The sequence below is a fragment of the Melopsittacus undulatus genome, chromosome 11, assembly GCF_012275295.1.
Source record: "Melopsittacus undulatus isolate bMelUnd1 chromosome 11, bMelUnd1.mat.Z, whole genome shotgun sequence".
NCBI lineage: Eukaryota > Metazoa > Chordata > Aves > Psittaciformes > Psittaculidae > Melopsittacus > Melopsittacus undulatus.
Window position 1 is genome coordinate 15,896,124 of NC_047537.1, and position 71,261 is coordinate 15,967,384.

Sequence of the window (71,261 nt, forward strand, 5' to 3'; positions counted from 1 at the left end):
GGGTGGATAACGGCAGTGCACAGGCACAGCCACCTCTGCCTCCTGAGCATCCTCCTCCCAGCCTGGGAGCACCCTCAGCCCCAGATGTGAACCCCGCAGCTCAGGTCTCTCCCAGTCTAAATATGTATTGGAAGGAAATTCCAGCTCAGACCCCTCCTGGCAGAGCTCTCGGGCTGTGCATTTGTGGTTTGAGCACACAGGACCTCTGACTTACAGCTGCAAATATCTTGTAGTTACACAAGAGGAAGCAACGCAGCTAATGTGCATGGGAATTATCCTATGTCCTAAAGCTTTGCTGGGCCTGGAAGCCATCTGTGTGACCCTTCCCGGGGTCGGAGGTGAGACATTCCGTTTTCCCTGTGTCATTGGGAATGAAAAGGAAAAGCCTGGCTGGTGCTCGAGACACTAAGTACGTGTGTCAGGGCGCTGCAAGATGTTTGCTTTAGACATGATGTTGAGAGTGTGTCCAGTGAGGAGTCCTGCAAACACATGGCTGTGGGATGTGTCACGGTCCTTCAAGGAAAGGGTGAATGAAAATAAGCACAACTGAAGGCATGAAACCTTGGAATTCTGTAGGACACAGCAGCTGAGAGGGGAAAGTGTCTGGAGAGAACTTAAAATGCAGGATGTGGATATGAAACTGCACTGGCTGGATGCTTAACTGTAAGATAGAATCATAGAATAGTTAGGGTTGGAAAGGATCTTAAGATCATCCAGTTCTAACCCCTGCCATGGGCAGAGACACCTCACACTAAACCATGGCACCCAAGGCTCTGTCCAACCTGGCCTTGAACACTGCCAGGGATGGAGCATTCACAACCCCCCTGGGCAACCCATTCCAGTACCTCACCACCCTAACAGTAAAGAATTTCTTCCTTATATCCAATCTAAACTTCTCCTGTTTCAGTTTTAACCCATTCCCCCTTGTCCTGTCACTACAGTCCCTAATGAAGAGTCCCTCCCCAACATCCCTATAGCCCCCTTCAGACACTGGAAGCTGCTCTGAGGTCTCCACGCAGCTTCTCTTCTCCAGGCTGAACAGCCCCAACTTTCTCAGCCTGTCTCCATACAGGAGGTGCTCCAGCCCCTGATCATCCTCGTGGCCTCCTCTGGACTTGTTCCAACAGTTCCATGTCCTTTTTATGCTGAGGACACCAGAACTGCACACAATGCTCCAGGATGTGCAGTTTGTTGCATTCAGACATATATTCACTGGTAGCTGGAGAGCATTGGTCAGTAGTAACCAAAGTGGCTGGTTTAAATCAACTGTTTTAGTACATTGATTTAAAACAACCACTTACAGGTGAAGTCAAGCCCACCTAATTTTGACCCCATGGGTTGCCCATGAGCATCCCTCAAGACATCCACCCATATGGGATGCCCGAGGAGCCACAGCACTCCAGGAGCACTCAGCAGATAGGTTTGGGATGTCCAACTTGGGATGTGACAAATGTCTCAAAGAGCCTGTTTACCCCCAGTCAGAACAGAATAGAACACTACTTTTATATCTAGTTACTCAAGATCCCTTTGCTTCACCTTTCCCTCCTACCAACACAAGTAGACATTCCAATAAACCAGGGCACATCACAGCTTTCCAAGAAGGTTCCTGGGTCTACTCCCTATGGTGAGCTTTTTGGGGGAAGACCTGGCTGGTTGCATAGTTCCATGATGAGGAAGGTCATTGTGGGCTTGTTGTGTTGAAGGTCATCTTGGGCTTGTGTTGGACCAGGGCTGAAGGCATCAAACTGGAACGTTTTATCCTGGGTGCTGCCCAAATGTGGAGCAAAAGGACAGACTCTGCCTTGATGCACAAGATGGGAGACAACTGGTTGATGATGACCATGGGTGGAAGCAGTAAGGCCATGTCAGCTGTCATAGATCATAACGCTGCCTGCATGAGCTGATGGGTGCTGAGGTCCTTGTATAAACCCTCCGAACCTTCCCCTGAGCCATCCTTTGGAGATGGTACTGCCAAGATAGGATGGCGAGTCCCAGACTGGCACTTTCCTCCCCCAGAAGTCCCAGCCATGAATTGGGAGAGGGGAGGTGGGCTGGCTCTCATTGGGCTGTTTCCTATGGGCAATAAAGGAGTCAGCACAAGGAGAAGGGGAGGAAATCACCCTGGAGAGGCGGCTTCTTTACTGCAGCTTGTGCTGGTCCGAGGCAGGAAAACTGCCTTCGACTTCCCTGTCCCATGGCAAACCAAGAGGTTGTTTTGATGTGCCGGGAGAGGCGCTGGGGGCTGCCTGAAGCACTCATTGGGACGCACACGTTTCCATCACTCCCATCCCACCAAACAGCCAGGGGTGACTCAGATTTCCTGGAGATGCTCTTATCTCGTCCTGCCCAGCGCTCGCTCGGCAGCGAGGGCGAAACAGCAGCCCTGGAAAGCTGCCCTCTGCCCTTTCACAGCGCGATGGAGGCTTCCTGGCTCTGTGTCTCCCACACGCGAGGGCTCAGCACGGATGGGCACGGCTAAATAATCCCACACAGTCCTCAGCAAACCCCTCTGAAAGCTCTGGGGCATTCACCTGAGCGTGCCATGACATGAACCACTCCGGCATCACTGTTAATGAACATCAAACAAAGGTAGAGCTGGGGTACACGGCAGCACTGCCCATGTGTGTGGCTCTGGCAGGGCTGTGCCATCTTGCCCTTTACGTTTAGAATCGTGACATTAACCCATTTCTAATTCCAGGCTTCCATCCTTTGCTTTTCCATTACCAGCCTCACTCAGCGTCACTTCTTTACCCTGGTCCATAGTGGCCATGGACACCGCATTTGCTGCTCTCAGAGGCTGTATTTTCCTCTGGGGTCAAAAATAGCTGAAGGAAGAGAGGGAAACATTTAACATTTTGCCCTTTGACTTGCAGCTTTCTCTCATCCTGACACATATTCTCTGGGTTTCCATCATAGTTTCAACCCTTTCTAAGGAGCTTGGTGGCCTCAGCTCCCTGCCTCAGTTTCTCCAAGTGGAGCTATCAGTGTATCCACCTCACACAAGCATTTTCCCAAGGACAGTGTTGTGCTGTACACGTTGCCATTGTGCTATCCCTCCATTTGGTATGCTTGGACCACACCACCAAACCCGTTTCCTTGCCTGTGAGACCTCTTGGATGTGATGCTGAGCCTGAGAAGTGAGCAAGGGCCAGACTGGGTGATGAATGACTCAGAGACACCTCCACAGGCATTTCCTTGCTGGATCCCTCTGGCTGTGCACAGAATTAGCACCTCTGCCTGTAAAACAGAAACCCTGGAAATGGTGACGTTGCCCTTGCGCATCGCAAAGGCATCTGGAAAGGGCCACAGCGCAGGTGGGAAAGGTGGTGCTGGGTCAGTGCTATATATGAGGCTGTGCAATGGACCCGAATTTGTAGGAATAGGGTTTAGTGTAAGTGATACAGCAACGTTTGGTCAGGATGGGCCGGGTCTGTGTCACAGCAGCAATGGCTTTGGCTTCCTGCCCTGCCTGGAGCTTTAATGGGTCAGATTGTCTCCTTGTATCAGCCCAAGGCTGGAGCGCCTCTCCCCAGGGCAGGGGGCTCCCAGAGGAAGCGGTTATTCATTTCCAGGAACATTGGAACCAGAGCAAGCTCCTGGAAGCCTCCTCAGTGCTTGATGTCAATGTGTTTCCTCTGCACTGTGACTGCTGTGCAGGAAGAGGGCAGCGAGCCCTTGTGCATCACTGCCTGGTGCCACCAGGGCTGCCCGCACAGCTCCAGGCTGGGCTGATCCCTGCAGTAGCACGGGGAAATGGCACTGTCCAAGAGCAGCCAGGCCTGCAGGACACCACCTCTGCAAGGATGGGCTTTCCCAGGGCAGAGACTGCTCCAGCTGGGATTTACGGCAGTGTGGGTGAATACCCTTGTTCCTGAACTCCTCCACTCCCCCTTACACCAGCACAACCTCTCAGCATCCATCAGGACCTGTCACAGCACAACTACCCACTGAGAAAAACCTCTTTTTGCTTATTGTGAGCCTGCATCCTCCCACTTTCATTGATACATCCCTGCAGGACTGACACCCTGTTTTGTCTGCTGCCACACCTCCTCTTTATGGCTCCCTTGGTTGTTCCTAATCATAGACTCCCAGACTTGTTTGGGTTGGAAAGGACCTTAAGATCATCCAGTTCCAACCCCCTGCCATGGGCAGGGACACCTCACACTGGACCATGTCACCCAAGGCCCTGTCCAACCTGGCCTAGGTGAAAGCTCTTCCTTTCAACCACCCATCTGCTATGGTCTCTCTGGAGTGGGGGACCGGTCTCCATGGTGCAGGTGGAACAACATCATCCTCATCTCTGATCCCTTTTCCTTCCCTCTCCTTGGCTTGGTGGGAACTGGATGCACCACCAGCATTCCTTGCCTCTGTCCCTGCTCCTCCCAGCACAGGGCTGGGACACGTTGGGGCTGGGACAACAGAAAAAGTGACCTCAGTGCTGAAAATCCTGGCTCTGCCTCTCGTGTGCTCGCCAAACACATCTTTATTTGTGATGCTCCATGAAAACAGTTACTGTCACTACCACAGAGGCTCGGCTGCAGGAGCACACAGGTTCCCTGCTGCTGGAGGGCAGAGAGGGATGGAGGTCCCAGGACATGCACTAGGGATGGGGATGGCTCATGTAGCCCCAAAACACTGCTCACCTCATGAAAGGCTCTGCTCTGGGGTGATGAGCAGCCTCATTCCCAGCTCCTGGGTGGAGCTGCTGGGCTCAGATCACAGAATCACAGAATCCCAAGGGTTGGAAGGGACCCCGTAGGATCATGTGCTGGTTTCCGTCTGCTGTTTGGGGTGCATCCTCCCTGTCTTATCCCAACTCCAACCTTGATGCCTTCCAGCTCCCACCCTCGACCTCCACCCTCCTGCTCTGTGACCGCAGCCTCAACACTGGGATTGTTAAAGCCTGCTGCTAAACAAGAAGAAGCTGTGCTCTCCCTCCTCCCCAGCCTTCACCCTTCATTCAAGGACACAGAGGGGCTGCACTGCTTCCTCCAACAGGGTGACTCCCTAAGCAGGGAGGAGGCAGGATCTGTGGGACGTGACCCAGCACTCCCAGCTCCTGCCCCATGGGAGAGCCTTGGGGCAGGCAGGGGGGAGCAGGCAATGCCTGCACGGGTGGTCAATCCACCCCTCCCTTCATGCAGCCCCCTGAGGCTCTCATGGCACGAGAGGCACCATTACACACTTCCCAAACTCGTCTGCTCCTTGCCAGAGGTATTACTCAACCCAGACATAGCGCGAGTGTCCAAATCCCTTTCCCTTGTGCAACTGGGTAAGGAATTACACAGGGATTCCCGCAGGGAGTCCTCAGCCACCTGCTGCAGGTGAATATCAACTGCTTTCCATGTGAGAGCTGAGCTTCAGCTAGAAAACATCGCTTGCGGCAGGGACTGACCTGGCAGGACATCACAGTGTGCAGGGCTATATGGGGATGTGGTCCAGTTCCCTCCCTGTCCCTCATCACCCACACAAGGACCAGCAGAGGGGAAGCAGCTCTGTGCTCAGAGCACACAGATTCATGGCATTGCTGAAGGGAAGGAGGATTAGGGATGGTCTGAAACCCCAATAACTCCCAGGTGAACAGGCTCTTGCCCAGTCTCCTCTCACAGACTCTTCTTCTCCTGCACTTTGTCATAGGAAGCAAACTGGAAGCTTTAGGAGGAATCACGAGCTCCCAAAGCTTTGTGTAGAAAATATCCATGAGGTCAGCCTGTTCTTGCTCCTGCTATTGCAAAACCTTTTCCTTTGTGGCTTTCCAGTATAATGCACAGAATGTGTGATGAAATCCACCTCGTGCCTCAGCAGGCTGCAGCTCTGGCTGCCTGCCTGGGTAGTTTTAACACATACAGAGGTAAAAGCATGTTTAGAAGTCCTAAGGGTCAGCCAGGTGATACACGGATGGCATCAATCCATGTGTACAGGTAATGCTCTGTAGCTGTGTCGGTGTGTGGTGCTGCTCTGCATCCTCTGTAGGGATGTGCACACCAGTGCCCAGTTTGCTGGGGTTGAAAAGGCACAAGAAAAGCACCAGCTGAGCTGTTTTTTAATGGTGAAGACCAGTAGCCAGCTTTTATAAGGCCTAAGATCTGTGCTTACAGGATTAATCCTGTCCGAGTGGCAAGATGGCAGGAACATGCATTGCTTGTGTGTGGATGTTATGGTTATCGTGGTTTCCCTACAGCAGCATCAGTGAATTCTCTGGTGTATCCAACACTTTCACCTTTTTCTACTATATTTGCCTATCAGCAAGATGAGAATAGAATCATAGAATGGTTTCGGTTGGAAAGGACCTTAAGATCATCCACTTCCAACCCCATGCCATGGGCAGGAGCACCTCACATTAGACCATGTTGCCCACGGCTCTGTCCAACCCGGCCTTGAACACTGCCAGGATGGAGTATAACATCCCCTTCTCTCACTTGCAGCTTAACACCTGGGTTTGGGTTATCAACTCCCTGTATGGGAACTGCCCAGCTCCAGGTGGTTCATTTGACAAAAACCATACGTGAATGCAAACGCCACAGGCAGCACCCACCCAGGTCCCCAGAGCACCCATCCCTGACCCCTTGGCTGTTGTAGGGGACACAGAGTGAGTGCTGAGCATTGGAACAGGCTGCCCAGGGAAGTGGTGGAGTCACCATCCCTGAGGGTATTTGAGAGACGTGTGGATGTGGCACTGAGGGATGTGGGTTAGTGATGGACTGGGCAGTGCTGGGGTAAAGGTTGGACTCGATGATCTGAAAGGTCTTTGCCAACCTAAATAATTCTATGATTAAAAAAGTAACAAATAACAGGATCTTCCCTTCCCTGGGTTGGGCTCAGCACAGCCCCTGGCTTTCACCTGCAGCGAGGGATGCTCAGCAACAAACCCACCCTGGGCACTGCAGTGATGCCTGGCAGCATCCAGCCAACAACAGCACCCCATCCAAACCCAGCAGCCTTCATCAGCTGCCCATGAAGGGATTCTGTGCTGGAAATCCCAGCCTCTCTTCCTGGCACAGACATGGCCCAAGCCAAATCCAGAGATCTTAGTAGCATTTCCCAGCAGCAACCTTTCCCCAACTAAAGGAGGCTTTGATGCTGCTGGTAACCAAGAGCTGCTGGGAGGACAAGGAGGCATTTAAGGTGGTTTTCCTTCTGTAAAAGAAATTCCTTCCCTTTCTCTCTCTCTTTTTTTCCCCTATTAAAGGTCATGGGATTGTCTGCCAGCCAAAGCGCCTGGGATTCATGGAATACCTGAGCCAAAATTTGCCTTTTATTCTGGTGTCTAATGAGTAGGTTCTAGTTAACGCTGGGTTTAATGGGAATCCCACGTTTCTGCGAGCCAAAGGAATGAGCTGGGTCAGCACCACGTGGAGCAGCATCAATCCCTGGGCACAGGCTCATAACATGAGAACATTTGGGGTTTTTTAGGGATTCTGGTTTTGCTTCTAATCTTCTGGATGTACCATTTCTGATGAAGTGAGCCTGTTTGGTTGGAGCGGCTTAAATACACATTCCTGCTATTAATTAAACTTCCCAGTCTGTCAGCAAAATAGTGTGTTTGCTGCATGGAGCAAGGGATTAATTCCAACTCCTTGGACACCCAGATGCGTGTGATAACCACTGGAAAGGCTCATCTCTGTTATCCATAGGGCACTATGTACTGCATGGAGCAGATCACTGATGGAGCTGACATGGGGCTATGTGTTGTTTTGGACATTGAACTGGTGTTTCTTTCGGAGGGTTGGATGTGGGTGTTTTGTTGAGGCTATGGGAAGGATGATAGCAATTGAACTGCACAGGGACAGAGTCATGGATGGAGCAGCACCAGAGCGACCAGGAGGACTCTTTCTAGTTTCTGTGGTGTTGGTGTGGGAGGAGGATGGGGATGTGGTACCACCACTGGCACAACAACAGGACTTGCATCAGCTGCACAGAAAAACACACACCCCTGTGGGTAGGAAGTGAGGGGTCAAAGAAACATTAAGAGATACAGATGAGCCTGTACAGGACAACAGGGATGACTGGAGGCAGATTTTAGGCTTGTTTCCTAAGGAAATGTGCTCTGGGTAGGTGCACACAGTCCCTGGCTCTCCACTGGAAGCTTTGAAACCAGCTGGCTGATTCAGCTGGAACTCATCAAAGAAGGAGAAATCCCCCTGACATTCAAAAGCCCCTTCCCAGGGTGTGCTGTGTGATGCTCAGCTGGTGGCACTGATTGAGGAGGAGGCTTTAGGGGTTAAAAGCACCTTCAATAAGAGGGGTGAGGTTTAGTGGGTGCTTGAGGTGCTTTATGTTGTCATAAGTACATAGCAGCTGCCAGATCTACTCCTGAGTGTGTCCTGGGGTTCAGTAGCTGTCCTGCCTCAAGCAGAAGCTGCTTTGCTGCTACTTCCTTGCCTCCTACATTCAGGTACTGGGGCTGGGAAAGTGGTGGCAGAGCAGGAGAGGCTGGGTTGAGAAGTGTAAAAATGGGGATGGAAGGAGAAAGCAGAGGTAGGAAATTGGGGAGCAGAGCTGAAAAGGGAATGATGAGCTGCGAGAATTGGCAGTACAGAGAGAGAATAGATACTGAAAGGGGAAAATAAAGGCTGTGGGCAAACCCTGCCTGTATCCACTGCACAGCTCTCACTTTTTGCAGTGGGTGAGACTGGGCTCCTGTAAAGGACCCCCTTCCTTTATACACTTGCTTATTTAGTTAACCAACCCCAAATGCACTGGGTAAAGGCTTGTGGAAGAGTGCACAGCAGATACCTAGAGCTCAGCTGGCTTGTGTATGTGCAGCACTGGGAGGATGGGGCTTAAATATATCTCATTAACTCTAATTGTGGTGTTTGCTTTAAAACACATGCTTTGCATCCTGCCCAATGTTACCTAAAGCAGTGAGCTTCGGTGTTTAATGCCTGAACCCAGATTGAAATCCTTTCAGTCAGGCTCCCACTGACTTCAAGGGTTCTCTGAAGCTGGGTGGTGTGTGAGGCAGCAGAGTGGCTCCATAGTGCTTCTATAGTAACCCAGTGTTTGGTGGTAGTGAAGCAGCTTCCTACAAGCTGCTCCTGGCCTGAGTGTCCCTGAGGAGAAAAAAGGGAGGAAAAGTGTTTTGGCCACTTAGCATCAAGTGATGTTATATTTGTGTGTGTAGGTTCTGTATCGCTATGTAAGAAAAATGGATGCTTTTTTAAAGGACATCATGGGGCCTTCAGAACAGGATGCATTCAACAGCCTGACACGGATAGAAACACCTTCTATCAGCACCTTCAGAAACCCATGCTCAGGTAAGGAGTGCTGAGGGCTGGGGAGTGCCTTGTGCCATGGAGGATGCCAGTGTTGCGCACCTCCAATGTGGGAATTTGCCTGGCATTGGTTTCCTGCAGTATCTTTGTTTCTTATTTGTAAGCTTAAATAACCACTGGGTTGAACTTTAAACTGGAGAAATACCAGTGAACTCCATGTCTGCAGCTGGCCAAGGTGAGATGGACTGAGGTTGTGCTTGGAGCTGTGTTGTGCTAGTTGTGACTGTTCGGTGTTAAGTTTGACTAACTTGCTTTAACTAACTGGTTAGTTCTGCTCTTGGCTTGTTAGTGCGCTGGGGTCAGCGCTCCTTGTGCATGTCCTTACGGATTAGGGGAACCTTTCAGTTCACCCTGGATCTCTGCAGCTCGCAGTGAAGTCAGGAGCTGCCCCCTTTGGGGAATATGATGCATTCCCTGAAATACCCGAAACCAGGAAGAGTTTGCTATGGGCAGCTCAGCCCAAAGCAACGACACTCCCTTAAGCTGCTTGGGGCAGGTTGCTTCTCTGGGTGTAAGCTCCCTCCCCACTGATGCCAGTTGAGTTTGATCAGTGCTAATTACAGCCATTAGTGGCTCATTTCAGGCTGCCTGCTTAAGGCAATGTCGAGCTGGTGGTGCTGCCGGGGAATGCGTGTTTGCAGCAGGTAGCTTGGTGCAGTGCATGTAGCACGAAGACGGTGAACATTAAACATAACTTTGTGTGCTTCAGCCAGGCTCTGCAGAGGCATGAGAGCCTCCTGTGTGTGTGTGTGATGTGCACACCTGCATGAAGGATGTGAATATGTTAAGTGATCATAGAATTATGTCATAGAATGGTTTGGGTTGACCTTAAAAGCTCCTCCAGCTCCAACCCCTGCCACAGGCAGGGACCCCTTCCACTGGAGCAGCTGCTCCAAGCCCCTGTGTCCAATCTGGCCTTGAACACTGCCAGGGATGGGGCAGCCACAGCTTCTCTGGGCACCCTGTGCCAGCACCTCAACACCCTCTTAGTGCTGAGCACCTATTTCCATTGGTTCCTCCACCCTGTCCATGCATCCTGCTGCAGGTGTCTGTTGCCACCCATGTGGAGGGGTTATAACAGCACTGATTGCTGTGCTCAGGCTGTGGATGGCAGAAATGCTGCTGCAGTGAAGGGAAGCTCTTCTAGTTTGTGCTTGGAGAGGTTTATGCTGCTTTACAGCCCTGCTTCTGGGTGGGGATCACGGCTGCTCTGCTTGTAGCTTTTATTGTGCAGTCTTGCTGTGTCCCGAGGGATGAGGTGTGTTTCTTGGGGAGCTGCTTTTCACTGTGCTCCACCGAGTTTTGCTGGGGTCACTGGTCAGCAGCGTCGGAGGGGACAAAGACCTGTGCTGTATGGAGACAGACAGGCAGATGTGTATGTTATGCACTTGGAGCCCTGCCCAGGGGAACATGGAAAGCAGATGTTTGACCGGGGACCTGTTGGATGGGCCCTCGCTTCCTCCTGTGCCTCTGTGGTCTGGCTTGGACAGAGCTGGAGTCAGTAACTGTAGAGGCTGGGGTGAGTTCAGCACAGCCCTGGCTGGTTTGGCTGAAAGGAGGGTCTGTTCCTTCTGCACTCAGTGTAGTGGAAAAACACATCCAGGAGTCAGGTTAAAAGGGATTGAAGCACGATGAGGAAATCAAGGTGCTCTCACTACTTTCCCCTACTCTTAGAGCAGCCTGGAGGCTGCTCTAAGTTATCCTGGGGTGACCATGGGGTAGCATGAGGTAGCTGGGGTATTGGGTGTTCCTCTGCCCATCCAGAGCCATTTCCATTAATCTGTTAGGCATCACCTGGTGCTGATGCTGGTTATCTGAATGTAGGAGCCAGCCTTTGGTCCTTCTGCATCTTCCCACAGACTGGATGGAAGTAGGTTTGACCTAAATCTTCTGATCCATCTGAAATTCAGACCCAGAAAGAGACCCAAGTAGGTGAGGCTGAGCTCCACAAATTTGGAGTTCTATTAGTGAAGTAGTAGGAGATACCTGACTTCTTCCCTTTGTGTTGCTCTGTCACCTAATACTTGCTCACTAGACCATGTTATATCTTACTCCTCGTTGTGATAGAGGGTCCTCTTCAGGGCCATGCAGCGTTTGGGGCTGGGTACCACATGGCCTGGATGCCCTGTCAGATTTTCTGTAGCGTGTGATGTCCTGAGCATCCCAGGTAAGCCTGAGCTAGGGCAAATAAGCAGCACCAAAACAGCAGTGCATCCTGTGTCTGGAGAACAGCATTGGGCTTTTGGGTCTGGGTTGGCATCATTTGCTGGCCTCAGGGCATGAATGTAAGAGGAGGAGGAGCTGCTAAAACAGGGCAAAGAACCTTTTACCTCCCCAGAACACAAGATGTAGTGATTCCAGGTGTGCAGGGACCCAGGTGTGTTTACAGCCTGGCTGGGTTGGTGCTGGTGTGGGATGGGGAGAGCCCCACTGGGCTCCAAACACTGCAGCCTGTGTCCTGTGGTGGGCTGCAACATTCCTCCAGCTTGGATGTGGCAAAGGAACGTTTGCTGTGGAATAGGGAGGTGTCTGTGTGAGCTTGCCGGCTTTCTGCAGCCTCTGGTTTCTCTGCTCCTTGAAGAATTAAGGAATTAACGTTGATCTGCCTTGCCCATAGACACTTACTGTAGAATCACCAAGGGGATTGATAATGTGTGGCTGGAGAGAGGAGGCAGAGTTGCTATAAGGGAGGCATGGTCAGTTTAGCTGAGAAAGAGAACTTCATGGTACACATAGGGAACGATTTTCCTTTTAGAGTGAGGAGCAGCACTGTTGTGAAACACACAATGGAGAGGATGCTTCGAGTGACTTGTGCCTTTCCTGCTCTAAGCCATATGTGCAGCTGGAACAGCTTCAGCCCTGGATGACTTTCAGGACAGATTAGGAGCACTAATTGAATCCAAATGCCCTGATTTTGCTCCTCTGAACATGGATTATCCCAAGTCTAGTGAGTGGCTTGGAGAGTTAAATGCCTTTTGTGTAGGGCTGAGTCCTGCAGGTGATGGACTGGATGTGGCTGATGGAACAGAAGGAACCTCACTCTGGAAGCCCAGCATCTTGGAGAGGGCTTAACCTTTTGCTAAGGAAACTCCAGCCCAGGGTGTGTCATGGTTGGCAACACAAACCTCTGGATGCTTACAGAATTGGTGATCTCTGTTTTATTTGAGGGTACCTCTTTCTTTGTTGGCATCAAGCAGCTTTAGGAAGTGCTCAGTCTGAAACATCTCATTCCTACCAGCTCAGGTGAAGGGCAGCCCTGTGGGGTACTTGCTACAGCAACTCCTTGCTTCTGTTTTTGGGTTTTACCCTCTTATTTCAGGAATAAAAGGGAAGATTCCGGGATGATCATGTTCTGATCCCAGCTTTCATTTTCTCTGCAGGGGGTGGAAGGGCAGAAGCAAGCAGAGGGTGTTGCAGGGCTGAGCTGTTCTCCAGGGACAGCTACACAGGAATTCCAGGAATACTTTCTTGCTCACGGCTCAGGAAGGAGGGCTCTAAGATTTAATTCAGTGATGAGCACTTGTATTTCTGAGGAACTGGTGCACAGGTTTCTTTGGAGTAGCTTTCCTTTGGAAATCTTATCGGAAGCTTCCTTGCAGGAATGTGTGAGGAATGCAGGGAACTTGCAAGCAAGTACCTTGGGGTTGTTCTAGGAAAGCAGTGCACAAGGCTTTGACTGTAGATGATGATCTGAAGGCTTCAGTGTGAGAGCACGTGTGTCCTGCTGGTACCTCTGGCCCTACTGAGTGGGTACCTGCTGGCCCTGTGACAACAGATGGGTCCAGGGCTGAGCCCTGCTGATGGAGCAGCCTCTGCAGCACCTCATCTGCAGGAAAGGGTTAACCATTTCCCTGCCAGATGCTCTAGAATTCCCCACAAATCTCTTCAGATCATTTCACATCCACTCCTTACCTTGATTGGTCACTGCTGGCGGTGACAGTGCAGCCTTCAAGTCTGTGTATCTGGGAAGTGTATGTCTGTGCTCTCTTCCTGACCAACTCCTCACCTGGATTCACCTCGTGACCTTCAGACTTCTGTCTTTTTTTCCCCTTATCCATGTGTTTTCACAGCTTTGAGAAAGCTGCTGCCATCTAAAGGGCACTAAGGGGTTGCTCTACAGCTGCAGTGGTGTGCACTGAGTCAGGATGTCCTGGTTCAGATGCCTCTTTAGGATTAGGTGTGCTCTTCATGCTCTTCTGAGCAAAACCTGTGCCTAATCTCCAGTTTGTGGTTAAAGGCAGTGCTGAGTGACATTGAATCAGTAGCCAACTGCCTTAAGAGCTTGAACATGTCACTAAAGTGAGCGGAGGTTTAGTCATTGGCTTGTTAGGACTGGGTGAGGGCTGCTTTCCCCTTTGAGATGTGGTCTAAAACCAGGGAGAACTTCCTGTGCTGAGTGGAAGTGTTGACAAAGTGATCCCAGATGGCAGATACAGGAAGGGTCCCACAAGTGATGACATTAGTGCTCTGCCTCTTGTTGTCAGAGCTGTTCACAGCTTCATTAGTTAAAACTGACCTCCCAGCTATGGATCCTGAAGGAAAGGTTTGCTTAGGGAAGGGCTGCTCAAACCCCAAGCCAGCTCTTGTGAGGTTGCTTTGCTATGCTCCTGTGGCATTCCTGATGGATCTATGGGCTTGTGTTTTGCCTTTTAAGATGGATAAATTGTTCTGTGGTGTTCTCCTTCAGCTCTGTTCAGGCCAAGGGTTTGTTAACATGTAGGGAAATGAACTCATCAGGAGGTTGCTCCAAGTGACCTCCATCACTTGGGTCATTTGAAGACACAAACCTTGCCATAACTCAGCAACCACAACTATTGGAGGGATTTCTCTTTCCTGGACATGTAAAACCTTTATCCTTGTGTGCAGGCTGCTCTGACAGCAGCATTGCAGGCTCTGGGGATGGGGGAAGCTGTGGTGGGTTGCATGGGGGGAAATACATTGAGAAGACTGCTGTAGCTAAATCACTTGAGAGAGTCATTTGAGTGAACCAGTGCCACAATCCATGTGGGTAAACCAATCTGTGTGGATAAACCAACCCATGGGCAGGAGAGGTTTTGCTGCTTGTAGGCACTGTCCTCTTCCTGAGTTATATTTGGTGCCGGGTCCATGCAGGGTTTCCTTTTATGCCCTCACCTTTGTTCTGCTGTTTGTTGTTCAGGAGGGAGGGATGTGGAAGCTCCCTCTTGGGTGTCCTGGTCTTCCTAAGGGTGGGTCGAGGGGATGTTCTCTTCCCCTGGAAGATTAATTGTCCAGAGCCGGTATTCCTGTTCTCAAGGCTGATTTGACTGGATGCTGAACATTCCTGCCTCACATTTCTGGCGTGGCAGGCGTGTGTTGCAGCCTCTTAGCATCTTCCTGCTAAAAGCAGATGCTATTTCAGCCCCTGGCTCACGTTGCAGGCTGCATGCAGAACAGCTCATGGACAGAAAGGCGCGCGCACACACCCTGCTCCTCCTGCATGGCATCTCCAGGGAATGTGGGGTGTGCCGTGGATGTGTGCTGGGCTCTCAGAACAGGCACGTTGGAGTGCAGAGATGACCTTGTCTGTCCGTTCCTGCTCCATTTCAAAGGGACAGGTTGCTCATGAAGGGCTGGGGTTTGCAGCCCTGATTCCAGCAAAGCCAAAACATGGCTTGGACATCACTGGAGCAAGGATTTTTGTGTACAAAGCAATACTTTTGGCTTGGGGATGGGGAGATACTTGGGCAATGATGTGTCCAGCTGGAGTGAAGCACTGCTCAGTGGGAGGCAGTCTGGGGCTGTGCTGAGCCCCAGCCAGGAGCTAAGGCACATTGGGGTGAGCATGGAATGCTGTGCCTGAGGCATGGTGTCACTGGCAGAGCAACCCAATCAGAATGGATGGAGCTGGCTGGGAAACATTCTCCTGTGCTAAGGAGAATTCCATGACAAAGTGCAAACTTTCCATTTTGAGATGGTTTTAAGCAAAAGGCAAAGTCTTCTCCTGCCTGATCAGGTTTTTGATGCAAAGTGGCTCTTGTCCAATTGGAGTTTCTCATCTTGTCAAAAAGGCAGCAGCTCTGAAAGACAGATTTATTCCAGCAAAATAGTTTTGAGCTGAAGTTCTTTCCTTCCCGAGTCATTTTCAGCCAGCTCAAGTCATTATTGCTGTGGAGGTTGGATATTGCCTGATCTGAGCGCCTTTGTATGAAAGTTGTTTTTTCCATGATTAAAGGGGATCGTAGTTAAAGCAGAAGAGTCCATTCTGAGTTATACATGATCTGACCAGTCCTGAGCAGCCTGCTGCCACTGCCCCTGCCGTGAGGTTGGAGCAGTGATCTCCAGAGGTGCTTCCAGCCTCAGCAGTTCTGTGAATCACTGCAAATCAAGTGCTTTAAGACTTAGGATCTGCCCTGTGAAAGGCGAGTAGTGGAAACCACAGAGGCTTGACCTCTTGCTCAGTGACATTCCTTGTGACCACCACTAGAGATAGCGGCTTGCAAGCACAGCTCCTTCATGATGCTTCCAAATCCATCTGGAAAAAGGGGGCTCTCATGCAGCAAGGTGGGAGCGCTGCAGAGGCTGGGATGTGTTGACAAAATGGAACCCTTGTCCCAAATTGCTTCTAGTCTGGGTAGAAAAGGAAGGAGAAGAAAGCCTGGTTGATATGCTAGAGGGAAGGAATGCCTTCCAGAGGGACCTGCACATGCTTGTGAGATGGGCTGATGCCAACCTCATGAAGTTTAACCATGCCAAGTGCAAGGTCCCACACCTGGGTCAGCAATCCCAGGCACAGCTACAGGTTGGGCAGAGAACAGATTCAGAGCAGCCCTGAAGAGAAGGACTTGGGGGTGTTGGTCGATGAGAAAATGAACATGAGCCAGCTTCAGTGTGTGCTTACAGCCCAGAAAGCAACTGTATCCTGGGCCGCATCAAAAGGAGCATGACCAGCAGGTGGAAGGAGGTGATCCTGCCCCTCTACTCTGCTCTTGTGAGACCTCACTTGGAGTATTGTGTGCAGTTCTGGTGTCCTCAGCATAAAAAGGACATGGAACTGTTGGAACAAGTCCAGAGGAGGCCACGAGGATGATCAGGGGCTGGAGCATCTACTGTATGGAGACAGGCTGAGAAAGTTGGGGCTGTTCAGCCTGGAGAAGAGAAGGCTGCGTGGAGACCTCAGAGCAGCTTCCAGTATCTGAAGGGGGCCTACAGGGATGCTGGTGAGGGACTCTTCATTAGGGACTGTAGTGATAGGACAAGGGGGAATGGGTTGAAACTTAAACAGGGGAAGTTTAGATTGGATAAAAGGAAGAAGTTCTTTACTGTGGGGATGCGGAGGCACTGGAATGGGTTGCCCAGGGAAGCTGTGAATGCTCCATCCCTGGCAGTGTTCAAGGCCAGGCTGGATAGAGCCTTGGGTGCCATGGTTTAGTGTGAGGTGTCCCTGCCTGTGGCAGGGGGTTGGAACTGTGTGATCTTGAGGTCCTTTCTAACCCAAACTGTTCTGTGATTCTATGATTAAAGCTTTGCCTCTTGCTTCTAGCCACAGAGGTGTGGAGAAGCTGATTTTCATGGCTGTCTTGGTCTTCCAGGGAATCCGTGGAAGTGTAGCTCCATCCTTCAGTTCTCATCTACTGGAGACTGCAGTTGCATGAGGTTCTTTCCTCTGAGACGAATTTATATCCCAGTGCCTTGATCAGCAGCAGGTTGCTTGCAGGCTGCAGCTCAGCCTGGGTACCAGACTGTGTCTATTGATGCAGGACCACAGAGCACTTCATGCTGCTGCCTCCAGTGCTGTGTCTCAATTGTCTTTAGCAAAGTGGCTCTTCATAGCAGCTGTCAGCACTGCTGAAGTGCTGTTGATGACATGGATGGCAGCTTTCCCTTAAAGAGGTGGCATCTCTCATGCTCCCTCTGGGAGTGAGCAAGTATCACCCTGGCTCTCAGACCAGGCTGCTGTGTGAGAAAGGAGATGTCTCCTGTATTAACTTTTGATCTGATCATCTCTGACCAGCTTGCAGCTGGGAAACCATTCACAGCAGTGGGGATGTCCATTCCAGTGAATCCTGGAGAAGGTTTCTCCAGCAGCTGTAAGTGGGGACTTGCCAAGGCAGTGTTTGAGCTGCTGATGAACCATTCAGTGCAAGGCATTTGAGCTCTTTGAGCGCTCCTGCCAGCACAGGGAGCTCCCCAGGGTTATCAAGCTGAACTCGGATCTGGATCCAAGCCTTTCTGGGAGTCTTGCACCATCCTTTCAGGGTTCCTCTACATGTGCTGTGTTTTGCTGAGTCACATTATAAGATGTCTTGGTAAAGATGAAATATGTGGCTTCCCTGAGTGTCTGCTTCCTCTCTGAAACTATTAGGACTACAGACAGTAAAATAGGGAGGGGGAGCAAGCAGGGACCCAGAGCATCCTTCTTGATCCTGTGGGGTGCAGAAGCAGTCACAACCCCAGCAATACTCAACTTTCTGGCTGTTTTACATGACAGAAAGGCAGCACTAAGCAGCAGAGTGCATCCTTTGGTAGTGTTTAGTACTTCTGTTGTGTTTCCCAGATTTGGAATATGCATGATCCCAGCCAGGAGTGTTTCCACAGGAAAGGTGGTCTGAATTTCACTGGTCAGATAGAGCTCACTGTGGTTGTGGCATTAGATAAGTGGCCATCAATAGAAATGAATCTTCAGCAGTTCATGCTGGCTGCCAGCAGGATCTTGCCTATCAAGTGAAGTTTACTGCAGAGCCTAATAGCACAGTAATTAAGGAAAAACAAATATTAGCTTGAAGCTGTGCCTGTAACTTGGATCACAGAGCTCTGCTTTTGGTGTATGGCTTGATTGGAAAACCTGAGGTTTACTTTGTGTTGCATTAGTCTGATGGCAGCTGGTTCTGTGGGCTGAGCACGAGCCAGATCTGCTGCTGTCACAAAGCTCTGATTCCACTAATGCAGCATTGATTTATGCTGGGTGAGGATCTGGGCCAAGTCTCCTTGCTGTGTTGCTGTAACCTGTGTTGTTCAGGCATTTGCTGGGGAGTGTTTGAGGACAACCAAGTATTAGGGAGGCTGTGAGGAGGGAGAAAATGCCTTATTTTCTGTTATAGATAAACCTGTCTGTAAATGAGGCCACATCTGTGTGCAGACTGGAGTTTTTGTTGTGCTTCAGTATCTCTCTGCGTCTGAATCTGTGTTAAATGTGGGAGAAAATCTTTTGGGTAAAGAAAATGCCTGCCTTCACCATAGCCCCAATACGTTTGGTTGTTACATAGGACACAGATGCTCTGGGTGGCCAGTACCCAAGGTAGGAGGTAGGAAGGACCTCTGGGAGCAGCAGTGCATGCCCTGGGGCTCACTGCTCTCCTCCACAGCAGCAATTTCATCACTCCTATCTGCCATCTGAGAAACACAGACTGATGTCACCGCTAGTTATGTCTGAGATTCATTTTCAACAGCATGCCTGCTTATGTGTCAGCCTCTTCATCCTTGGCAGGGCCAGGCCTCACAAGACCATGAGTAAACCTGAGGTTTGTGAGCATCCTTCTGAGCTGTCTGTTTGAGGATGGACTTCAGGGCAACATCTTGGCCTTTAACCAAGCTTTATGCTCAGCTTCCAGATTCCAAAGTATTAGCCCTGAGGTTGTCTCATCCCCACGGCACATCCTGGATGTAACTCAACTCAACCATGTGTATTACACATGGAACTACATAAATCTTGGTGTAATGTGGGTTTGGTGTGTGACCCCATTTGTGTGCTGTTGGGTGATGAAACTGAGCTGCTGAAGAGTACTGTGGCCATGGTGATTGAGATCCCAGCCTGCAGACCTGATCACTACCTGGATTTTGGGTTTTGGCTTCCCTAGTGTGCCTGGAGCTTCATATTCATGGAGAGGCAGCAAGTGGTCTGTTGAGAGGAGGAAGCCCTTACTGAGAATATAATTTCTCTTGTGCTTAAGCCCTTAACCCGAGGGCAGTGCCTTTGCAGCACTTCTCTGCTGTGGGAATACCATGAACTTTTGACTCTTTCTGACTAATACTTAAAGCCTCTATCCCTGCCTGCCTCTGCTGCCAGCCTGCATCCTCTTCCTTCATTCTTGTGATAGCACCTACCCCACATCCAGTCCTTGCTGTGTGCAGAGTAACCACGGTGTCTTATAACCATCAGCACTGGGTTTTCTATTGCTTGTATGAGTACCAGGGGTGTTGGAGCTGTGGCAGGATGCCTGGAAGAGCATTGCAGGTGATTGCATGGGTGTTGTAGTCTCCTTGTTGCAAAGTAACTCCATATATTTGTGTTCCCTGCAAGAGAGGAGCTTGGGGCAGGCACCCTTGATGAGACAGGACTCATGTCTATGCTTTACTCTGGTTACAAGACTCAGAGCATCACCACTGAGGTGCATGTGAGCCCTGCAGAAGATACTGGGTGTTTTCTGATGGAGAAATCTAGTTGGGAAATGTTGCATTGAACTGATCATCTTGAAGTGAAAAATGACCATCCTTTCATGGCTTTCCTTTCCAAAGACATGGCTGGTGTCTCAGGAATATGTTTACTAGGAAAAACTTGGTCATTACATGTACTTTGGTAGCATTAAGACTCAGCTCCGATATTCCCCACTGTCAGACACCTGAAGTAGAATCAACAGGGTGATGCTGGACCAAGAAAGCAATGACTTGTGCCTGTTTGTTGCTGATAAAGCAAGAAGGTGAAATCTGGGGCTGAGGAGTTGGGATGAACAACTTCCTCTGGAAAGTTTTCCAAAGTATGGCCTTTGGATGGCAGAAACAAGGCACCCCTTGAGACTTGTCACAGGGTGGCCTTATTTGGTGTACACCTTGCCACCACCTTGGTGCTCTCCCTGCTCTGGCACATCTGGGTTACCAGCTGGAGCACTTGGGAAGGTGCCATGGCATTCCTGGAGGATTTATATGGAGACAACACATCAAAGTATTAACCCCACATGACTTGAAAGCAAAAACTGCCTGGATTTATGGTGGGGTTTCCAGCAAACTTACCACGGGAGTGTCATGCCTATGTCATAACATGTTAATAGAGGGGAGAAGGGCAGGAAAACTATTAAATCTCCAACTGACATATTCTGTACATAGGGAACGTTATCTGACTTCGCTAGGAATGTTTATGTGGGTGAAATGTGTGATTAAGCTTTGTGGAAGATCCGGATCACAACAAGGTTTGCTGTGTTGCTTAGTCAGTGTGAGCTGTGGGAGTCTTGCAAGAGTCATTAAAGCAGAAGCTGCACTAAAATAACTTCCCAAGCCAGTTCATTTCCAGGCAACATCATGCTGAGTCAGTGTAGCTCAAACCATATAGTCTTTACAAATGTATTTATTCATAAACACATGAAATCCTGGCCCTTGCTCAGTCTCCAGAGTAGAGCATCCCATAGGTCTTCCAAGGCAGTTGCTCTAGCTGTGGTTTGAGGTGTATGGCTCTACTGTGGTGGGTTTATTATTACCAGTGTGTTTCAGAATTGAAGGGGGGGGGGTATGAGAGACTATAGTGTATAGGATAACACTGGAGTGTTTTTAATAAAGTATGGGTTAAGTGGAAACACCAATAACAACCCCTCAGATTGCTGGGGCTGGAGTCAATCAGGTGGGGAAATGCAGCTTGGCAGGATGCTCGTGTCAGGACAGATTTGTCACTGTGGCCTCAGGGAATGGCCGTGCTGAGCATGCTGGGGGTGGTGATGGTGGTGGCTCTTCCTTGATAGGGATAGCTGGGGGGGTGGAAGGATGAGGAGCCTTTTTCAGGGTTGAGGTACTGGAGTCTCCTCCCAGGTCATGCCCACTGCACTGGTCTAACCAGGGGTGGAAAGGGCCTGGGGGACAGCCTGGGTGGAGAAGGAAGCACTGAGAAGCCTCTGTTTCTGTAGAGGTTTAGAAGGTGCCCATGGCCATCAGTGCTTTGAGAGCTCTGGAGCAGCACTCACCATCTGAGCAGGAGTGGGTTATGCCTGTGTCATAATAATGGAGGGAAGAAGTGTGGGAAAACTGGCTGTTCCAGGCAGCTCCTCTGGAAGGTGCAATCGGAGGTCAGAGATGTAGGGATGCGATGCTGGCTCCATCCCTTACCTGCCAACAAACAGCCCTGTGCTAACATTGAGCACTGGGTTGGTTGAAGCTACACTCAGACCCGTTCTGTTTCTTTGCAGAAATCATCCTGCTTTTGTCCTTGAAATCGAATTTCATAGGTTTTCTTTACAAGATGCTTTTGGGAAGCAGAACATCAGACTTGATTGCCCAAACATGCTTGTGTGAAGCATCTGTAGATGTCCTCATGAATATTCATACACACAGAGAAAGTGTTGGTAACACTGCCAAATACTCTGAAAGTACATTTCTGGTGAAGGTTTATGTGGATGAAAACTGCCTGGCTTTTTACTGTGCAACAGCACCATTCCCAAACAGGCACTGTGCACATTCATGGAGCTTTGTAGAGTTTGCTATTCTTAGGTGCTATAATTATGTGGGTTGTGTCTGGGTCTTGCATGTGGATGATGCACCATGATAGCCTGGTGTTAATGTGTGCAGAAGATAAAGCTGAATTCCTTGCACTCGTTCCTCACAGGATCCCTTTGTACAGTTAGCACAAGCAAGGAAGCGTGTGCTGTATTGCAAGGGCATGGATCTTGGATGGGATAGATACTGCACTCCCACAGGAATACTGCACAGGAATGCAATACACAGGCTTTGAGTACTTGCTCTCCTTCCCTAGTGTGCAGCTTATCCTGAAAAAGGCACTGAAAGCAAACAAACCAGGAGAAGGAGGTTATTTGGGGCTGTAAAGGGTTAACTGCTGCCTGAGCTCCTAGACCAGTGTTATGGAAGCTGAGCAATCTGGGATTTATTAGGGAAACTCATACTGGGAATTAAAAGCTCCAACCAGTAGGAAAGCTTTGTTGGACTTTTGAAACAAGTTTTCTTCGAGCTAAGCACTGATTTGAAGTGGCAATGCCAGAATTCCTTGCAGGGGCCTCCGGGAAGCGAAGGATGAACAAGCCGATCTGTTTGAAGCATCCCACCAGCTTAGCATGTAACATTTATTGCTCTGTTGTGTCTCCCTTGCCGGGGCTGACAAAGCGCCCATTGTTCACCCAGGCACTGCTTCCTCCTCCACACTCCATAGAGACGGCAGCTGCTGATGGATTGTCATCCTGTTCCCGCTGGACAAGGAGGTTAAGTTCTCCCTGAGGATGTACAGTGCCCCAAAGGCATCAGAGGCATAAACTAGCTGTAGGAATGACTTATGGCCAGATGTTGGGGGACCAGAAAGGGCTCTTCTTGCTTCCTGGAGGAGGTGGCTTTTCTCTGCATCCGGGCTTCTCTTCAGGGGTGATCAAGAGTTAAAAGGGAATGGGTGTCCATGGAAAAACCTGTGAGTTGGGAGAAATAAAGGATGGGGAGCTGTGGAACAGCTCCTTTAGGCATGGATGAACCCTGGTCCCTGGTTGGGCACTTCTGGGCTATGCCCCTCTGGTTGCTGCAGGCAGTAGGGGTTCCTCAGGGTGAAAGGTCTGGAGGAGCTGTGGCAGTAGCAAGGCAGGAGGTGGATGCAGAGCCACATATGAACAACTTGTCCTTTGCATTCTACTTAATCTGTCGCTTTGGAGTGCGAGCCATTGAGTCTCCAAGGGGAAAAAATGCCCAGAAATTCCACAGGCCCTTCAATATAATTTCTGTTTTACAGTGAGGACAATAAAGGCCCCTTTGTGTGAGGGCTGAAAGAAATAGCCCAGTCCCACAGCCTCCCTGAAATCTTAATGTCAACTATTTGCCTCCTTGTGTTTTCACATAAACAAGCACTTTCCCCTGAATATCTATGCTCTGCCTGCTCCCAGCTTGGTATTTCCCTGCTCAGTGGTGCCTGTGGGATGGACAACCCAGCCTCCTTGTCCTCCTCCTGGCTGAGTTTGTGTGGATGGAGAGATGAAGGACTAGTTGGGGGATGTGGGCCAGAGAGTAACAAGAAAGGCAGCTTAGGCTGGGTTTGTAAGGACATGAACAGTTTGAGCTGCTTTTAATTCAAGGCACTGCTGCTGGTCTGATAGCAGGGGGCAAGCTCTTGTTTACATACCTGGGGCTGGTGCACTATCCCTGTTTACACCAGCTGGGCTCAGGATCTTGTTCTGCTCTTGCCAGAGCATCACCCATCCCTTTGGGGTCAGATGTTCCCCTGGTTTAAGTGGCTGTCAAACTAATAGCACTGCACAGATCAGAGCAGCTGGGAAACCGCCCCTTCTATTTCAGTTGCTGTTTGCATGTACGTACTGGAGCGTCTTGGGTGTAACACTGAGGACTTTTATCCTGGAGTCCACCTTTTTTCTATCATGTTCCTTCTTATAAGAAGAAAAAAATAGAAGCAAAGAAAGGGCTGTAATGTTGTGTCTGCAAACTAAAACCGAATTTGACTGAAATGTGAGTGCCAGCAGCGTTCCTGTGGTTATTGTTCATTCAGCTGTGCTGCACGCGTGTGCTGCTGCGTGTTCCTGTTCTCAACCAAGTAACTCAATTTATCACTGGGTGCATTGTAAAACATGTCCCATGAAACTTGGGGATGCAGAGCTCGTGAGCTGCTGCTGCTGTGAAAACACTGGGGCTTGTTCCTCTTGTGTTCCACCTTGGATGTTGGGGGTAGAAGCTGGTCCTGGTGACTGAGGGTGGATCTGGGACTAGGACAGTGCTTGATAAGGTGGCTCTGGAGAGATGTGGGGTAGTGAAGGGGATGTCATCCATGTGGGTTAGTGCCTTACCTCCTCAGCACGTGTTTGGAAATAGTCATGATGATACCCCCTGGCAAATTGCTCTTGGGTCACCTTACCCTTAGGTTCAATTTCCAGTGCATCCAAAGCCCCTTGAAGGCAATGGATGGGCACCTGGTAACTACTCCATGTGATGTTGCATCAAGCCCATTTCGGAATAAACAGAAGTGAAACACTTTTTGAGCTGTTTGTTTCTTACACTGGCTTTTCACTGTGGCCCTAGCACCCAGGCAGGGTTTCTTCCCTTCCTTATGATCTGTCATGGGGATCCTCAGCTCCCAAATAGCCTTGCTGCCTCCTCTGTTAACCTCATACTCCTCCTGCCCTCTTGGAGCCTGTGATCATCTCTTTCCATCTTTACTGCATAGCTTCCCAATTCACATGTATGGGGAGGAGTTTGGAAGCAGTTCATGGAGAACTTCAAACAGTAACATCAAATGAATGAATGCATAAAGGGTAGTTTTGTTGCTCTTATCCTTTCATCAGCTTTATTTGGTTCCCAGCGGTACATTTTGCAATTGCCATTCCATCTGGCTTCTTACTGAGGGTCAGATTAAAATCCTGTTGAAGATGAGAGCAAACGGCTGTGGAGCTGTACAGGTTAAGCTGACTTCTGGCAGAGTAGCCCTCATTTCTCTTCGTGTTGGTTAAAATAAGAGGTTAAACATTTGGACAGGAATCTTGGAGGCAGGAAATTCCTGTCCTGATGCGATGCAGGCTAAGGTGGTAAAATACAGCACTAAGAAGTTTGTCAGCTTTCTTGGAGGAATGGATGCTGTCCCCCCTGCAGGACACAGGGAAGAGACACCAGCTGCTGATGTCTTTCTGACTTAGATCAGTAGCTTTCAGTGCTACAGTCCTATTTGGTTGTAGGAAAAACAGATTCAGTTCAAATGGGAAAGCCCATGTCAGTGGAAGATGATGCGGTCCCCATTGCCAAGCCTGCTGCAGGCAAGACCCTTCCCACTGACTCGGGTGTCCTGTGGACCAGCTTTATGTTGCAGGAATGTGTGTGCCTGCGAGCTGCTCAGAAGGGATGTGCTGCAGGGGTTCCCACGTCCAGAGCAAATCAAATGTTGTAGCTTCTCCACCCCAGCCTTTAGAGATGTCTCTTCTTGTAGGCCAGTGTACCCAGCCAAGAATATGGGAACCACATGGCCAAAGCCAAATGAATGGGAACCAGAGGTTGGGGGCCCAGGGGCTGGCTTAAAAACAAATGAAAGAACAGAGGAAAAAAATAGCTGTAATTATTGTGAACTTCTAAAAACACAAAATGAAAGCTTATTCAGAGTTTCTTTTGCAGCATGTAATTTCATTTCCCCCCCATTTGCTTTTATTACTTGCTCTGGGCACTGTCAGAACAACCTGATTTATAAGTGACAGCTTTGGCTATTTTTCAGGCGAGTCTCTCTAAATATAAGAGTGTGAAACCTGTCCCGCTGCCAGCAAGGCTCTTAGAATTAAGCCTCACATGAGTTGGAGCATGCAACAAAGTGCTGGGTGCTTTATGACTTCACTGGCATTCATAAAAAGCAACCTCCCTCCTTTCTCTTGGGATGGTTTTTCCTTTTATTACACAGAATATCTCAACCTGTAGTTGGAGAAAATAGAACAGAACAAGCAGTGGCTGTTTCCTTACTGCTTCCTTGCTACCGGCTCCCCTGTGTGCTATCAGCTGAGAGTTGTAGGTCATGAGGGAGATGTTTATTGACCAAGGGGTTTAGCAACAGAGCTTTGTCTAAGGTTTGATTTCCATCCTGAAGAGACAAAGACAATGAGCAACATGAAGCATAACACAGTGACAGGTATATAACATAGCCTGCTAATTTAAAGTGAATTTATAGTAATGTCACAGTTGGGGTAAACCTTAATTGTCAGCCTGAATAAAACTTAACATGTGCTTTATGTTCTGGTTTATAGAGAAAAGCTGTGCTCATTGCATGATGTTGTTTCTGTGTATTCTTTGTAAACATGATCTCAGTTTTTGCCTATGGAAGTGCTGGCTTTGGTGCTGCTTTTTTGGGTGCAGTTAGAAATCTGGACCTTTGACTGTCAATGCCTTAAAGCTCAGACATTTGGTTTGGATTAAAAGTTGGCCACATGTCCCCATTCTATAGGAATCATAGCTCTTGTTGGTGACTTCTGTGCTCAAATTCTGGTATTGCCTGTTTTCATTGAGACTCACAAGGATCGATGTTTGAGGGGTCTTTAAACTCCTCTGAAGTGTGCTGCTCTGGTACCCAAACAACCTGAATCTGATTCAATAGCCTCATCAGACTGAGCAGGCTGGAGGCCCACAAAGCTGGGCAGAGGTGGCATCTTCTTGTGAACAATGGAGGCTTTTTGAATTGACTTTTGGGCTGAATGTATTTCTAAGTGCTGATATGCAGCTCTGACATGCTGCTGCTCTGTTTTGTTTGTGGATGAGGATGGAGAGCCTTTGTATGGCTGTGGGAAAGGTGCAAGGCACTTGTCCTCCTCTGCCATCCTTTAACACTGAGGGAGTTGCAAAAGTCTGACAGACAATACATTTCCTTAAAGAATGGTTACAGGTATAAAGCTTGCATCTTTGTAAAACACTGTATATCCATGTCTTGAGTTTAATGTTGTCCTCAAGTAAATTCTACGTGACATTACAATGAAAGTCTGTTTGGGTCTAATGTTAGGAAGCTGCAGTCTAGGCCTTGTAAGAAAAAAGCCTTACAAGCCCCAAAAGCTCAACCCTTTCTCTTACAGATGATGACATGTTTTTAAGCACCTTAGATGTGCTACTTGGCCTCTGCTCAGTACTATCCATCCCACAGTCAGGATGGAGACTCAGGCACTGTCCCAAGAGAAAGGCAGTACTAAGCTGGCTTTATAGTTGCACCTCAGCAGCTGAGGTTGCTTGATGCCTCTGCTCTCATTGCTGGTTTTAGCCATTGTCTGATCTTGTTGCTTCAGTAAGGATCTGTCTTTATATTTGGCATTGGCTACTTATCCCAGGGAAGGGAATCAGTGAATTTGGATGGGGCCTGAGTTCAAGACCAACAAAAGTACAGGATAGGATGTACATGGGGAGCTTTGAGAACCTGATAGCCTCTTCTTACAGTGTACTGACTGCCAAGGATGGACAGCAAGAGCAGAGGGTGAAGAACATGAAGTGGAAGCAGAAATGGAGTGGAAATGGGTGGTTTCAGGGGGGAAGTCCTGGCACTCATGGCTATGGTTGTACTCTACATGGGGAGCCATGTTTCCCAGGGGTTAGTCTGCAGTTGGTCTTGTGGCTGGGTTGATGCTTGTGACAGTGGTCCTGGAAGATGCGTGCCTTGTCTCAACTGCATCAGGTGGTATGTGGCAGGCCTGACCTGATGCTGTTATCGGGGCTTAGGCTGTGTTAGGATCAGGGTTGTCACTGGAAAATAGTCTGGAGGGAATGTGAAAACCCCACCATGGAGCTCCCCAGTGCATCCCAGCGAGACGCTAATCTGGCATCAGGATGGGAGAGGAGAGTGTTGGAGTGTTTCCCATTGAAACAGTTCAGAAGCAGATAACAAAGCAGTGTGGACAGCTCTAGATAAACCCCGGACAGGGTTTGCAGATGGTAAGACAGGCAATAACTCTGTCACTATAATGGGAGGGTAGCTGAGCCAGTCCTGCTCTGGAAAGCCTTTACTGGACAATCCTGGAGACAGGTTTCATTAGCAGGTGCTTATGAAGCCGAGGAGCTGATATGCCTAAAGGTTTCCTGGGATGTTGTGGAGCCTTTTCTCCATGGGTTCTGCAATCACTTCCAGGCCAGTAGCCAAGCACAAGCTGTAAATAACAAATGGTTACTGATGATCCCCTCTCATTTTGCTGGGATGCTGTCAGCTCTGGGCTTTCCCTTGGTGTCTTTTCTCCAGTGCTTTGCATTCCCATCTTCAGCTCCCAGTGCTGTTATGGCATTTGGCTGTCTCCTTGCATGCTGTTGGTGTGAAGGAGTTGCTTCTGTGGTGACCTCATCAGGGATGTAATGCAGAGAAAGCTGATGGATCTAGGCTCTGTGGTCTGGGTGATGCTTGTGTCTTCTCTCCCAGGGGTTTCTCTGGTCATTGCTAGCTTGGGAATGGCTGGAGATAAGGTCAGAGGAGGAATGTCTGGGATTTGCATTCATCAGTGTGTGTGTCAGCACGGCAGCATGGGCAACTTGGGAAGCAGATCTTGTGGCCTTATCTGAGGTCCTTGAACACCCACAACTACACAGGAAAAGTCACCTGGTGGGTATCCAAACTTTACCCTGTCACCTAATGTTCCCACTTAATCAAGTATCCAAACTGCGGTTCTGTCCATCACACCGGTTTTTCCCTTGCCTATCAGGCATATATCATAAGTAGCAGTATTTATCCAGGATCAAATAATACTGTGCAAACACTGAAACACTGGGCTATACACCTAGTGCATGTGTGTGTCCTCCTGCCATGAACTCGTGAGCTTAGCAAGCCTCTTCTCATCAGGAACTCTTTGAGCTGGGAACATCTGGCTTGGTACAACAAAGGTGAATGTTCCAAGTGTGCAAGAGGCTGGAGCCACATCTCAGCATTGTAAACCCTAACCCTAACCCTTTCCTATTCCACCACCTTGCTGTGCTCACTCATTGCCTTATCACTGCACAACTGTTTGGGTAAGGCACTCAGCTGGGTCTTGGTTTGCTCTGCACACCTGTGTTGGGGCTATGTGCAGAAGCAGCTCACCGTGGTCCTCACCCACATGTTGTGTGTGTTAGGAGCTGGTGGTGCTGGTATGGCCGTGGCCCTTGCACCCATTTCACAGCTGTTTGGAGGTGGGCTAGGAACAGGAGGGGAGGACTTGCTGTGCCTCTGGGGCTCACATCGTTCTTTCCATGGGCTTTGTTACTGCTGGATTGAATTTACAGCTCAGCCCCGTGTGGTGGCTGCGTGCCCAGGCTTCGCTCCCTGTGTTTATTCATCTTGCAAAGACCTGAGCTACAGACTATAACAGTGGGGAAAGGGGTTCCAGATCAGAGCTTTCTATGCTTCACCAGTGGTGGATGGTGCCTGACCTGCTGTTTTATGCACTAGTTTGCTTTAGCTCTCTCTTGTCTTCTGCAGTTGCTGCCCAGAGGAACCTGAGTGGTTCCTTTTGATGCTGGGGGTCCCATGCTGTGTTTCCAGTCTCTGGAGGCCAGGTTCAGTCAGAGCTCCCAGTCACCAGAAACACTTGGAAAAGACCTGAATTGTCTTTTAACAAGATTTCTTTCTTAACCCCTTTGTAGTTGCTTTGTGGGTGTCAGCCTGATGAGCTCAGCTGTAAACCAGTTGTGTAAAAAGGGTTAAGAGCTCCACAAGCGCTGAGTCAGAACAGACGTTTGAAGAGACATGGACTATCTCAGCTTGTCAAAATCAGCATTTCCTTTAAGCATAGAGTGTGCCACTGTCTGAAAGCTCATCATTTAAAGTCAGACTCTTTCCCGTTGGGCTTTTCCTGATGGTAAAGCAGAGTGTGTGTGGTGTGTGTATAGCACAGGTACAGAACAGCACAACTTCACAGCAATATGATAGCAGGGAAACCTTTCTGGTATAGAAACTTCTCTTTTGCTGATACCATGTCATGCTACTGCTATTTATAACCTTGGGGAAGAGCCTGGGCTGTGTCTGTTGGCTGATCTGGGCCATCAGCTTCATGGGGTTATCCTGGCTGGATGAGCCATTGGGATAGGTTGAAAACCAGCTATTGTCAGTGGGCATTAGCAGGAGAGCTGGAGGGGCCAGGCAGGGAAAGCAGAGCTCAACAGGAACAAAGCCTATGGAAAAGCAAATTCCTGATGCTTTGCACACTCAGAGACCATCTGGCACCATTCACAGCACAGACAGAGGGTGCAGGAACTATGGCTGAGATGCATGTTCTTGAGCTTGGGAGCCTGCAAAATGTGTCTTAGTGCAGAAGCCACTGAAACATCCTTTTCTTTCCTCCTTCTGTCCCTAAGGCTTAGCAAAAAGTAACCTGAAGAGTGTGTTTCTTTAAAAACACAAAGCTTAGAGCCCCAAGTTATAGAGTATTGAACTTTACCCAGGAGCTTGTGGTGGGACCTTAGGAGAAGTGGCTGCAGCTCTGTCCCTGCATGTCCCTGTTCTGAACACCCCAAGTTGGCATGCTTTTCTGGTGAGGACCCTGGGTATCCCAGCTGAATATCAGAGCTTTAAACCCCAATGTGGTTTTGTTCTGGGTATTTCCCAATGTTTCCCATAGCTTGGTCACAAAGGAGTGATCCTCTGCAGGAGAGAAGGGGAGAAACAAGGCAGGATGATTCCCAATTTAAAGAAAATAGTGCCCAATGAAAGGTAGGCCCAGGCTTTCCACCTGCACCTGAATGATTTAGGAACAGGGAGGTGTGTGTGATGTGGGCAGGCTTGTAAATCCCACTTGAAGCAGCTTCCTCTCCTGTGCTCCTGGCTCAGCCAGAAGGGGAAACCAAGGGCTGTACCCTCTGGAGACATCTGGTGAGCAGGGCTATGGAGGTGACAAGTATTTCCTGGCCTTCATGTATGAAATGCTTCATAAAGCATCTAAGGAATTATATTTAGCAGCTTTTTGTGAACCAAGCTTTCCACATCTGTAACCCAAAAAGCCTTGCTGTTTCATAGGACCATGTTCTGCTTCTGCTGCCCTCCACAGCAGCCACTTTCTGTCATTGACTGTTTTGAGGGCACCTGAGTCACCCCATTTCCTTAGGGCTGCCGTTTCCACCATCTATGGAGGGCTCTCGAACTCTAAGGATGGATATCTTAGGGAAAAGCCCAATTGCAGGATGGTTGCTCCATCTTTTGTCTTCCTTCTTTTCTTACCTGCAGGCTGCTGTTTGGAGCTTGCTACAGACCTGTTTTAAATATGCTGTAGCATGGAAGTTCATCCCTTTGACAGAAACAGACCTTCAGGGAAGCCTGTGTAGCAGGACTTTCCTACCATCCGATTCTAGTTGTTTGTGCTGAACAAGGTTGCATTTTACTACTTTGACCAGTCAAAATTAACTGCTGGATTAGGTAGAGTTAAGGAAAAGTAAAGTATTTGAGACAAAACTCTGCTTTTGTGCTGTGTAGCTCTTAAAGGACGAATGACATCTAAGGGGAAACAAACTGGTTTTATGAAAAGCCTTGTATCTAAAAATACTAATACTGATGATCTCACTTTCCAAGATCTCCTTGAATGCATCTTCTTGCTCTGCATGATGCTTTTTCCTTGGCTTTTCTGCCTTGAAGCTTCCCTTGCACAGCCATCTTCCCAAGTGGGCTCAGCCTAACCCCTCCAGGCATTCCTATCAACCTTTGTGCTTGTAAGACATGAGTGATTTAGGGGGTTTAGAGCAGAAAGATGAGACTGGGATGGTCTTCAGTGTGGTCTTGTCCTGCTGTGTGTTAGCTTGGCTGTTGGTCAGTGATACAGAAATGAAAACTGCTGATCCCACCCCTTTTTCTTCCCTATTATGCTTCTCAGTGTAACACTGACCTTCTGCAGCTCTTCCTTGGTCAATGCAATCACACCCTGTGCTCAAGTATAGAGATAAAGGTAAAAAACCTAGATATGATGGACATAATCTGTTACTTGCATGGGTTATTTAAGTCTTGATGCAGAGTAGTTACCTGTTACGGCACTGCTGTCCCTTAGTACCACCTGGCCATTGCCAAGCCATCAGTGATCCTAACAATGGTCTTTGGCTCCAAAGAGTATCCTTGGTGTCACCAAAGGCATTCTTCTTTCTACATGTTTCCTGAGAGGGGAATAAGCCGGGAGATAACTGTCTGTGCCCTCATGGTGTCTCTTTCTTGGGTTCCAGAGCGCGAGCTGCCCTCAGCCAACCTCGGTCTGCCCAGCCACATCATCCAGCGCTGCTGGCCACAGCCTGCCTATGTCACCCACACAGCCCCTGTGGTCAAGATGCTCTGTGAGCAGGATGAATGGAGAAGGAGCTTCTGCAGGAGCTCAGAAGAGACAGACACAAATGGAGAGCCTGAGGAAACGGGTTCTGCAGAGGAAACCCAAGTGCTGAGGAGAGGTAGCAGCCTCAGGGCTGAGATGGGTTCTGTACAAACACTCACACCGGAGACCTATTTGCCATCGACAAGTAGTCATTATAGCGTTATTTATGCAAGAAAACATCCTATGTGTGTGCTACAACATAGTTCTTCGGCAAGTCCCAGCAAGATGAAATGATCTGTCTGCAGATAGAAACAAAGAAGATGCTCTGAAGTGTTTTCCGGAGCGCATTAAACTATGCATGCAAATAGCACTTTGTGACTCTTTTCCTAAAAGCCCTATCTGAGTAAAAGCAGACAAGCGCAGAAGGTGGTGGTGTTGCATTTTGTGCTTGTCTGTCCTCAGGGCTGGAGAAAACAAGAGCCTCTTCCTATTAAACTTGCTTCACACGCATCACTTGCTGTTTGCTTCCTGCACATGCCCCACAAAGGGTGCAATGCAGAGGCACGCTATGGAGATGGAGATGCCTGTGTACCCACACAGGCCAGCACACACAGGACCCAGTTCTCTGCTCTCCTGCATCTTGTGACCCTGCTGGCATCGGTGCTGAGTACCAGCAGCCACTGTGGAGATTTGGCTGGGGGTGGTGGCCTTTGGGGACTCTCTATGCATCTGCATTCACTCAGGATGCTGGTCACTGGAGGAAAAGTGCCCTGAGAATCCCTATGAAGCTGTATGTTGCTGAAGGAACATGGATTAGAAGGGAGAGGAGTTCACAATGAGCATTTGCTTGTACTTTTATCCCTTTTTCCCAGTACATGCCTGCCCTTAGGGTGTGAGGTCTGTTCAAGTTGCATTTACTAGACTTTCCATATGTATATGTCTATGCATGTGATGCTTTCATGCATACAAGTCTATTGCAATGCAGCAGAAAAGCTGATCAGTCAGCTGGTAGAAGATCTGCTACTCCTTTCCTACTTCTATAGATAAGCAGAGATGCTGAGGTCAAAACTGTTGGGGGATGTGATTTTTTTTCTGCAAGTCCTTAGCCTTATGTGATACTGGAAATCATACACTGAGGGTCTTCAATGCTAGTGCATGCTAGCTCAGAGCTTAGGTGCTGGGGAATATTGCTAAATGCCTTAAAACTATTTGCAAGACCATAATCTCATTCTTTGGCTGACAGAGGTAGAATCCAGTTTTCTGGTACCATCTCTATGGCCATCTTCCTTCATTTGGACCTTCCAACTTGTGCAACACAGCCTGTGGGTACCACCAATGTGTTCACAGTAAAAGAAGTAAATTTGTGTGGTTTGTTTTCCATCAAAATTATATCAGGTTGAGGAAGTCATTTGCCCTGGAAAAGTTGGCTGAAGTTATAGACAACTTACCTAATAATCAGGAGTGTTTGGTGCTGCATCTAGTGTGCTGTTCCCAGTTGCTGCTGTCAGCTCGCGTGGCTTTGAGATGGGACTAGTGCCACTCCTTGGCTGAATGCTTTGAAAGCAGTGTTGGGCCTTGGCGAGAAAAGAATGTAAAGGACTGGAAAATGCAAACAAAAGGGAAACCACTGCTTTCTATGGATGTATAAATAAATCTGTTCCTGCTCTATTTTGAGCCCTGGGTAACTCACCCCCCTCGTGCTTGCGCACGCATGGAGGCAGCACGTCACAAGCCCTGTGCTCAGCAGTGTCTCTCCTGCCAACCCGTGGCTTTGGTCACAAGCCACAGAACTGGGAAGAAATAAATGAACCTTCATTTCCAGCTCTTCCCTCTGATTCTTCTGTTGATATCGAGGGATCCTGGAAAAGGGATGTGTTGATGTCACTTTCTTATCTCCTTGCTAAAAGGGATGCATTGATGTCGCTTTGTTATCCTTTTGCTGATGGGGTGACAGCAGAAATAGTGGGGAGACCCAGCTGGGGCTGTGACTTTCCTATTCATGCATGAGAAGGGCTGTGGGCACTGTCCCCTTGCACCAAACCCCATGTGTAGGGAGCATCGTCTGTAAAGGGATTGATGGTTTCTCTTTAATAGCATCAGCATACAGAACTGACTAGGATTGGGCTGTTTGGGGGTACTTAAGCAAGTGGAAGAGGTGTAAGATGTGATGTGAGTCTGCAGTCAGACATTCCCAGTGAAGGGGGTACAGCACTGATTTCTCTCTAGGTTCATTGTAGGCCAGCTCTGTTTAGAGGATGCTGAAGCAGGGGTGAGTTTTATGTGTTTGCATAGCTCCAGGATGGTGAGAAGGAAAACACCCACCTTCATTCTCCTGCACAGGCACTTTACTAGGGCTGGTAAAGCCTTGTTCATACGCCAGTGTTAAACCATTTTCGCTATTACACCCTGTTCCTTGGGGAATGGCTTCTTATTCTGCAGGTGAAAGACCAGAGTTATTTATGGGCACTTCTGTGGTGAGAAATGGTATAGAAAAGGGTTGAGGCCATCCCTAGAGAGCCAGAACCGGCAGCTGAGGTGACTGAGAAAACATTTTCTTGTTTCTTTTGCACATGCAGTGTTTATACAAGTGCTTGAATGCATTCAGTTCATTGTGGGAAGGTGTCCCAGGGCATCCCTGCAGTAATGTCTTGTCTGGATGAGGAACCCTGTCCATGTCTGGGGCTGGTGGAGGCATTGCAGGCTGCTCTTTGCTCTCCTCTTTTCCTCATTGGATGCACTAACTGATTTTTCTGCCTTGGTTCCTCTATAGCAGAGCTGAGCATCAGCAGAATGTTGGATGTGGCACATGGGAACATTGGGAATCTGAGGAGAGGAGATGTAAGGTGGCTCTTGGAGGTGGGGTGGAACTGAAACCCCCTGCATCTGTCAACAGATGTAGCAGCACCTACTTAGTTATAATGTACAACTGGTGGACCAGAGCTAATTGCAGCTCTGAATGACTTTTATTATGCTGTGGTTGCTCCTTGCCTGCTGTATTGAAACCAGATGCCCAGGTTATTAAATAGATAGAAGCCAGGTGCTGACTGCCTTGTTTAAGCAAAATAGGAGTTGATTTCCTGCAGGATTGAGTGTGGTTATATATATGCCAGCACCCAAGGATGGGATGAGAAGGCTGAGGAGAATGGTGGCCATTGTGACTTAGGGACCGCTGGTGAGGCTTTTAGTGCTGCTTTGGGGCTTGGCTGATGAATTGACTGGTTGCAAAGCTGCTGATGGGTTTGGGGTAGTTACTGCACTCCTGGGCTGTTCCCTGAGCATGTCACTAGTGTCTCTGGATGGGACATCTGCCCTGCCAAAAGGACCTACAGCATGGCACAAAGGTGACAAACCCTCAGCAGCATCAGTGGTGCTGATTCTGGGAGGATGTTGCAGTCTAGTCCCTAGGTCAGGTCTGTGGGGTGTCTGTGTCTCTAGCCCAATATTTTAACCTCATAGATGGAGGTTTGTCACTGAGACCCTTTCACCTCAGGGTGCTTTACCACAGTTGGGAGCACAGCAGGTAGGAATTAGAGTGGGCTGTGAACAGAGCTTACACCAAGATGTTCCCTAAGCAGCTTTGTGTCTGCATCCACCACTTGACTCATCTCTCATTACACAGCCCCTTGTGCCAGCAGCAGCTCCAGGCAGGGAGCACTTCACTGCCATTACCCTCTATAAGTGCTCATGTTTGAGCCCTGGAGCAACTGAGCTGCTGCCAGCAATTGCAGTTAGTAGCTCATGGCTCATGCCAAACACTGCCAGCAGTGCTCATCCTGTCCTCACCACCCTGTGTAGGCAGAGGGGAGATGCTGATTGCTGTTCTCTTATCATATGCCGCGGTTCACAAAGCCTGTGGCGAGTGCCATGGGGTCACAGCCTGCTGTAAACTGCCTTATTCTTGCTTAGAGGTGGATTTCTTTCCTTAAAGGCAGCTTGGGGTGGGTTCAGTGGGGTTATATGAAATGGAGGGGGGAGACTGGAAAGAACTGCTTGCCATAAGGATGAACCTGGGTAGTTGGAAGCCTCTCGGAATAGCACTAGAGCTTGGGTGAGCCTCGGGCCAAGCTGTGACAGCCTGGACTTGGCCTTTGCTGAGTCACTGTTATTGGAATCAAAGAGCAGTGGAAAACCTGCCATTTCCATGGAAGAATTCCCCCTCCCCAGGCACTGCTCTGTCCATCCTCCCAGGCTACAAAGATGCTCATTTTCCTTTCCCCGGCACTGGCACTGGGTACAGTTGTACTGTTCCGGGTCTCGGGAATGACTCTGTCTCAGTAGGAGCTTGGTATGATGTCAATGTTTCGAGTGGGTGAAGCAGAGGAGGCAAAAATAGACATTTAGACATTTTTCCAGTTATGCCTTTTCAAAAAGGAATATTTATAGCCCAGCCCATAAACACAATTCTCTCTTTGTGAGTCTGTTACCAATTGCAACACAGCACATTACCCCCTTGGACCCCTGTGTTCCCAGCCTCAGGACTGATCTAGGCAGCTTTGACCTTCTTGCAGTGGGAGCCTCTGTCTCCATGTACCATACCAGTGTGTTGGAAGTGTTTCCCAGTCCAGGCATGGAGCACCCACAAAGATTTTGGGGTGCTTGGGGGCTGGATCCCTGGATCATCTCCAGAGTGGGGGATGCAGCACACAGGAGTTTCAGCCTCAGGCATGGAGACCTCATAGCAGCCTTCCAGTATCTGAAGGGGGCCTACAGGGATGCTGGTGAGGGACTCTTCATTAGCAACTGTAGTGATAGGACAAGAGGTAACGGGTTAAAACTTCAACAGCAGAGGTTTAGATTGGATATAAGGAAGAAATTCTTTACTGTGAGGGTGGTGAGGTACTGGAATGGGTTGCACAGGGAGGTTGTGAATGCTCCATCTCTGCAGTGTTCAAGGCCAGGTTGGACAGAGCCTTGGGTACCATGGTTTAGTGTGAGGTGTCCCTGCCCATGGCAGGGGGGTTGGAACTGGATGATCTTAAGGTCCTTTCCAACCCAAACTATTCTATGATTCTATGAGTAAGCATAATGAGGGCTGTGATCAGGGTGGTTTTACCAGTTCGCTCATTGCTGGGTGCAGAGGGTCCAATTCACTGCATTTCACTTTACCTCCATTTCCCCATCTACGGTAGTTGAATAATGGTCTTTACCGCACAGTTTAAAGTGCTTTGAGACCTTCTCAGGTGGTGTTTCACAGCACTGATATCTGAGCCACCTCTCAAGGTCTGACCTTGCTTTCAAGAGCTTTGGGTCTGTTAAAATGATGTGTTAAAAGCTTTCTGGCTGCTGTTTCCTCCAATGTTTCAGCAGGAATGGGAGCTCAGATGTGGGTGGCAGGTGAAGAGGTTTCAGAGGCCAGCACTGGCTCTTCAAATGCTGTGTGAACTGTGTTTTCCAAGCAGACTGTCCTGCTGCCACTCGGCAGGAAGCACTGGTTATTCTTGGCGATGCTCTGCGATCTGAGCTGCAGAGGGATGGTGCCCTGAAGGGCTTCATCCCTTGACGCTCACCAGAGTGGCTGGGGTTTGTATGTTTGTGTTTATGGATCTGTTGTGATGCTTTGAAGAGCAGCTTCATGGAGGGGCAACACTGACTTCTGTGGGAGTAAAACCCTCAGGGATTTGATACGACAAAGATGCGTGGGCAGAAAGGTGGGGCTGATAATATCTGTATGCCATGAAAGTCTCTGCAGGTGGGTAGCATTCAGTGCTTCACTGGATCAGCCTCCTATGATCTAAGGGGGCACTTAACTTTTGCACTTGAAAGCCTTAAAGGCAGGCAAAATAATCCTGATGAGCAACAGGCTTAATGCCTGGCACACTGTGTAGTGCTCACCGTGAGCCGGTGCTCAGAGTGCACTTCCAAAGCGTTGTCAGAGATCTCCATCTCACCTCAAATTACTTCTCAACAAATCTCTGCCTGCTCTCCAAGCTGCTCGAGGGGAACAATAAACTCCATTCCTATGGCTTGTTTCACACTGCCCAGCTATGTGACAGCTCATCAGGTTTCCCTGCTGCAATCACAGAGGCTGGCGTTGCCTCCCTTGCTCGTGCATCCCTGCCCTGCTCAGGCAGCCTCCACTGCAGCAACAATGGCTTTTTGGTTCATCTCTTGCAGATGCAAAGGCCAGAAGCAAACCAGCCTTGTTTGGGTTTACTGAACTGCTCAGGTCTGAGCTCTGCACCATCAGCTCTGGTAGGGTACCAAGGGGTAGCTTGGAAATGCAGTTCCACCCCCAGACCCCATCCACTCCAGTGAAACCAACACTTCTACAGGGATTTTTGTGTTCCTGATTCTATCTGTCTGAGGCTTACCTGGATATCATAGCATGGATGGGGATCATAGAATCATAGAATAGTTAGGATTGGAAAGGACCTCAAGATCATCTAGTTACACCCCCCCTGCCATGGGCAGGGACACCTCACACTAAACCATGTCACCCAAGGCTTCATCCAACCTGGTCTTGAACACTGCCAGGGACGGAGCATTCACTACTTCCCTGGGCAACCCATTCCAGTACCTCACCACCCTAACAGTAAAGAATTTCTTTCTTATATCAAGTCTAAACCTCTGCTGTTTAAGTTTCAACCCGTTACCCCTTGTCCTATCACTACAGTCCCTAATGAAGAGTCCCTCCCCAGCATCCCTGTAGGCCCCCTTCAGATACTGGAAGGCTGCTCTGAGGTCTCCATACAGCCTTCTCTTCTCCAGGCTGAAGAGCCCCAACTTTCTCAGCCTGTCTTCATATGGGAGGATCATGGGAAGGAGAGCACAAGCACTGTAATTTCAGTCCTTCCAGGCTGATAATTCACCTGTTTCTTCTCTCTCTGTCCTTCCTGTCTCCATCTTTCATCCAAGCTGCTTGTTGCCACAGCAAGGACATGAGCAATGCTTAAAGGCTGGGTGAGATTTCCCTGGCTCAAATGTAAGGATGAATCCCTACATCCCGTTCCCCTAAAGCTCCAAGGATAGCTGCATTTAGTCCCTGTCCTCAGTAAGCAGCATCTGCTTCTTTGAGTCCAAGCTAAGTCCTGCAGTGGGAATTTTGAGTATGAGTGTTGGGTTAAACAAGGGATTTTCCCACTCCTCTCCTAATCTCCTGAAGGGATTTTCTCACTTTTCTTCCTTGCTGGATGAAACTGTGAGATGCTTTTTGACCGTTTTCCTAACGCACAGTGGATGCTTTCTGAAAGGTGTTACAGTTTCTCATTAGGAATCTAAAACCCACAAACTGAGTTTGGTTTGAAACCCACAGGTTTCCAGTTTTTAAACAGACAAATGAAAGATCTCTTCCAGTGAACCTGGGGGAAGGAGAGCTGGGCTTTCTCCTAGATCTTTAGCTGTGCTGGTATCAGACTCTTCGTTATCTTTTCAGGACAAATAGCATGGAAAATGCTATTCCTAGAAAATGCAGATCATGTCCTCCTCATCCTTTCCTTTCACAGCAGCTCTAGCATTCGCTCTGCTGGGAGCAGGGAAGATGGTTCTGCCATCTAGAGATGAACAGACTGGTTTGGCACAGTGCAGTAACATCCTTTGAGGTGGGGCCTGCTGGTGGGATTGCCATGGGCTGAGGAGGGACCGGCTGCTTGTTCCTCACATGCAAGTAGGGAGCTGCTGGAGGGGGACTGGAGCTTAAAACACCAGCAGTGAGAGGGGAAAGGCCAGCAGATCACTGGGTCCTTGTCTGTAGAGGTGGGGCCAACTGCTCGTATGGGGCACTGCAGTTCTGCCTCGATGCTCTCTGCTTGACTGCACTCACTGTATGCCAGGGACTACCCAGGGCTGCACACGCAGGAAGAACAGTGGTGGTGGTTACGCTGATGTAACCACCATAACGTGGTGTAACCACTTCAGCCCATGGTGCTCTCCACATATGACAGATTACTTCTTACAGTCATCATGAGCCAGAATCAGACCTGCTGCTCTCCAAACATAACTCCCTAAATGCTAATGAGATACCAAAGCTGTGATGGAGGATGGCACAAAGAAGCAGCCGATGGGCAAAGCCTTTAGATTTGGGATCAGGGTTGGCAATTCTTGCTCTGGGGATGGGTGGTTGTGCCCAGAGCTCACACAGGGATCTGTCAGCCTTTTGGCAGCGTGTGTGGATGCCACTCTGCTGCAGCTCAAAAGATTCCCCCCCCTTGGTGTTGGCATCCTGGGCTCCCTTTTAGCAGCCTCAGGAGATAGATGGCATTCCAGCCACCCACTGAAGGCATGTCAGCTAAAGGCAGCCAGAAGACTGGGGAGTTTAAGTCATGTGCCTGTCTGCCCTTGCATCCTACACTTGGTGCTGCAGAGCAGAAAAGAGCCCATCATACATTATGTCTGTGCAAGGTGCTTTTTTCCCTTTGTGGTCTTCCCCTAGGGCTGCTCTTTCTTGCTTGTTTGACTCTATTGGACCTGCAGGAGTTTGTGAAATGCTTTAAAAAGAGAAAATGTTGCTGATCTTGCTTGCAAAATTCAGCAGAGGGTGGCAAAACACCCAGGGCCTTCTCAGAAGTTGCTGTCTGAAGGCATAGCGGGGGGTTAAAAGGAAGAGATCTGCTGCTCTCAATCTACAGCCTTGCCCTATGAGCTCAGTAAATGCACCAAAACACAGTGTTGGCAGCTCTGTTTATGTGGCAGACCCTATGTGCACCAGGATCTCTTTGCATCTCTGCACCAAGGGGGTGGACTGTATGTGTCTGCACTGCTGCTGGCAGCCACAGCAGCAGCAATCACAGCCAGCAATCACCTAGACTGAGAATCTCTTCTCTCCAAGGAGTTGTACCTGAATTTGGGGTGCTTTATAGCCAAGGCCAGCCCTGTTGTGATGTTCACCATCACTCCTCTCTGTTTCCTTTCTAACCAAGCATGAATCCGGCAGCACATTTCCTGGAAGATGCTCTAGCAATTACATTACCATTGATCATTCTGAGCTGGAAGCAGGCTCTGCTATTAGCTGTTGCTGTTAGCAGGGCCATAGGGAGCTCAGTGTGGTGGAGGTGAAAATATGCATGGGGAACAGAACCTCTCTGTGGCCATCCCAGCCTTTCTGGGCTGCTGGCCAGGCTCCTTTGGATGGATCAATGACAATAATGAGAGCTATCCTTTCCAATGAAGAGCTAATCCACAGTGGGCAGGGCTCTCGACCTGCTGATTCACTCTCTAATGGATAAACTGGGGTGCTTTATGCATGCTCCAGTGATGAGACCAAGCAGGGTGTCCAGGGAAAGGTGCTGCTGTGAAAAGCCAGGCAGTCTGTAGTGGGGTTATGTGGATGTGTCAGAACATCCACTAGGAATGTTCCTCCCTGGAGGATCTGGTAGCCAAAAGATGTGGAAATGATAGAGTGAGCCCCAAAAATCTGAGCCATGCAGGAGTTAAAGGAGACTTCTTGTAATGGTGACCTTGACACCAGGTAACAGTGGTTGTGTTTTACCCATCTGCTCAACAGAGGGATTGGAAAGTGCCATTCACTTGGCAAGTGAGAGTGAGCAGAGGCTGTGTTGCTCCCCAGGGAGTGGGGGTTATTGCTTGCTTTGATTGCTATGGAAAGGCTTGTAGAATCCAGTGTACAATGGCCTGGTTTGTATAGAGCTTTGGCTTGGAAAGGCTGGTCCAACTGGACCCCTGAGGAGCCTGCAGTTGGCGGGATGGGGAGATTTCATAGTGAATTTGGTGCTTAGAGCCACGCAAACTCTGCTTTCTCCATAATGATGCAATAGGGCAGGTGAAGAGTCATACTTTCCTGTCTTTTAAAACCTATTTCCACCAGTGAAAGATGTTTTGTGGTGAAGGCAGTCAGTTGAGGAACCAGAGTCCGTTCCTGCTCCTGCAACAGAATCAGGTCCTTCATCTGGGGTGAGTGTGGCTGAGATGAACCTGGCCATTGTGGAGGTCGGTGTCCCTGGTGCAAGAGTCTTTGGTGGGATGTGAGCAGATGGAGCAGCTTGGTGCCTCCTGGAAAATGGTCAGGCCTAAACTGAGGGCTCAGTGTGAAACCATGAGTTACCCAGAGCCTGAGACACATCCTGAGTATCATTTCCAATGTCTCACTTGCCCTTGTATTGACATTAACCTTAACGGAGTAGAAATCATGTCCCCCCAGCTTTGTTCCAGCCACTCAGTTTGCACTGAGCTGATGTGTTCCCTGCCAAGGCCTCCCTCTGACATAAAAGGCATCCTGCTACAGAGCCAGGAACAAGGGAGATGTGGCTGATGTATTTGCTTTGGTCTCCAAGCCCCCTGGGCCTGACCCTGTGTGTTGGGCTGGGTTCTGCTTGGTTGGTTCACGTGGAGAACTAGAGTTGTCCCAGGCAGATGTTAAGGTTGCTGCATGTTGAGATGTTGGCTGTAAACCCCAGCTGTACCCTTGTGAAACTGAGAAAAGACCAGAGGTGGGTGGAAGAAGAGCCAGAACCTGTGGTTAAGGACAGGACAGAAGAGGAAAAGCTGTGTTTAACCCTTACATGGCTGCATGTTTTTTGTGACAGCAGCTTGGTTGTTGGCATAAATTAACCTTGTTAAAGCAGCTACTCCTATAAGCCTCAGTTTCTCCTACACATGCCCCTCTTGCTGCAGGCAGGAGCACAGCAATGGGATCTCTCCCCTTACTTTGTGCTACAGCCCTTCTCCTATCTGGATGCACATCCCTGAGTTCTCCTGCAGTTTCCTGCTGCTCTCCCAGCTGCTCTTTCACTCTGTTTTCCATACAGATCCCTCCATCCCGGAGCCTTGTCCAGGCCTGTGCTTGTGCTCCAGCAGCTCTGCTGGTGCTGGTGGCACCCCTTGGTGACAGTGTTGAGCCCATGCGTGTGCTCCCCAGCACAGGGACCAGGGATAGGCAGAGATTTCCCCCTGTATTTCCCAACAACTCAGTTTCTTTTCCTGCAGCAGAACAGGCTGAGCCTGGTACAAGCTTTCTGGAAGGAAGCAGCAGAGCCAAGAAGCAGAGAGGGAGCCCAGCCTGGGAGGGACAGTCCCACAGTGAACTTCTGCTCCCGATCCCTCCTCCTGCAGGGAGGAGAAACCTTTCCTCACAGTTGTGTCAGAAGAGGGATGTGCTGAGGAGCCGTTTCACTGGTTCAGACAGCCGGGATCTGGACAATGACCAACTGAGTTCTGGTGATGAATAAGCACTTTTGCCTTGGAAAACTTCCTCCCCCTCCTTGTAGCAGTGCAATTCTCCAAAGCTAATGGCCACATTGCCCAGATTCCAGGCGAGCCACCTCGCCTTCCCTCCCCATCCCTTCAGTGCACCATTGCTCAGGGCTGACACAGCTTTTCTTGGGGTTGGAGGTCTCCTGGGGGCTACGGATGCCTTGCCATGGGCAGAAGGACACTGCAAGCTCTCAGTCAGAAGCCACTGCATGTTTGCAAACACTTGGTGGGTTACATCTCTCGTCTTGTGGCTGGTGATGAGCTGGGGTCATCTCAGATGGGGTTGTGTTGCCTGTTCCTTTGTGGCAAACCAGGGTTTTCCCATTGATGTAAGTGAAGATGTGGGTCTCCCAACAGCATCAAGACCAATATTTCCTGCCGAGGGCTCTTCCCTGACCCTCCAGGATGACTGATCACCCCTATGTGCAACCTGTGTCCATTAAGGAGGCATTTCAAAGGAGGCTCTCTGCTTCCATTCAGCATCCCACTGCTGTTTTGCAGGCATAGAATCATAGAATCAGCCAGGGTGGAAAAGACCTTTAGGTTCATCAACTCCAACCTTTACCCCAGCACTGCCAAGTCCACCACTAACCCATGTCACCAATGCACTTGCAGAAACTTTGCTGGGACTGGTTGGTTTGTAAGGATGTTGGTGTTTCTTGGGGCTTTCAGGGTCCTGCTCTGTCTCTCCTTCCTTCTCTTTCACTTTTGCCTCTATATGTTTGGGAGGTGTCTTTTTTGCCTCTGAGGTCTGAAAGGGTGATTCCCAGCTCGGGAAAGCTTTCAGGGATGTAATCCAGGCCTTTAGAAAAAGCTGTAATTAAACATCTACATGCAGCTTCCCCTAAAAGATGCAATGGACATTGCATTAAGAGGCAGGGTAAAGAAGAATATCCATAGAGCCATATAGCTTTAATCATACAGAGGCTAAAAATGGGCAGAAAACACTCTCAAGAGTCAGCCCCTGCTGCAAGTCCCTGCACATAGTTGCTGTTTTGTGGCCTGCCTGGAGCACTAATGTTAAGGGATATTTTGGAGCGGGAACTGGAACTGATCCCAGTGTGCTGTAGCCTTCATGAGAACTCCTGGCAATACTTGTAAATCCCACTGAGCTGCCTTCCCATGGGGAACAGTGCTGAGGACGCTGGGATGTGTGTGTGGGTACATCCCTCTGGAATGGACTGGACAAGGACCCGGCCCATGTGGTTCATTCACCACAGGGGCACGGAGTCAGATGCCAGAGGTTTTTGCTCTGAAATGCAATCTCCTTATAAAACGTGGTTTGTGTGATGGGGGATTGGTTTTCCTGCTGGGATCGGCCAAATGGCAGGGTTTGACCTAGGCAGTGGGCTGGAGAGCGGGATGTGAGCGGAGAGGGAAAAGGCCAAACAGCATGGGTTTACCAAGTGTTTCCTCTGTCCTTGTCCTTTGGTGAAGAGATTTCTGTACCAAATGCTCTACACTCCCACTTTGTATTAAATTGAAAGGAAAAATGTGCATCTAAATCTCAAATGCAGCCTCCTTGATGCCCAAATCACTTCTAAAAGTGGGTCTGAGGTTCTGTCACTATTAGGGTGACTTCCCTTCCTTTGGCTGTCTGCAAGACTCGGATGGCTCTGCAGAAATGGAGAACGGGCACTTCCACTGAGACAGGTAAAAACCTCATCTTTGGAAGGGATGAAGATGGGGATGAATGCCCCACTTGGATGCTGTGGTTTTATAACCTGATGTGAAACAAGGAGACCGATTTTAGCCAGCGGTTGGATCTAAACACAGGCTGTTTCAGGAGCTGTCCCTGAGAACATCCCCTGTTCCACTCAGTGGAAAATTCATTAGCAACATGCGTGATGAATGGGGCTCTGTTATGACACAAATGGTTCAGACACCAGCAAAACCCCGTTGGGTTATATAGGATTCCGTGGCGCTGCATCAACATCCAGGAGGGTGAGCGTGCAGGCGGGTGGTGCTGTCGGCTCTGCCTCAGCCTTGCTGCTTTTCCTGTTACCCTTTTAGACTTCCTGGAGTGCTCGTTGCTGTGGCAGCCAGGGCAGTTTGAGCTGCAGTTTGTGAATGAGCACTTTGGTGAGGCAGGAGAGCCCGCGGGCTGTGAACAGGGGAGTCCATCCAGTTTGTTTCTTGCTTTGGGATTTAACCTCGTGCCTCCAGTTTTTCCTTGCGGATTCCAAATAACTTGGATGACTTTTCTTGTTTCCCAAGCTTTTCTGCCCCACCAATGTAAAGGGGAGCAGAACCCGGGGTCTGAATTCTTTACTCTCTCAAACAATTAGTTTCATATTGACTCAAGAGCAAATATGCTCTCTACAATCCAATGTAAACACCTGCGGAGCCAACAGCTCCTTCAAAGTGCTTTGCAGTGCTCAAATGAAGGACTAGACCCTGCGTCCTGCCCTGATACTTGTGAGCAGCAACTCAAGTGTGTAAGCCTGAAGCTACAGAACACCAGCACAGTGTCAGAATAGGTCACTGGTGTAATTGCACTCATGAACTGAGTGAGGCTGACACATCAGCTGGAATAGAGCATGAGAAATGAAGCTGCTTTCACCCAAGGCATGAGCTCTGCATCCCGCAGGGGCCTGCACAGGGATGTGTCAACTTTTGCCGGTGGTAGGTTTGTGTTTGTGTGTTGAGCTGCTCTTGGCAGCGTTTGGCCCTGGTCCTGGCAGCGCTGAGCGCGCCGGTCGCGTTACCCCGACCTTCTCACGTTACAGGGCTTTTTTTTCCACTGGAAAGCTATAAAAAGCCTGTAGTGAAATGCAAACCACAGCATAGCCCCTGCCTGTGCTGCAGGGATGTTTCTTTTCCTTTATAAATGGAGTAGAGGATGAGCAGAAGGGATGTGTGGTGGTGGGAGGAGTGTGCGTCAGAGGGGATGCTCTCAGGGCAGTGTCTGTGTTTGACTCCCGTGCTCCTCAGGGAACCATGTCTCCTTATTTAGCAAAGTGCCTAAAGGAAGACAAGACAAATCCGGTCCACTGAGTCACATAAGACCAAACTCCAACTGTGACCCAAGCAGAGATGTTCAGAGGTGCTTCTGGGTGCTTCCAGCTGTGCTTCCACAGGCATTGCTGGTCCAGGTTTGACTGTGTCTGCAGGGTATTTGTGGGAAGAAGGGGTTCTGTGTGGGACAGTTTAGCACAACCTCTGGTGCTTTCTTCTTTCCCTCTGCTGATGTTTGCCCATTGCAGAGGTATGTGCAGATGTTCATGTGCTGAGGACCAGCTCCAGGAAGGTGATGGAAAAGCCTCAGGACTCCCCAGCCCACTGGCAGTGAGAGCCCCCCACTAACTCAAGATGGCCATGGTGGGCTGGTGTGGGGACAGCAGGCACATTGTTAGTAATGCAGAGCATGTAAGGAAGAGGGAGGATGCAGAGTGATGTCTGTTGGAGGAAACAGCAATGGAGAACATATGAATATGTGTCATGTCTTCCAAAGAGGGATGTGATGGCTTGCTGAGTCCCATGAATTCTCATGTGTTTAAATTAGAGGTGTCTCTTAGAAATAAACCCAAAAACCCTGAAGTGGGATAGTTGACAGATTTTCTTACCTCTTTGGAGGACATCAGGTTCTTGAAATCTGTCTGACCTGGAAATGTTTTTGTCCAGAAGGTTTCTGAGTTGGAGCAGACTGTTGCAGAGGGAGAGATGGACTGGTTAGACTGGCCTTGGGACAGGAGCTGTGCCCAGGCATACCCAGCTCTATGTCCTTGCTGAGGTCTGCCATGTCCACACTGTCCTTCACTGCTCTTGCAAGGGAGGGTGAGAAGGCCTGAAAAAGGTAAAAGACATCCAAGATTCCACCAAAAAAGCCCTGGAACAAAAGCAAGCCTGGGAGCCTCATTTTGCTCCCACAGATTAGTTTCTCAAGCTGTCAGAGCTGCAACACTATGAGGAGTTCCTACCCATGGCAGGGGGGCTGGAAGTGGATAATCTTGAGGTCTTTTCCAACCCAAACCATTCTGTGATTCTATAACCAGGCTCAGGAGGGAAGAACTGTAGGTCCCCATAATCCAAAGTGCTGTGGAGAGATGGGAATTGCCAGAGTAGGAGAGTCTCCTGGCTGGGTAATGCCCTGCCCCAAGGGATGCTGCAGCATCCTCTCATCATCTCCTTGTCTCAGCTCTTGTTTCTCCCTGTGCTGGCAGGACATAGGTGCTGTGCTGATGGATTATCCTCACTTCTCCTTTGCCCAGTGGTAACCCCTCAGTGGTGACACGGGCCCCACTGCCTGGAGCATGCTGTACTCTGCTTGCAGCTGTTGTTCCAGCTGTGTCCTGCCAGCATAACCCAAGGCACAGCCTCATGAATCACCACCCGGCTCCGCTGCATGGAATGAATTTAACTGTTGCCATCCATCGCAGGGAGACGTGACCTTTGAGGAGGCTTTGTAGGCGGGCAACGATGCCCTGCAGGGAATGGCATGTCCTGCTGGCGCTCTGGAGTGTGCTGTGCCTTCTGGCTTCAAACCCTATGGACACCTCACAGAGCTCTTGCTGTTCCATTCTCTTTGCTGCAAGTGTGACCGAGGAAAACCTCATATCTGGTAGGGTAGGATTTATCTCTGCATCCTGTGTAGGGCCAGGGCCAGCTGGGGTGAGAGATTATGGTGTGAGTTGTCTGCTGGGAACACTGCATCTTGTGTGTTTCTGTGCAATCTTCTCACTCAAAAGTAAGTCCCAGTCTCGCTAAGTCTTGGGTCTCCTGCCCACAGTGACAATAATTTGCCTCCAGCTGTGGCTTGGTCACATCCTTTGAGCACTAAAAGCAGTAGCCTAGCTGTGTAGTGTCACTGGTTGCTCCCCTGTGAAGCTGCCTTCATGCCTGTATCCCCTATTATGGGTACCACCACAGGCCATCAGTCTGAAACCTGTTCCAAAACCAGAGATCACGTAGGAAGTCAAATGGAAACGATAGTAGCTAAACATTCAAGAAATACAGCTATCAATTGGTATAGGTGGGTCATACAGCAACTGCATAGGACTGACTGGGCTTCCAGCTGGAAAACTTGGCTGATATATGGGATACAGGAGTTTATTTAGACAACAAATACTGGCTCTTCAAGATGTACACATGGAACAAGGTGGATGCTCTCCACCCTTTTACCCCTGTTCTCTTTGAGAGGCTGAATCAGTACAGGCTGTGTCCTCAACAGCTTGCCGGTAGCCAGCCCCTCATTGTTGTATTGGTTCTTGAAGCAGAATGTTTCAAAGGCTGGTTCCATACAAGCTGATCCTTTGGTTTCTGTTCCAGCTGTTATAAAATGCAGTATGCCCTGCTCATGTTCTTCATGTATTTGATTTTTCTACTCCTTTAGAAAGGGAGAAGTGAATAATGAGCACTATGAAAGCTCTTGTCAGTTGATGAGGTTGGAGAGACTGGAAGATGTAACATGAATGAAAACACGTTGTTCTTGAACATAAGGACAAATCTGTGTGGACACAGCCCTCAGTGAAGTCTGGGGTGTAAGTGAAAGATACTCTTTGATTAAATATCAGTGCTTTTCCACTGCAATTTAGAGTTTGGAGAGGGTGTCTGCCTTCAGTAGTCTGAAGGTAAAGACATCTCCAGCACTGTGGGATTTCCAATGGGCAGGTTGGGGCTGTTCTTGTTGCAAGAGAAGTCCAACTTTCTCCAAACCATGCTTTTTCTTTCCATCCCAGCACTTCTGGGCTCTGTTTTTGTGTAGAACCTGGGGAAGAGATGTGTAGGTGGGCACAGATGAGCTGAAGGGCAGAGACAGAGCCTCAGAAGTAGAGACCCACCTTATGTCTTTTCACTCTTAGCATCCAAGGCCTTATTGTCCAGCTATGCTCCACTAAACCTTTTCATCTGCTTTCTCTTTCTTTTTCCCTATCAAAGGTTTTGAGGGGATTGGCTGGAAATATCCCATCATGGTATGGGGGTTCTGGAGAAGTCCTCAGATGCTTCAGGGGACCTCCAAGTGGCAGATGTTCTGGTAAGTCATTACTGAACCAGTTCCTCAGCGTGGAGCTAGGGGGAGGTACCGTGTTTCAGATGAGGTAAAATCAAAGTCCTTTCAACCCTTAAAAACACCAAGATGCCTTTTGCTAGAATAGAGATGTTAAGACTATTTTTATGGCCAAATGCTTGTACACCTTCCTAGTAATTTGGTTCCAGCTATTGGTGTCCTGCAGCATCATAAAGTCTATTACTTCTTGCCCAGAGATGTCTGTGCTTTCTTTAGCACTGTGTGATTGCTGTGGGAGAGATACTATATCCAGTGTCTTTCAAGCAATTCAAGGACCTTTGGGATGAGAGGCATTAGTTATGTGGATGACAGTGGTGAGGGATTTTCACAGATGGGAGCAAGTGATTCATTGAGGAGTTCCCTTCTGTGTCACCCACACGTGCTTTGGCTTCCTTATGTCAAGTGAAAGGGTTAGTCTGACAGCAAAGAGGTTTAATAAAAGTCCATCTTGAGGGAACTCCTGCACTGGTGTGGGATGGAGACACTGTACATGGCACTGTGCTCTGTGCCTGGCCTGTTGGAAAGGCAGGGAAGGCAGGCTGTGGTGGCCAGTGCTGCCTGTAGGCAACTCCTCCCAATCCTGTTGTGGCAAATAAGGGCCAGCAGATGCAGAAGTGAGACTATCTTCTTGGCCCAAAGCATAACTGCGAGTCCAGGATTCCCTCTAGCAATGCAAAAACCTTTTGCCTTAGTGCAGTTTCGGTTTCATCTCTGCAGGAGAGCTAGTGATGAAAGCCATTGCCACAAAGCATTTAGATGTCACCATGAGCTACAGAAGAAGCAACACTTAATACATTAGTTTCATCATCCCTCTGTTGACAGGAAAGCATCTCCCAACTGGTGATGTACTGCTGTCATAACAGTGGAGCCCCATCCAGTCTCACCACCTTGCCCTTGCAGGCAGCTGATTTTGATGTGTGTGTGTTCTTTGCAAGCACAGAGATGTGAGGAAGTCACTCGAGTGTGCAGGTGGTGGGAAATGGACCATGAACCCCTGTGGGGGCTGTGTGGGGTGCTCAGGGCTGGAGCATCAATGCTGGGGAGAAGGATACAATGGGAGAGGTGGCCACAGGATACTTGACTGAGCAGGGTGGGTAGCCCTGAAGACCAGGGCTCCATCTCCAGTCACCTTCACTCTCCCACTCTGGTATATTTTTGTTGTTGCTTCCTCTTTCCCTTTATAAGCCTAATTCCCCCCAGAAACCTGCATTTCACCATGCACATGGTTTTAATCACAAGCATGTGATGAAGAAAATAACCAGAGGTGTTATTAGGTGTGATAACCTAATTCATGGCCCTTTCTTTTTGTCGTAGGGCTGCTGCTCCGCACCTAAAGCTTCTTTCTTGGCTTGGATTTTGTCTTTCATGAATCAGGTCTCAGGGGAGGAAACTGTTGGATAATACAACCATTTGTTTTGGCAGTTGCCTGTGGGTGCCGCCCCTCCAGCCTTCCTGAATGTGTACTCAGATGTGAACTGCTCAGCCTAAAAAGTTGCAGGGCCTTGATCTTTAACCTTGCTAAAGAGCTGGTCAAAATAACAGTAAGCAAAGGAACCAGCTCGCTGGTCTTCACTGGGCTCTGCTAGCTCTCAAGTGCAGACAGCACCGAGCTGCCTCCTCCAAGGGAGACCTTGTCTCCAAAGATGGGGTTCCTCATATCTTGAGGTCTATCCCTGCCTAACCCCATAGCCAGGATGTGGTGTTTGGCCTCTGCTCAGGAGGGACTCTTTGCCCATGGGCTGCCTGCATCACTTTTCAATAGCTACAAAACCATGCTGAGCGTTTTTTGGTGGCAAACACAGAAAATGCCATAATTCCTTAAACACCCCCAGTTCACAGCAAAACTGTGTCCTCTCTGTGTGGATAGGATCAAAGCCTTATGTAAACAGTTGTCATTATTGCTCTTAAGCTCTGTTATCACAGCCTATAACAGGGTCCTTTCCCCAGCCCGTCATTGTGTAAGGCTGCCCTGTGACTCTGGGATGCCTGAACACAATGAGCTGTAAGAGGAAAGTATTTCATCCACCCAACCCTGCAAGAGCAGGAATCTCCTCCAGAGAAATCCCAGCTGTCCTGGTGTCCCCTGCCCTGACATTCAGTGTTCCCATCCCTAATCTTCTTGCAGCCCTTTGCGGGGTGCATGCAGCATCTCCCTGCAGCACTAGGGATGGGGTAGTGGGGACAGCTCACACATGTTTCAAGCAGCAGAGGTCTGTCAGTGTGAGTTGGGAGTTTCCCTGGGATCCTGCATGATTCAGTGGTTTATAATGCTGCACACACCCCAAGGCAGTGGCTTAGGGCTATTGAACTAAAGCTAAAATGCTTCGACACCTCCCTCCCAGGCAGGCTATACCTGGAGGGACCAGCTAAAGCTGTTTGCTGCCCTGGGGTGTGCTGATCCACGCTGGGAGCAGCGATGTTTGTGTCACTGATAGTAATGCAGGGGAGCTCCCCAAGGAGCGCCTTCAGTTCAACCCTTGCCCTTCCCTCTGGAGCATCATCGTGCTGGCTGTGTGTGCTGGTGACACACAGGAGGGGCTGGGATTTATGCTTGGGCTCCATCTCTGATTATCCCAATAAATCACTTTGCAAGGGTGATGCCAATAGATAAGATAGCTTTTGGAGGGAAATAATAGCTAAGTCTATCTGGGAGGTTTCTGTTGGGTTTGAGTACTCATCCCATAGATGGTATATGTGCTGTTAGTGTGCTGCTTTGGTACAGAGATGGAAATAATTCAATTCAGACATTCAAAATAATGTTATTAGCTATGGAAAAAACAGAGCTAATTAAATGTGAATATTTTTCCATTAGAAATGTTTTCTCAAAACTTATTTGATGGTTCTGAAGGGATGTAAGGTTTAAATCAGAAATCACAATTTCTTCTTTCTCTGTGTTTTTCCCCTGCTCATTTATCTGTGGAGGCTGATTAGAGGTGTTTCCACTGTGTTGCTTAAAGGCCACTGCAGATAGCCCTGGTGCAGTTATTGACTCCATTGTATTGACTACATTGGCTGTGATGGTGCAGGGGTGGGCCCAAGGCAACCCTGCCAGTTCTTATTTGAGTCTTTTCACCTCCATGAGACCCATACTGATGCTCACTGACAGCCTCAGATCTAAACACTCTTGGTGCAATAGGTCATCAAGCTGCCTCTGAATCTGCAGCAGCTTTTGGCACTGGGTTCCTCTCACTTCTGGACTTGTCTCTGCCCCTGTTTGCATTTTGGTCAGCTGGAAAGGGCTTGCACAAAAATCTGCTTGCTGGCATTACAACACCCACAGGCAGCTTTGCCTCGCATTGATTCAGACAGCGACTGCAGGCAGCCTGCTGCCGTTGCAGCCCTGTGCCGGATGGCAAAGTAGAGTGTAAGTGAATTAGGGAGAGCGAGAACATAAATCAAATCATTGGCAAAATGAGATCTGATCTGCCTGAATGGAGTTCTGGATGCCAGCCTGCAACCCAAGGCTGTGCTTTGTGTGCTAAGACCCTGTTTGTGAGCACACAAGAACCCACCTGACAAACAAGGTCAAAAAGGGGTGTTCATGTGTGTGGTGCCACCACAGACCAGTTTCCTATAAAGGTAGTGTGATTTTTTTCCTAAACAGGGAAATCTTGCTGTTACATGACTGAATAGCTCCATGCACAGATCCCAGCCTTACCTTTATGTCACCCACTGTGCCAGCCTCTGAGACATGTTTTCCTGCTTCCCCTGCATCACTGTTAGACAAACTTTCCTCCTTGATTTTAAGGTCAATGTGTTGCTTATGCCACATGCAGGACTCCGTCACGAGTGATAGCCAGGGCTGCAGGCAGCAGTGGCTGCACAGGACCTGAAAAGGTCCCAAAGCCTGGGAAGGTCCAAACCCCCTTGGGAATAACCTTTACCTTCCTGGTGGTTATGGTGGTTGTTAAGCTTTGGTGCAGCAAAGTCTTTAAAAGCAGCTTGGAGACAATGGTGTTAGTGATGCTCCCATGTAGCTGTTTGAAATGCAGGTGAGGTTTCAGGGCTGCAGCAGAAGGCTTTCCTTCATTCTTCCTTTGAAAGAGCAGTGTTGGGGACCACTTGGCATAGCCCAGTTGATGCTCACAGGGCCAAGTTGATCTCGGTGCAGGTTGACAGAGACCTTTCAGCCTATCTTTGTGCTATGGAGGGATATGTGAGTCACTAGGGACAGCCAGGGTGGGTCTCCATGAGCATTACTGAAGGCCCTGCCCTTAGTGACATGCTCTGGCTTTCTCTTAGTTTGCCTGAGACACACCACAGTCATTCCAGGCGAAGGTCATGGCTGGAAGCTAAGGTGACATTGGGTGCTGTGTGAGACTGCTGGGGTGGAGCTGTGGGCCCTGTGCCCTGATCCTGCTCACATCATACACTGAACCGTGAAGAAGCTGTTTCTATGCAAAACATCTCTGCTTTTGCTCTGGAGGCAGGGATTTCTTCTTATAGAAAGTGGGAATTGTGCTCCTGAGCTGCTGGGAAACACAGGCAAAGAGCAGCAGAGTTCACTGGTGTCTGTGGTTTTGGGTGCGTTGAGGGGGTGAGTTGCATGCTTGGCCCTTGGCTGTGTGAGGAGAACAGCACAAGGTTTGCAACTCACAGGGGAAGAAACCCCCTCTTTCAGTAGTACTGTAGATAAGTGGAAGCTAAATATGTGTCTTTTCAATCAGAGCCTCATCAGTTGTATTAGGAGCTTAGGCTTTATAGTGTTTTCCACTCTGAAGTGTGTTTCTAACATTCCTTCTATTGGGGGTTCCCAAATGCTCTGCAAATGGTATCTCTCCAGCCTTTTGAGGGAGAGCACTGCGTTATCAGCTCAGAACCCCTCAGCCCTTCACCTGATCTCAACAAGCAATTCCACTCACACCAGAGACTGGTTCTGCTGGGTGCAGTGGGAATCTGTTTGCTGGCAAACAGATGAATTGAGTGTGTGGCAGGGTTGGGACCTCCTACACCTGCCAGATAAAGCAGTGCTTGTGGGAAGATGCTGCCTTATGGGATATCAAATGTACAGAGGGAAGAATAATTCCTGTTTTATCCACCTCTGAGTGGATATCTGGCATCAGAGGTGGATGCCTCATCCACTCTGCCCTTCTGGACTCAGAGTCACTGGGAAGAGACTAGTGTCTCTATTAATCTCTCAGTCACTTACTATGTAGGTGACTAGGCCAGGTTGAGCAGACCCTTGGATGATATGGTTTAGTATGAGGTGTCCCTGCCCATGGCAGGGGGTTAGAACTGGATGATCTTAAGGTCCTTTCCAACCCAAACCCTTCTATGATTCTATGTGTCTTCTGGTGGACACTACCAGATTGAAAAGGTTGGGGACTGGGCTTCACTGCAGGTGCCCCAAGGTAGGAGAGAAGAGCCCCACTATCCCACCAAGAGCTAGCCCTATCGTAGAGCAGAGTCCCTATGCAGCCCCATGCCTTCCCTCCCTCCCCAGCTCAGCTGTGGTTCTCCCCCATGCCTTGCTGCAGAGTCCTTCTTGCATTCCCAGTTGTTCCCCTGGCAGAGGCACCATCCCAGGCTTGCTTTCGGGATGTTGTCCATCATCCCCCCCACCGACCTGGGTGTCTGGGTGGGAGCACAGGGCTGGAGGCTGAGACAAGCGATGCCTCTCTCTTCTCTTCCCCCCCCTCAGGGCTCTGCAGGAATGTGCTAATTGCTGCTGGAACAAAAGCTGCTTCTGTGTGGTGCTGTGCAGAGCTGTGCTGATCCTTCCCAGGCCCCGGTAACGCTCCCAGCGGTTCCTGCCGTGCGCTCTGCACGCACTCCTCACGTACTTGCAAAGGACTCGGATTTATCTTCTCTCGTTCTACATAAAAAGGCATATTTGGGGCACGCCAAGAGTTTGCCTGGAACAAGCGTTTCCTCCTCCTCTTCTTTTCAAATAGAGCGAGCTGTTCCCTCAAATCCACCTTGAATCCAGGTACCTGAGATTTCAAGAGGAAAACTCACCCCCTGCTCCTCAGCTATTTACTGCTCTTGTGTTTACCAGGCTCCCCAGTGTCTGATGATTCAACAGCACTCCTTGCTCTTTGATACAGCTCTTTTAACCTGTGGTTTTTGCTGAGGTGATGTTATTCCCCTTATCTCCTCACCAGCGTGTTCGGGCAGGTCACTGTGTCTCCTCCCTGCTCCACGGCCTGGTGGAGATCAGACATAGTGGGTATGGCTGAGTAGTGGCACGAGCATCCCACATCCCTGGGCTGTGATTTCCCTATGACTGGAGCACTTCAGCAAGTGTTTTGATCCCCCATTACCACTGCTCAGGGCACCAGGGTGCAATTCAGTAGCAGCTTTCTGGAAATTAAAGGATGCAATGATAAGTTTGGGCTATGCAGGGGCTTTTCCTAGGGAAAAGGAGCAAAACTGTGTGCAGATTAGGGCAAGAAAGACAGTTAAAGCCACCCTGGGAAGTTTAAGCCAAGCACATTGGATGTGACTCCTTCCTAAACACTCCGATTTTTGCGTTGTGGTTCAAACAGTAGAAGATACTGGTTGCAGAAAGCCACATAGAAATAAAGTGAGTGCTTGCAGAAACCAGAGAGCCAGCCCATGGGTTTGTGGGTGCACCCATACCTGTGGGACTACCGTGAGGGGATGGGTTGGGGGGCTGTGCTGTGCACGCAGAGGGGTCCCTGGGGATGTGGCTGGGCTTAGGCAGCAGGATGACACTGCTTGATATGGGTGAGCCCCCTCTATGCCAGGCCCACCATCCTGGGGTGGGTCTCAGAGACCCCCAGATGCTGCTTCAGTTATTAAAAGTCTTTGTGCAGAGATGGGCTGCTGAGGTTTGAAGGCAAAGGGGTGGAAGTGGACAATCTGAAGGTCCTTTCCAACCCAAATCATTCCACAATTCTATACTCCTGTATGAGTACCACTGTGGTCCCCAGTGCTAGGACGTGTGTCCTGACAGCAGGGAGGAAGGAGGGATGGAGGGCGTGATACACTCATTTGTTTCTATGTTTAAACCCCCAATTAGCCATAGCAGCCGTGCATGTATAGTGTTCTGCTGGGAGTGTTTAGCTGTTCCTGGGGAGCATACCGAGCAGGCAGAGAGGAGCTCAGGGTGTTGAAACTCCTCTCTGCACAAGAGGCAAAGTGACATAGGCTCTGGCATGGCTCCTGAGCCCTTACGGTGTGTTTCTATGTATGCTGGCACTTTATGAGCCCTCCAAATAAACTGTCTCCAGTGCTGAGATTAGGCTTTATTACAGGTGGGGTTCATAGCAACGTCTCTGGCTGTGTTTGCCTAACAATGTCCATCATGCTTTTATTTGATTATAACCTTGCTGAAGTGGCCATTAGCTTTTATATTCTTCATGCTGTGTGTCAGCTCCCTTTTCTTTATCTGGAAGCTTTCCAGGGAAGGGTTTAGCTGTTGGGAAGAGCAGGGCTGGGGCACTGCTCCTCGTACATGCCACCATGTCAAGCCCTTCAGCACCCAGTCACCACACTGTGCAGCTCTGACTGTGTCCCAGTGAAGTTCTGTGCCAATAGTTCTGTTTCCATAGGTTTCTTATAAGAACCCTGGGACATTGTGCTCCTCACATGGTTAAAAGTCATGCCTGTGTTTTCAGTGCTGACCTCTCAACATTGCAGCTGCCCAGGGCTGTGTTGGCTGCTTTGGGGGATGCAGGCATCTTTCTGCAGGCAGAACCTGCTTTTATCCTGCCTTTGCTGCCAAATGTGATTTTCCTGCAGGATTGGGCCCTGTATTCTACTCCATCCATGTCTCCATTTTTGGGCTGGCTGGTTACCAAGCACACCTATGCAGGCAATGTGTCCCTTTAAACTGGCATAGTACTGCTGCATTTGGGCTACCACCCAACCTTGGAGAGTGGCTCCTGGTTCTCCTTTCCCTAGGATTAAGGCAGGAATGTCTGTCAGCAACTCAAATAAGCTATGGAAAACTGAACTTGTGCTTAGTTCCTGCAAACAATAAAGATTTAGCCACAGGCTAAGAAGGAAGATCTCCTGTGGCTGGAGACATCTCCAACTCGAAGGTGCACTTAGTTATTTAATCCAGAGTAGCCCATGGAGAAGTGAATGGGGATGAAATTGCTCTGAGCCTCTCAACAGCCTTTTTGTGCCAACTTTCAGTTTTGGAATATTAGGTTGGAAAAACACAGTCTCAGTTGCTTTATTGCTTATCTGTTGGCATGGCATTTTAACATCAGCATATAATAGATGGGTGTGAGTGGTTTGGGGATGAGTAGGATGGGAGTATCTCAGTTCTTAAAGCCACTGAAAAGTTATTCTCAGTGTAACTTTCCATAGGCAGAAGCAGGTTAGTTGAACCCGAGCCATGTAGTAGAAATGTGCTGATTCCAGCAACATTTCCTAGCAGCAAAAAAGTTGAAATATTTGGTTTGGACCGTATCAGATGTTTCTGTTCTGTCACTTTAATGAATTTCATGTGATGTAGACTGTAAATTTTGATATTATATTGTCCTTATAGATTGTATAATTTCATGTGCAGACAGAAATGCATAGGAACAAAAGCAAGAATGAAGAGTCACTGAACTGAAACACTGTAATGGCCCTAATCTGATGGCTGGGCAGAAATGTTGCTTCTTGGCAAACACAAGAATTCTGGCTTTTTATGCTGAATCAGAATCAGTCTCTCCCTTAATGTCAGGATTTCCCAAGTAATGGAAATCACAGCTCCCAGCCAGCTCTGCTCAGGATGTCATCTGTGTTAATTATTTATTGGAGTCAGATATAATGGGAGATAACTTAAGGGACATCTGGGATAACACCACTGCTTTAAAGCCGTGTCACATCCTCAGGCTGGCCCAGGGACAAAGGAGGATGGAGCAAAGGAGGATGCATGGCTTGTGGTGCTTAGGGATGGACAGGCTGCTCTACTGGTGGAGGGGACATGTGTGATCCTATGGGGCTGGAGGACACTGCAGCTCTGTGTGTGTCCAACTGAGACCCAGCCTGAATGCTATAATACCATGATGTGGGCTGAAGAGCTCACCGTGGCTCTTGGCTCTGCCTTGCAATGGTTCAGCTTGCGGCTGCTAAAGCAATATCGGGGCTGCTGCTGCCAGGAGCCAGAATCGGCTTTTGTGTGCTTCATTACAGCAAAATACTGAAATCCTCATAGAGAGTGTGTGTGAGAAAGTCAGCAGCACTCTGTGCTGGTTTGCATAGGGACCCCCATGGAAGATGTGTGTGTGGGTTACTCACCTCAGCTGACCATTGCCCAGTGATGAGGAGCATGCAGGAGACACCCACAGCCTTAGCACTGGGGCTCTCCAGCATCCAGGGAGAAAGAGTCAGTGGCAAGGGTTTATTTTCAAGGTTTCCAATAAAAATCTCTGCATTGGCATTGCTGTTGGAAAGGGAAAATGTGGAAGAGGGCAGGAGTGAGAGCCCAGGGCCCCCCTGATGCTTTGCTGGGGCCAGGCAAGCCGCATTATGGGGTCAGTGCCGACCAGGGGAGGCTTCTGCAAAGGAGACACATCAGTTTGATACAATCCCTGTGCTGACAGAGCTGCTTCCTTGGTCCCAAACTTGTTGTTTCTAGGTTTCTAAGTTAAGCCTTTTCAAAGCAAGGTTTTTGCTACCAGCTAATTTGAGTTTATGGTGAGATGTTTGGGTTTGTTCCTCTCAAGCTCTCAGATCCTGGAGTCCTATGGCTATGTCAGCATCTCTGCTGCTGTAATAAGCCCAGTGACCTTTCCAGGCTCTTGGGATAGGATTCAAAACCCAAGCTGAATACACATTATTTTACAGTTTCCCAGAAATACCTGCATTGTTACCTGTGAAAAGCCACATTTATTTTAGCCTTTAAGACACCTTTGAACAGCCCTATGGCAACCTGTAGCCCTGGGAATGACCTGCATTAGGGAGGAGATGTGCATTTCATCCTCAGTTTAAGCTTTGAGTGTTGTTATGTAGAAGGGACAGAGATGCTTTATTGCCCTAGGATTGGGTAGGAGAGCCTGAGGCTGCAGTGCCTGAGCCTGGGGCAGCATGGTCCAGCCTGGAGGCAAAACCAACTGGTGGGAGTCTTTCCTCCAGCCTCCTACTTCATCTCTGCTGAGGCAGCAAACTCTGTCCTAAGGCCAAGGGATGCCCCCATGATTCACTCCTTGATGGCCTGGGAGCTGCTGCTGTCAGATTCACCCACTCCCAAGTGATTCCTGGTCCAGGAGTGATAACTGCATAAGAGCTTTTCTGATAATTCCACAACAAACTCGTATTCACCTTGGAGAAAAGAGCATCATTTGCATCAGTGCTACCTTCCCAAAAACCTCTCTAGGAGGAAAACAACTTTGGGTTCTTAGTAAGTCTCCACCATGGGCTGAGCAGGTTTTATTTCCATTTGTCTTCTCCACAAAAGTTTCCATTGTATCCAAAGGCCATTTTCTGTCAAAAGAAGTTTTGATGGAAAATATTTTGCTAAGTCTATTTGAAGCCGATACAAAGCGCTGCCAAGAAAGAGGGGGTGAATAAACCCCATGGCAGCTCCTCGGCACATGAAAGGTAACACCATCTGCCTTCCCAAAGCCTCAGGAGGGTGGCTGGGTGGTCGTGGGGCCGGGCACATCACATTTACCCCTGGTAAATGTTAAGCTAACAAATAAAAGTGCTTTGCTCAGCAGCCAGAATGTAGCCTTCAAACTGGCGTGAAGCTTTCTAAATATCGCTTGGCATGTTTTCTTTAAAGGAAGGAAGGATCTTAATTCCAGCATTCCAAGCCAAAATAGACGTCTCTAAGAATAGCCCTTCCCCATCGTGGGCAGGATGCTGTCAGGAGGAAAAAGGGTTGGGGGAAATGAGAAGTGCTGTCCCTAAATACTGAGGTTGTAATTGCGAAGTGATGGGTTTTCACCTCTGACCATGATCACTCCCAGATCATCCACCCCACTGAGGTGGCTTGGATTTGCCACCTTGGACCCGGGATCAGAATGGCTCACTGGCTTCTTGCGTTGATAGAGCCATTCCTTAGAAATCTATAGGCTGCTGTGCATTGGAAGGTGCACATCCCCAGGGCCACAACCTGAAGCAAGGAAAGGATGCCCCAAATGTGCTTACTGTGTCCTGACGGAGATGAACTAAGGTGTCCTATGAAGAAAGGTACCTGGAGGACAAAGACTCTTCCACTGTGAGTTACTCTGTGATCAAGTGCTACCAAGCTGGAAGGGGTAGGGGCAGGGGTAGGGAGGAATCTTGCTCCCATCTCTTTTGGTTTAACAAATGCAATGTTGGAGTTACCCCAGCTCCTATGAAGTTCAGCAAGAGATTGGATGGATAGGGTGTAGTCCCACACCTTTTTCCTTACAATATATAGGTTTCCATCATTTGAACAGTTTTGACTTTGATATTCCCATTTTGAGGTCACATTTTCTATGAAAATGCGAGGCTTAGAGAGGAATCTTGGAGTGAGAGATGAGTTTTTCATATAGCCTTATGACTCCAGGAATTAATGGAATTTTCATGGAAGTTCTAATGCAACAATAAAACCTGACAGCACGGGCAGGTCCTTCCGCCCTCATTTCCTTTCTTTCAATACTAGCAGTGGAATTTCAGTCTCTCAAGTTATAAACACCCTTGGATGCAGAGAGCTTAACATATCCTGGCGGTTCATCTTCCCAGTTTCTATATATTGTAACTATTCCTGGTACCTCCCTCCTCGTGCTGTGTTTAACGCTTTTCTCTGTGTGAGATTGGTGTCGCACTTGGATTGAGCTTTAGCTAGACTCATGTGATGCTCAGCACTAAATAACATAATCCCAAGTTTTTCAGGAGTATGTACCTTAAATATCATGATACTGGCTTTAAAGAATTGCATCTTTAGTTTAAAACCAACATTCTGGGAGCTGCCATGTGCCTGGTGGAGGGTGTCATTTGTCTTACTTCATATCTACAGGGCAAGTGTCTCCATGTGTGCTGGTTGTGCAGACTCCCTTGGTTCTTTATGGACAGAAATAAGTGATTTTGGGGCAGAATCATTCCCTGCTGTGATGGTATTAAATGTATGAGAAAGTGAATGAGCTGCCTCTGCTTTTATAGCCCAGCTTTACAACCAAGATGATTTATGTATTCAGGTGGCTTGAAAAATGTTGGCCTAAAAAGAGGCAAAACCTGCTGGGTTTGGCCAATTACTGACTTTATATTTTGGGCCCTTCTCAACTAAAACTCGAGGTGGGTGTAAAAAAACCACAAACCCCAAATCTGAAAGATAACTTGCACAAAACCCTGCAAAGCCCCTCGGAGCTGAGCCTCCCTCTCCGGAAAGAGGGAAAAATAATAAGGTGGAAAAATGTGAGTTCCACCAGGCTGCAAACCTGAAACCCTCTGGTGCTTGTTTGTGAAGAGTCAAGCCAAAGAGCTGAGCTCCTGCCAGAATATCCACTGTGGGAAGGGCTGGTCCAGCCCAGGCTGCCTCTTTCCTGCTGCTCGCATACACTGAGGAATAAACCCTCCACAGAGATAAGAGGGAAAAGTGCTTCCGCTGAGATACAGCTCAAACACCCCTCTGTGTGTCCATGCTGTCTGCCCATCACAGAGGAGGTCCATCCTGACCAGTGGGTCCTGGGGCTGCAGCTTTCCCCTCCATGTGCATGCAGAGTTCTCATTGCAGTGATGCCCTTTGGGATGTCTTTGATCAGGGTGCTGGATCCATGGGATGCTCCTGCCCTTGTTCTCAGATCCAGCTGCTGAAGTGTCTTGGGGATTACAAAGGCATTGAAAGTGCTAGGTTATCTCCTTTGATCCCATTCCCTTTTTGGCTTTCTTTTTTGGAATCATCTCCAGATCACTTGGTTTCATCTCCATACATCCCCTTTCCAGATCACCTGGAAGATGAAAACCCAGGGCCAATGTACATGGTCAGAGGGAGCAGAACTGTACACCCAGCTCCTGCTGTCACCAAGCCATCCACCATTTATTTCCCCCCTGCTCTAAGCCTAGGCTTCAGTCACCAATTCTTCTGTTGTATTCAGGAATCCCCATGGCTCCTGAAAAACATCCCTCCTCCTTTCCCAGGTGGGATAACACAGGGCTTACATTCTCCAGCCTTGCACAAAGCAATAGATGAATCCATGTCTCAGTACTTGCGCTTCCTTATGTTTTATCCCTGCAAGTGGGTGCAAAGGGCTTCTCCACAGCAAAGCACGTGGTCCCTGCACTCCTGTGCTGGGTTTTTATAGCTACTTGGCTCAAGATAAGCGTGTTTTTCACTCTAGTCTGGAATTCTCTTTTTAAGGACTCATTGTTCATGGCTCCAGCCCTGGCAGGTATTGCTGCTGAACCGGCACCACTGGGAAGCCTCCTGCAGGTCCTGCTGCCCTCAGATGAACAGTGGCCCCACTGAAAACCCTTGCTACTGGCTTCTCAAATGTTACTGGTCTCTATAGGTGCCCTGGCTTCTACAGTGACTAGAAATAGATTCTATAGTGATTATAGTTAGTGATTGCAGACAGTCAGGGCAAGCACATCACAAAATCCTTTCCCTGCAAAGAGTGGGAAAATGCGAATATCCTGGTGTGTTTTTCTGGCTTTCATGATTTATTGCAAATCTCTTCTGGTTATTATTGGCTTTATCTGGTTTTATCTGTTTTCATTGTTCTAAGGGGAAATCAGGGTGGTTTGTTTTGTTTCAGATAGCTGATGGATGAAGGTAGATCATGTTTTGGCTCCAGTTTACCAGTGTAGCATCTCTCCTGCTTATCCTCAGGTTCATTTGTGTGATGTTTTTCTGTCCACCTCTTTCTTTCCAAGAACTGTTGGTGACACTGGGAAAGCCCAGTCTGTATCACAGGTCACAGGAAAAGCTGCTGTGAAAAAGATTGAAGAGCAGAATGGGAGATGTCTTCCGTACAGCCAGTCTGGATTGGGTAGGGAATGAGTCCTGCTTGCAAACCTCTTAAGCTGAGCAGTGAGGACTGAAGGACCTGTGCAGCAGGTACCTGCTGAGGCTCCAGAACCAGACTGTGATTCCCCCATGGTGCGCAGATACCTGGCACAAAACCCAAACCAAAAAGGCCTGTAGGTGGTTTTTGGAGCAAACCTTTATGAGGGTTCAGTATGCAGAGACCTTGGCAACTTTCATCCCCTTACCTATTAGTCTAACCAACTTTCATCTCTTCAAAACATGCCAGAATTAACCTTTTCCTGAAGGCTGCCCAGGATACAATCAGAAAACACCTTTTGCTTTAACTGCTTGAAAATATTTGCACTTGGAGGGGAAGAAACCCATTGATTCAACCCTGCTTTCCCACTTTCTTTAGCAGGTGCCATGCACTCTATCTGACTGAAGTGGACTGACCACAGTGTTCCAAGGATAAAAGTTACATGTAATATGAGATAAAGTATCAGGCAAAATATTTATGTAATGAAACCTCAATGATAGTTCTAAAGGTCTGCAGCAGGGCATGGCAGAAAAGAAATGCTCCTCTTGCTAGCTTGTCTTGGGGGGACAGATGGACAACAGAAGATACTTATGATGGTAGGAAAAAAAGGGGGTTTAATAGGAAATCTGATCTGCTCTTTCCAGCAAGAAAAAAAATCTACCAACTGATATCAAGTAGTTTACAGGATCTAATCTGATCAAAGCTGTCTTCACTATTGGCCAGCTTTACATGGAAATGGTTTCCCTTTGTTTGGAAGTAGTAAACATCCTCTGTAATCCTCAAACCTCAGCAGCTGCTGATGTGAGGAAACCAGAGAGTGATGCTGACCTAAACCACCCAGGGCCCTGAGCGTCACAGGCTGCAGCTGGGACTGCATCCAAGTTCGTCCCATACTTTGCTGGTGGATCCATCTCTGGCATCTTGGCTTGGGCAGGGATTGCTGTAAGGGCCAGTCACAAATGTGGTAATAAAGCCAAATTTTGTGCAAGGAAAAGGTGGTTCAGATTCAGACTCCAATTCCAGCCAAGCGGGGTAGGATGCTTTGCTGTCCTTACCCAGCAACTGAATGTAGTTGGAGTTTTTCATATTACATATCGAAATGGCTCTCAAATACACACACTTTATGTTTATCAGAGCTCTCAGTGGCCAAATCTGATAAAAGGAAATTCTGTCTGGGGTTAGACAATCCCTGGAGTGATCTTGAATAACAACTGATGCTGGAACGGAATTATTGCTTCCTTTTCAGCAGGAGTAACTCTGTAAGCGATCTCTTTGCAGTGATTACCTACAGAAGTGTTAGCATCAGTCATGCACAGTCTGGGTGGTGGTGTAAAATCCGTTGCAGTCACTTAGTCTGTTTTGTGCATAAGGACACACCACCCATGTCTCACCTTGCATATTGATGCCCAGCAGACTTCCTCAACCATTCCTGCAAGGAACATTGTTGTGTTTGCTGAGTATTTACTCAGGTAACTGTGCACTGGGAGATGTATTTTCTCACCCTGAGCTGCACAAGTGTGATGGCATTGGGGAAGGGTACCACAGACCAGCACCTTGCTAGCATTGGGCTGCGCTGCACTGGTGGAGGTGCTGTGTGGTCCTTTCTCTCTGGAGTTCCCTCATTCTCATGGGTAGCTGGCCTGTTGGGGTTGTCTGGTTTTATTTCCCCATGTAGGCAAGCATTACAGCCTAGGAATAGGTGGTCTTTCTGCAGCAAAGGCTCCTCTCTGGTCAAATGACAAGCAAGGTTTAGTGCCATGGGATGGTGCAGGAGCATATCCCTCCACAAAGGTTTAGTGCCGTGGGGAAAAGTGGCCATGGAAAGAGCACCCTGGCAGCGCAGCAAAGGGGATCTGAAAAGTAAGGAGAGAGATTATTTTCCTGTCTTTCTATTTAGGAGCAATTTCCGTGAAGTCTGGCTTCTTTTCCAGACGAGCTTTCTGGGCACTTCCACAACGGGACTGCATTCAGCCCTTGCTATTTCCTGAGGAGTCAGAAGCTGAGGTTGTTCCTATCGGCTCTGCAGACTTTGTGATCCTTTTGCTGTCTGTGAAATAGTAGCCTGAATATGATGACAGAGAAAAAAAATATACAGTGACTCTCCCCTCCCTTTTCCAACCCAAGTCATTGCCAAAGCAATAAAGAACTTTAAACAATAGCCAGTCATGACATAAACCAGTCCTTGAGGGGCCTGCCAACATTCACCTCCAGAAAGTAGGTCCAAAAATAAACACTAACCTATAAAAAGCCCCACAGACTTGAAAGAGCCTTCCCATTGTGCTAATTGCTTTCACATCTGGCTCAGCAATGAGGAGTGTATACGAGCATGGAGAGGCCACCAATAACTCACTTTGGCTAAGCACAAAAGCATGTGCATAGCATCAATCACGAGAGCCATCTATTTCTACTTAGCAGACCTCAGATGCTGGGGCTCAATTTGAAGTTGGTGTTTAAATCACACTGAAATAATGGGGCTGGTCAAGATGTTAATAAACAGCACATGGTTAAATGCTTTCTCGGGTGGGATATTTCAAGGTGAATATAGAGAAACTGGTTTCAGTTCCCTTTCCCCCCCTCTATCAGTTATCAGACCACACTGAGGAGTTTTTGCCTGGCCTCCTCCCTGGAAAGAAGTCAGCCCCTAGGGTGGCTGTAAGGTTGCACCTTTGATAAGTCAAGGGATAGAGCAAGATGGGACTCACAGAGGGAAAATGAGCTGGGGATGGTTTCCTAAGGCCTTTTCTGTGTGAGAAGGAGGTGACCGCAGAAAGAGACCAAGTATGAACTTGGTAGGAAGAACAAAACTCTTGGCAGGTTGCAGGCAGGCAGAGATATGTGATGCTCTGCACCCTCTGATGTTATGTGCTCGTCTCTTTTTATACTGATGTCTAGACCTTTTACATGACTGTAAATCCATGGGTGTGCACAGGACTGTCTCCTACTTGTCTGTTTGTGCAGTTTGTTGATTTTTATAGTGTGAACAGCCCATTGCTTCTTGGATGCAATTTAAAGCACACCTTCCCCATGGCCTTGGACTTTGCGCTGAGGACAATGTAGACAGTAAAATCCAGACACCCCCTGCAAGCCCATGGTGCATTGAAGTGGCTACAGGGAGGTTTTCCCCAAAATAACTGTTTCTTATTTCCAATAGTTGGGCATTGTTGTAGCATCACCAGGAAATTGCTGCATTTTCTGAGATCACAGTGGCTGTGATTACAGGAGTTATCTGTGTCTTAACCTTGTGGATGCACAGAGCAGCTTGCCCTGAGCCTCTGTGGTTTGGTGGCTGTGACTCATGATGAGAGCTCAAGAAGGGATTTGTAATGATTTATTCATGCCACATTTATTGTTTGGAAAGCTCAATCAAATGCTACCATGATTACACTGAATAATTCATCTGTCAGTCTACTTCTTGATCTCTTTATTGGTCTCTCTCTTGCTTAGGAACCTCATGTTCAGAGGTGAAGATCACTTTAGTCTAAAGGCAATTTTATATCCTTGATATCTTTGGCACCCAAAACTTCAAGAGCAGAATTTCAGCAGATCTGGTCTTGCTGAAGGACTAAAGGTGCTTTCGAGGGAGGCCAGATTCATTTGCCCTCAGTCAGTTCAACATCCAATCCTGTGCATCACTGCGCATCTCTTATGGGGCATGGAAGAAACTCACCTTCTCTTGCACCATTTGCCTAATCCTAACAAGAGCACCTAACGTAGTTTGGATAACAGGCAATAGGATGCAATAGAACATGCTTCGACCTCAAAGACAGGAATGCTTTCAACAACAGGCATTTAAAACAGTTTTTCTATGAATAGTCCTGTGTGAGAGCTGAGCCCAGGGCAGACTGCACTGATGTGCTGACAATGTGAGGTGGTTTCTCAAGCCTTTGCCAACATGTGCAATCCATCCCGGCTGCACTGCAACACGAACTGTGGGTTCATTCTTCCCCACCTTATGCTATATTTACTCCAGTACAGGCTCACGGACATCGCAGATGTCATCCCACCTTAAACCAGAGCAAGGGAGAGGTGTCGGGTCCTGCTGGGGAAACCTGTTGGTGGACTGCATTTTTGTAGCCATTTAAGGATGCCAAGGAAGCGACTGAAACGAACTGGAATTAACCACGGATCTGAATTTGGCATTGCCTCTTATTCACAGGTGGGTATTTGCCCTGCTGGGGCTCCACTGTCTGCCTGCAGAGCACAGGAAGGTGTCTGCCAGCAGACTGGGGAGCTGGGTTTTCCAAGTCCAACCATGATGGTGATGCTTCCACGTGCTGCATGTGGCTGTGCAGGCACTGGCACAAACACCTGAGCTTCTCCAGCTATAAAAAAAGGACACAAATTCTTCAAGGGGCTGTTGGCAGAGTAAGGGAGATCCCAGATGATCTTCAGTGGCTTCCCATGTCCAAAGGTAGATCTTTTTCCTTGCCAATCTGCTTAGCTCCCATCCCTCTCCTTCAGGTTTGGTATCCAACCCCTCAGCCCTCTTCCTGCCAGTCCCAGCCTCTGGTGTGGCAGTGGGGGCTCAGTGTTTATAGGAGAGAGAGGGATATTCAAAAGTGGGGTAAAACTGTGATTGGGCAGGGCTATGGGTACATGTAGACTCATGATGGATGCTATAAAAGATCTGGATCTGGGTATTTTCAGAAGAGCAGCTTATGATCCAGTGTAATGCTGTATTAATAGACAGCAAGAATGCAGAGCTGTGACAGAGAGACTGACAGCTTTTGGCAGTAGATTTTGTACTTAGGTATCTAAATGTATCCCTTGAAATTCCAGTTTAGGCAACCAGACAAACCTGGGCTGACGCGCTGAAAATTGGCACCCTCTTAACATCAGCATCACGTTTTCACCCTTGTTTTTCTTTGATGATTCTGAGCTAAAATGGGCAAGGCTTGGGGACAAACTGTTCTCACGTGTCCATCAAATCTGGATGTGCCCCACCAGAACCGGGGGCTGCTTTTCTTATTGCAGTGGGTTTGCTGCTGTTGGAGTTGTAGTCACAATTAAGGAACCCAGTTTAATCCCTTGAATAAGTGCAGGTGATATAAATAGTTTACTTAATTCTGTGTGGAACCCAGAGCATGAGGAATTTGTGGACCTCTTACAGTGTGCAGTTGGTACCTTCTTGCTTGAGAATCACTTGGCTTGTGAATTTGCCTGTTTTACCCTTGCCAAGTCTCCTTGTCTTTATAGCTTTTAGGTACGCTATTAGCCCTTCACTTGAAAAGCCACTGCAGACACTATGATGGGACCAAAGCTTTGTCCATTCTCACATCCCCTGCTGTCTCTGCATCTTGGTGCTTGCAGATGCTTCCCCAGAAAGCCTTTGTGCTTTGCAGAGCACCCATAAAGCATTTGCAATATTATCTAATTATTATTGCTTCATTTAGCAAATGCTTCAAAACCATGTGGTTGCCTCCAGCAATGAGTGGTGTTCCTCATTGTGCAGTGATTCAGCTGAACAGAATTGGCTCTGGGCAGGGAGTGAGAGCGGGTGTAGATGGAGGCTGGGAATGTGCAAGGACCAGACAGCAGGGCTGGCCCAAGGGTGTGAGCGTGTTCTTCCCAGGGGCAGAGCTTGCTTTGCTTTAACTTCAGTTATTTTAGCTGGTTTAGCTCTAGAAAAGCAACTTGTGTGCTGAACTTTTCATTTTGCTTTGAGTAAGTTGATGCTTCACTCGGCTAACGCAAGACGTGTGTTTAAAGTGAAATCAAAGTGCACTAAGCTTTGTATACACCAAAGAGCTGGAGTTATTTTTTGTGTCAGATCTTTGGCAGCAGAGGCATGGCTTTCTCGAGGAGGCCAGCTCCATGTGCGTGCATAGAGAGCAGGAGTGGTGGGGCAGGGTGTCCCTGCTCTCACGAGAAGCTGTAAAACACTGGTACAGACTCAATCTGCAGTTGGAATGGCTGGGAAAATGAGAGGAGACTGAAAAGGTTATGAGAACACAGATGTGTCTGAGTATTTAATGAGCCATCCACATAACTCATGGTTAACCTAAAGTGGTAAAATGAAGCAATAAGGGCACTGGTTTGCCCATGAGGAGCATTGGTTTGCCCATAGGCGGCAATTGGTTGCCCTGGGTGGTACTAGGATACCCAAGGGCTGTTTGGCCAAGGGTTCAAGTTGCCCACAAAGGCACAGAGTCTGCACTGGGCTGCCCAGGGCTGGCCTCATGTTGCCCATTGAGAGCACTGCGTTGCCCAGTGGCTGCACCAGGTTGCCATAGCAGCAGCAGGGAGTTGCTCTGGGTAGAACCTGGTTGCTGAGCACCGTGCAACCAAGGCAATGCTCCCCTGGTTCTGTGTCACTGACACCAGGGATGCTTCAGTGCCTGACAGTGCTGTTACCGAGCCTGACAGCACAGCAGTGAGTAGCAGCCCTAGACACCCCCAAACCCTGGAGTGCATCCCACACCCAGGTGAGAGTCTGCTTTAACTGGGACTAAACAGCAGGTATTTCTCCTAATCCCCCCCAGTATCTCTTATATCATCCAAATGTACCCAAACCAGGTGACTGGTGGCTCCTGACATGTGTTTGTCTTCAGGGGTGGTAGAAAGTATCACCCTGGGATTGCTTATCCCGAGGGGAATGCAAGGGTGTTTATTTCAGCTGGAGATGCAGGGAATAGTAACTCCGGTCCATTCCCAAGGGTTTTCCCTTCATTTCTTAAACGTATGTGAAAAGGGGATTATTTGCAGGGGTGAGAGCCAGGGGTGGGAGCCAGGGAAGCCATCTCCCACTCTCTGAATGCTGTTTCTCAGGTATAAATAACTGGTGCGAAGCTCAGGCAAGCGCAGTGTTTATCCATAGCAGGGACAAAAGGGGCTGAAGGCACTGGTTTGTGGGAACCAGCACACACAGTGGTTTTTGTTGGACCTGAGCACAGACATTTCGTCCTCAGTTCTGCCAAACTGGCTCAGAGGGGTCGTGTTTGTGAAAGCTTCTTTGCTAAATGCAAGGGTGTGAGTTTCCCGCTGCTGATCCCACAGGCTCTTCGGCCAGGCTGGATCTGGGGGTGAGACTCAGTGCCTGCAGCTATGCTGCTGTCAAGTCAGGTACTGGGGCAGCCCATGCCAGCATGGCCAAAATTGGGCAAGGCTTGAGAATGCAGTCCTCAAAGTTCAATGATTTCCCAGCTGTAAGCTGTGCACTTTTCCCCTCTGACTCATCCCTATTTTTCTCCAATTTGCCTTAGCTAAAGGAGTTATTCTCCTCTATTTGCCATTTGTTTATTTCAGACTGCATTTTGAGACATTTCGTCTGAATGCATCAAAGCTTTACAGGTACCGGTGAAACAAGAAGTCTCTTAGGTCACCTCTCCCCATAGCTAGATGTTAGGAAACATGTACTTTAATGAGTTCTCTGGTCTTCTCATTGCCTGGTGTAGATGGGAATGGCTCCAAGAAAGTCAATGAGCTGTGAGTGTCCGGCATTAGAGGGTTACAGCAACGGCAGCTCACAGGCAGAGTCTGCCTGGCTCTGTGTGTCTCCTCCCATCTATTGCCTTTTAAGCTTTCCAGTAGGCAAATGTGAGTCCTTGGTCCTGCCCTTGTGCAGAAAGAGGCGTTCTTTGTTGCAGAGGTGACTAAGATGAAAGAAATGCTCTTTATTGAAGGTTTTATGCTTTTAAAATCAGCTCACCTACAGATGTAAAGCACCCAGGGTAGGCCAGGAGGAGCAATTAAACCTCTAGTGATGTGATTGCTTTGTTCTAGAATAAAAGTGAGTTCATGTCATGCAAACATCCCACTTTTAAAGTACTAAAGTTGAACTCATCCTATAACAAATAGGATTCAGCACGTGCATCGCGACAAAGCCTACTTCCATCCAGGGATCTTGTAGCACACGAGTGTCCTGATCTTAGTGGAGGACACGTCCCTGCAGCCCTGCAAGAGCCCTAGTGGGGGATACCTGTGACCACACTTCACACTGAGCACAACATACCTTCCAAGTGTCCTCACATTAGGCATGTTAGGTACATTTGATGGCCCTTACATTACATTTCTGATACTAATTGACTGATAACCTGAATATGGAAAGAGCAATAAGCACCCACAGTGACGTATGCAGTTACTGGTAGCAAGATCTTTTTGTGTGGTCATTCCTCCTAGGGTTACTGCAAGGATAGCATTTATGAGCTGCTCTGAAAAGACTCTGAGATATTTCCTTTCCAAGTGCATTTATTGTACATCAGGTGAGCCACAGACATTTTTTTTCCTTTGCAATCCAAGAGATTGCTGTTCCTTTTAGGTTGAAATACATGAGGGGGCATTCAAATTTGGGTATAGTCCTGCAAAGCTCAGCTCACCTGCAGCCTCCTCACTTGAG